The sequence below is a fragment of the Nyctereutes procyonoides genome, unplaced genomic scaffold (genome assembly GCF_905146905.1).
Source record: "Nyctereutes procyonoides isolate TBG_1078 unplaced genomic scaffold, NYPRO_anot_genome, whole genome shotgun sequence".
Taxonomy (NCBI): Eukaryota; Metazoa; Chordata; class Mammalia; order Carnivora; family Canidae; genus Nyctereutes; species Nyctereutes procyonoides.
In genome coordinates this window covers 13,971,579-14,042,590 of record NW_026575120.1, presented here as the reverse complement: position 1 = coordinate 14,042,590, position 71,012 = coordinate 13,971,579, and the positions used below count along the sequence as shown (strand labels likewise).

General features: G+C 44.2%; 2 protein-coding genes across 4 annotated transcripts in view; both read left to right on the top strand.

Annotated features, from left to right (window-relative positions):
- GOT1L1 (glutamic-oxaloacetic transaminase 1 like 1) overlaps positions 1-4,611 on the top strand; it is a 4,858-nt gene extending 247 nt beyond the window's left edge. Inside the window, exons 2-9 of the mRNA XM_055335460.1 lie at positions 567-748; positions 1,301-1,412; positions 1,657-1,766; positions 1,982-2,074; positions 2,167-2,317; positions 3,414-3,579; positions 4,081-4,223; positions 4,463-4,611. Coding sequence (XP_055191435.1) covers positions 567-748; positions 1,301-1,412; positions 1,657-1,766; positions 1,982-2,074; positions 2,167-2,317; positions 3,414-3,579; positions 4,081-4,223; positions 4,463-4,611 — 1,106 coding nt within the window. The remainder of the gene's footprint in view (positions 1-566; positions 749-1,300; positions 1,413-1,656; positions 1,767-1,981; positions 2,075-2,166; positions 2,318-3,413; positions 3,580-4,080; positions 4,224-4,462) is intronic.
- Positions 4,612-41,213: 36,602 nt separating this feature from the next.
- Positions 41,214-70,616, top strand: RAB11FIP1 (RAB11 family interacting protein 1). 3 transcript variants are annotated; one of them, XM_055334950.1, is made up of 6 exons: positions 41,214-41,648; positions 56,563-57,005; positions 58,176-58,977; positions 59,988-61,868; positions 62,642-62,750; positions 68,828-70,616. In XM_055334950.1, exons 1-6 carry the CDS (start codon positions 41,272-41,274, stop codon positions 69,044-69,046), a joined length of 3,831 nt encoding a protein of 1,276 aa, XP_055190925.1. In that variant the 5' UTR covers positions 41,214-41,271; the 3' UTR covers positions 69,047-70,616. The 3 variants fall into 3 exon arrangements, with proteins under 3 accessions (XP_055190925.1, XP_055190927.1, XP_055190926.1); XM_055334951.1 differs by having other exon boundaries at positions 41,335-41,409; XM_055334952.1 differs by lacking the exon at positions 59,988-61,868.
- The last annotated feature ends 396 nt before the right edge of the window (positions 70,617-71,012 follow it).

The window sequence follows — 71,012 nt, the reverse complement described above, 5'->3', positions numbered from 1 at the left end:
TGTTAACAGAATTGCCCAGTGGGGAAAAGTGCAAAAGATTCCCAGGTCATTCTGTGCCTTTTGTCCTTCGCTGGGGTCTTCCAGGGATTTGGTGTGTGCTATGGCTTCTTCTCTTCAGCTTGATGCTTGGGAGCCTGCATGGGCACTACACTTCTTCAGGCTCTTCCTTCTCCCCTCCTCTGAACTAAGGGTGGTTCCCCCAAATGACTCTTCTGAAATACAGCCAACCTTCCCCAATGTGAAAGTCAGGGTTGCCTTTGCTTATCCTCGTGTGTCTATAACTCCCATGTGGTATGTCATGTTTGCCCTTTAAAGCGGCATAAGTTTAAAAAAATGGCCTAGGCTTCAGCTATCTTTAAAAAGACAAAAATTAGACATATTCACTAACAGTACTTTGTTTTTATAAAGGGGAAGTGAAAAAAAAAGAAAGACGTCTTTTCCTAGGCAACTTTTCAAAGCCCCAAGAAAGCCAGGACCAATGCATTGTTTGTGGGCTGTCTACAGAGCCCTGACTTGGAGGCCCTGAGGCCGGGCATCCAGAGCTCCCTTTATGGTTTCCCTCACAGTCTGCATGACCAGTGAAGGCCAACCCTGGGTTTCTTCCGTGGTGCCCAAGATCCGGCTTCAGATATCACAGGACCCGTCTCTGAACTACGAGTATATGCCAATGATGGGCATGAAATCATTCACGGAGGCCTCCTTGAAACTCCTCTTTGGAAAGTACAACCAAGTCATTGTGGAGAACAGGGTGAGGTGAAGGGCCCTTTGCTTATTCGCCCAGACACAGGAAGTGGAGCTCTGGGGCCCTGGAGCTCTCCTTGGCCTTTGACAGAGGAGACCCCTGAGATTCAGAGTCCAGAGACTTAGTCAGTGGAGGGCAAAGCCAGGATCAGAACTTGGAGCCCCTGTTCTCTGCACCAGCCTACACTGTGGATGTACAAGCTCTTTCAAGAAAGGAACAGTCTGGAAGCTCTTTCAAGAAAGGAATAATCTGAATCTGAGGCAGTACTAACATCATTATTACTCTTTTTTTATTTTTATTTTTATATTTAAAGATTTTATTTATTTATTCATAGAGACACAGAGAAAGAGAGAGAGGCAGAGACACAGGCAGAGGGAGAAGCAGGCTCCATGCAGACAGCCCAACGTGGGACTCAATCCAGGGTCTCCAGCATCACCCACTGGGCTGCAGGCGGGGCTAAACCGCCTTGGGCCGAAGGCAGACGTTAAGCCACTGAGCCACCCAGGGATCCCTATGATTACTCTTAAAGAATTATGTCTGCTTATTTTCTGCTGGCAGGTAGGGGGCGTGCACACTGTTGGTGACAATGGTGCCTTCCAACTTGGGGCCCAGTTCCTCAAAATCTGGCATAAAGATTCTCGAATAGTTTACATCATTTCTTCTAAAAAAGGTGAGTATTATGCAAAATGAGGGTGACAGAAGACCCCTCTCTCCTGTTCCTGATTTCCACCCCATTCACAATCTTCACGTTGCCTTTCTCACTCTCTGTCATGAGCAAGATGGTGGACAAGCCAAGCATGCTCATCCCTTTCCTGTTATTGCCTCACCTTCAGCCAGTGACCGTCAGACCCATTCTCTTACATGTCTGCCTCCATTTCCTCTGTACCAGCTGAAGGGGGGCTGTGTTCCTACAGAATCACATGGACTCGTCTTCCAGGACATGGGCTTTACAGTTTGTGAATACTCCTTGTGGGATTCCAAGCAGCTGTGCATGGACCCCAATGTGCTTCTCGATGTGGCGGAGGTAGGGGGCCCTGCTCAGAACCTTCTCCCCAGACCTGATTACGATTTTATTTTCCTTTCGTCCCCTCCTCCCTTGTTGTCATGGAAGGCCTTTACTAGGCTTGGATTTGCCTGGCCCTTTAGTAGGAACCAACATGGAGGATTGCTTCTCCATGTGTCCTAGTGCCACTCCCACCTGGTAGGGGAAGTGCCTGATGAGACAGTGTCTACCTGCAGCAGGCCCCGCATGGCTGTATCTTTGTGATTGGGAACATTGGTGACTGCAAGTTGACACAGAGTCAGTGGGCAAGGTTGATAGCCAGCATGAAGGTGAGCCCAACATCTGGCCGACTTTCCTCCTTCTCTCCATCTACCATCTCCTCCACTGACCTCATTCTTTTTCCATTTTTCTTTCTCTACAGAGCAAGCAGATATTCCCATTTTTTGACATTCCTTATCAAGGTTTGTCCACTGGGAACTTGGAGGAAGATACTGGATTCTTACAATACTTTGTGTCTCAGGACTTTGAGTTCTTCTGCAGCCAGTCTCTGTCCAAGATTTTTGGTATCTATGGTATGCTATGGGCAGGAGGGGAAGGGAAGTCCTAGTGCTGAAGTGGTGCCATAGCCAAGGCACAAATGATGTGTTTGACATCTCCCGCCCTCTGGAGAGAGCCAAGGCCTCCAGAGAGAGCACCCATGGAGGCAGAAGGGAAGAGCACTGAGCTACAAGTCAGGTTCTGTGATACTGTCTCAGCTCAGCTCCTAAAACTAGCTACTAAAACTGACTCCAGGGATCCCTGGGTGGCTCAGCGGTTTAGCACCTGCCTTGGGCCCAGGGCGTGATCCTGGAGACCCGGGATAGAGTCCCACATCAGGCTCCCTCCGTGGAGCCTGCTTCTCTCTCTGCCAGAGTCTCTGCCTCTCTCTCTCTCTCTCTCTCTCTCTCTCTGTCTCTTATGAATAAATAAATAAAATCTTTAAAAAAATAAAATAAAACTGACTCCAGTTATTAAATAAAAAATAAAACTGACTCCAGTTATTTTTTTAAAAGATTTTATTTATTTATTTATGAGAGACACAGAGAGAGGCAGAGACACAGGCAGAGGGAGAAGCAGGCTCCTCGCAGGGAGCGCGATGTGGAACTTGAACCTGGAACTCCGGGATCACGCCCTGAGCTGAAGGCAGATGCTCAACCGCCGAGCCACCCAGGTGTCCCTGACTCCAGTTATTTTTAAAAATTTATTTAACTTTTATAGAGGGAGAGAGGGAGGAAAGGCAGAGGGAAAGGGGGAGAGTGAAACTCATGGAGCTTGATTTCATGACCCTGAGATCATGACTTGAGCCAAAAGTAAGAGTTGGGTGCTTAACTGACTGAGCCACCCAGGTGCCTCAAGACTGACTCCAGTTAAATCATTTCCCCTTTGGGCCTCTGTTTCCTCAGCTATAAGATGAGGGGGAGGGCTTAGTGATCTTTGAGACTCTTACTTATAGCTATCTTTTCTGGAAGAAGAGCCTCTGACAACTTCCTGGGGTCTGGATATCTGCCTGGCTGTGCCGGGAGGAGGGCCAGGTAGCCCAACCCTCTCTTCAGCAGGTTGAAGGTAGAGTCATAAGGGAAAGCCCTGGTCATAGAGGAGACTTAGGGGCTGTCTGTCCCAATGCTGCAGATGAAGGAGTGGGGGTCCTGGTCGTGGTGGCACTCAACAACCAGCTCCTGCTATGCGCCCTCTCCCAGCTGATGAATCTCACCCAAGCCCTGTGGCTAAACCCTCCTACTAGAGGTGCTCGCATTATCACCTCCATCCTCTGTAACCCTGCTCTTCAGGGAGAATGGTAAGGGGAAAGGGTGGGAACAGGAAGGGATGGCAGAGTCTCTAGACCTATGTATAGACTTGCTGGTTCACAGAATTCTCCCGACCCAGTTGCCTCTTTGACTCCATTCATTCATCAACATTTGCTGAGGACTCATTGTATACCAATAGCAGGGGCTATGTCAAAGATTGCTTTACTTTGGGGGAGTGGGTGATAGGACATTCTTTGGGATATAGTCCAATGAATTATTTGAACCCTTTCAGATTGCAGGAGGTTAGGCAGCATCAAGGACTTGCTATTCTGCAAAATTTGCCTACAAGCCTACTTGGCTTGCTTAAATTAATATGAACTGAAACTCTCCTCCCATTTTTAACCAACCAACCCCGGGCCCTGGGCTCCATTAGCGTGCCCTCAGGCACTGTGGTTGGGGCTTCTGAAGGCAAGAAGAGTGGAATGGAAATGAGGAGGTTGAGAGCAGGGGAAAGCTCTTACTTTAATTTCTTGCTCTCTTTCCTTTGGCAGGAAGCAGAGTCTGAAGGAGCTTGTAGAGAACATCATGCTGATCAAGGAAAAGGTGAAGGAGAAGCTCCGGCTCCTGGGAACCCCTGGCTCTTGGGATCACATAACAGACCAGAACGGGCCCCAGAGCTATCTTGGACTCAACTGTAAGTGTCTAGGAGGATATAGCTTCCCCTTTCTGACCATGGAATTGTATTTGATTATTAAACTTCACTGACCAGGTGACCAGTCCCCAGCATTGCCTCAGAGTTTGATTCTTTCCTGAGAGAAGTAGAGCTGTATTAAAGACCCTTCTGGATCCCCAGAAATGCTGACACTTCCTATCCCCTGTAATACACCCTGACTAGAGGGGAGTTAGTATCTCAGACCCTGTGATTATCACCAGCCCAAAAGGTGGAATACCTGGTCAAGAAAAAGCATATCTACATCCCTAAGAATGGTCGGATCAACTTCACCTGTATCAATGCCTGGAACATAGATTATATCACTCAGAGCATCAACGAGGCTGTCCTCTCCCCCGAGGGCTCAGAGTAATGTCTTCAGAAAATCAATGACTCCTAGTTTGAATAAAAAGCTTTGGTCTTTGCAAAAATTCTGTACTGATATTCATTGCTACAATTTATTTCTCTGTATAGTGCTCTCTCTTTCCACCTGTTGATGAAGCATTGGTCTGGACTCAGCAAATAGAGGTTAAAAAGGCCCAGAGAAGAAGGGAATGTCTATCTTCAATGACCATCTCATATTTATTGAACACCTACTATATTAAGGCCCTGATCTGATGCCTTAGTTTGTTTAGGCTGTTCTCCAAAAATACCAACAAATTCAGTGTCTGGTGAAGGTCCACTTCCTGGTTCATAAACAGCATCTTCTAGCTGTAACATCACATGGTGGAAAAGCTCTCCCTAGAGCTTCCTTTATAAAGGCACTAATCCCATTCCTCAGGGCTCTGCCTCTATGACCTAACTACATCCAAACCATCTCATTGGAGATTAGGTGTCAACATATGAATTTTGAAGGGGCACTAACATTCAGATCATAGCATCTGGGCATCAAAGGGAAGGCAAAAAAATTAGGTATGATCCAGTCCTTTTTCTCCAGAAGCTTATAGTCTAGTTGGGAGACGAGCCTTAGTCCTGTTGACTGTTGAAATGTTAAGTAACATTTCAAAGTTGAATGTAATAAAAAGTCACATAGATTATATGGACAGCAAATATGTCAAGAGTTTAGAGAAGAAAAACCTTAATGTGGCCCAGAACTGTTGGGGAAGATCTCACAAGGAACTACAAATTGGTTTGGAAATTGATGGATTTCTAGGAGTAGTGATACTAGGTAGAAGGGAGCTAGAAGGATATGCCAGGCAGAGAGCAACCAGAGCAATGGTCACTGGCATAATCATAAAATATAATTTTTAAAAGATTTTTATTTATTTATTCGAGAGAGAGAGAGAGAGAGAGGCAGAGACACATGCAGAGGGAGAAGCAGGCTCCATGCAGGGAGCCTGATGTGGGACTCGATCCTGGGACTCCAGCATCACGCCCTGGGCCAAAGGCAGACGCTAAACCGCTGAGCCACCCAGGGATCCCAAAATATAATTATTTATTGGGTGTCTGCTAATGTATGGAACTCTGCAAGCTCCCAAGATACTAAAAGGTATGACAGTTGCTTCTCTTATGGTGACCTCCACCCTAGCTGGGGAGATACAACTTACATGGTAAAAATGTAGTTAAGAATAAAAGATGGCATGTAATATGTGCTAGATGAGTGTCCATAAATGGTTAACTCAGCAAGACTTGCTTGCTCAAACTCTGTCTCAAAGGTCTTTGGGATTGGCCCTTGACTGGCTCTTGGGAAATGAACTCTGAGCTTGGAGTATCCTGCTTAATCAAAGTGGCTTTGTATGCCCAAGATCTTGAGACATGTTTGAGCTCTGGGGGCTGGAGGTTGAGTGATTAAGCTCAGTTACATGGGCACTGCACACCTATGTGACTAACCATCAATAAAACTTTGAATACCAAAGTTTCGATATCCCTGATTGGCAACACTTTATACATATTTTTACCCATTGGTATTGAATTGAGCTCTGTCTGTGCAAGTTCAATGGGAGAGGACACCTGGAAGCTTGGCTTGATTTCTCCTGGGCTCCATCCGAGGTGATTTTTTTCCTTTGCTCATTTTAGTCTGCATCCTTTCACTGTAATAAACTGTAACATCGGGTACAGCAGCTTTTCTGGGTCTTGCGAATCCTTCTAATAAATCAGAGGCTTGGAGACTCCTGACACATTAACTTAGATGCAGAACTGGATATAGCACAAGGATTTGGGCAAATGCAATGCAAGTTTCTTTGTGTTCTGTGAAGACTGTTCTTACAGGACTTACAGGCAAGTGATCAGCCTTGTGGGATCGGGCTTTAGATCTCAAAGCCTGTTTGCCAAGACTACTGGGTTCCTGCCTGGAATATAAATAGTACCTTTCCCATAGATTGTAATTCTTTAGATAGGAGGTGGAGCCTCTGCCTACAGGTCTCATAAGTGAAGAGGATTACAAGCAAATTAATGGAGCAGGTGGGTCAGATCCTGTTTTTTTGTTTGTTTGTTTGTTTTTTGTTTTGTAGTGACTAGAGAAGATTTTTAATATATTTAAGTGGTAATTTATTCACATGTATATATTTGTTTCAGGATTTCTTTTCCTTTAGTGCTGCAGGTCTTGGTCATGCTGTTTGGAAGAAGGAATAGATAGACTGGATAAAGAATGAGCAATAGTACAAAGTTCCTGAAGAGGGAGGGGACCCAAGAGGATTGCCACTGGAGTTTCTAAGTCTAGAGGTTTTTATGAACTCTTCTGGAGTACTATCTTAAACAACCGGGGTGTACTAAGGCATGTAAATCAGGGCTTTGATCACACATTTGTCTACCTATCTGTAGATGGATTTATCTTGAGTCCCTGTGTTTCCCCACAGATGCAAAGTCTTCTCTTAGGTCTTCTGAAGACTCCTTTTGTCCTTAGCTTCTAGGAGCGTCTAGCCTAAATGTCAGAAGAACTCTAGAGGAACCCTCAGTGCCTATGGGTGACATGTTTTAACTATTTTCAAAGGTGCGTTAGCATAAAGATAACATTTATTCAACCAGGTTCTCCCAAACTTCTGAGCCTAAGAAAATGATACTGGTGACTTTTAGGTTATATAGTTTCGACAGCATTGAGCTAACAGAGCAAAACTACTGCCTGTGACCTTTTCTACTAGTGGCTTACATGAGATACAAGGGCTTCTAAGGCCCTCAGCCCAGGATTCTGGCAGGATTTGAGGGAGAGAATGGTTTTCCTCTCACATTTTGTTCCTAGTTAACTTCAGGACCCCATTTTAAAATTTCTTACTCAATATACGCTTAAGCCTTCCTTTTTTATATATATTTTATTTAAATTCAATTTGCCAACATAAAACACCCAGTGCTCATCTTATCATGTGCTTCTTTCGTGCGTTTAAGTCTTCCTTGAAACTAATTTCTGTCTTGATCACCTCTTAAGTTAGTTTCAGATGCCTGATTACTACCCTTTGTTTAACGTAGTAATGAATTGAAACTTTTTATTATATTTTCAAATACAGTAGGAAAAACTATATAATGAACCCCCTTGCACCCATTATCCAGCTTCAATGATCAAATCACAGCCAATCTTGTTTCTTCTATATCTCCATGTGCACTTCCAAATTATTTTGAAACAAACCATTAATCCACTTTCATTTTTAAATTTAGTATGTACTCCTAGAAGACAAGGGCTCCCCTTTTTAAAATACCCATAATAGAATCGAACAAAGGGTGGTGAAAAGGGAGGTGGGCGGGGCGGTGGGGGTGACTGGGTGATGGGCACTGAGGGGGGACTTGATGGGATGAGCACTGGGTGTTATGCTATATGTTGTCAAATTGAACTCCAATTAAAAAATATGTAAAATAAAGAAAAATAAAATACCCATAATACTAACATCACACACCTCCAAGTCAATAATTATTTCATATTGTCCTACATTTGGTATTATTAAAAATAGTTGCTTTTTTTTTAAGGGAGGGAGAGGTGAGGGAAGGGCAGAGGGAGAGAAGGAACCTTAAGCAGACACCACGCTCAGCTCAGAGCCCCATGTGGGGCTCTATCCTACCACCCTGAGATCATGACCTGAGCTGAAATCAAGAGTAAGACACTCAACTGATCAAGCCTCCCAGGTGCCCCAAAATAGTGTTTTATAGTTAATCATATATTGTAGTTGATTATTTTGGATTTTATTTTTTTGGTGAGCATTCCTTGACATTCCTCCCATTGAAAAGCAGAGCTTGATTTTCCTTGCCTTGGGAGAATTTCTAACAAAGAGAGTTCAGCAGAAATGATGCTTTGTGACGTCTGTGGCTGTCATGGATGGTGGTTCAGCTTTTACTAGCTTGCTGTCAGCCTTTGTCTCTCTCAATCTCTCTCTCTCTCTTGAACTCTAGTTCTCTTGACTCTTGCTTTCGGAATCAAAGCCACCAAATTGTAGACAATCCAAGCAGGCTCGCAGAGAGTCGTTTGTGGGTATGCCTGGCCCTAGCGGAGGTCCCACTGACAGCCAGTATCAACCTCTAGACATGTGGTGATTCCAGCCTCCAACCTTCAAGCCATCCCACTGACTGAGCGAAGCAGAGATAAACTGTCCTGCTAGTTCCTTCCCTAATTCCCAATTTATAAGCAAATGAAATGTAGTTATTGTTAAGACACTATGTTTTGGAGTGATTTATTACACAAGTATATAGATATGTGGAAAAATTATTTTGTCTTTTAGGTCTGTATAGTTTCTTTTCCATTTTTTTTTAATCTCAAATTTTTTTAAAATTGAAGAGTTGGGTCTTTTGTCCTGTAGGGTTTCTAGACTGAGTTTTGCTGATTCCACCCCCATACTATTATTTAACTGTTCCTCTACCTCCCTGTATTTCTTGAAAATAAGAATTTAAGATTAGAGGCTTGATCAGATTCAGGTTTATTGTTATTATTCCTTGTCTCTGTAAGATCACATCATAGATGGTGGTGGTGTGTTTCATCAGGAAGCACATGATACTAGTTGTTTTTCTGAGATGTTAGCAGTTATTGATTATGCCTAGCTCCATTCATCCATTAGTATTGCAGAATGGTGATGTCCTAAGACTAACATTATTTATTCATTTTTAGCTAGAATACTTTTATGAATAGGAATTTCCTCTCACCATGGTTCGATGAATGTGATCTGCATTTTACATAGGAAAGACAGAATTGGGGCACCTGGGTGACTTGGTTGGTTAAGTGTTTGCCTTCGGCTCAGATCATGATCTCGGGGTCCTGAGACTGAGCCCCACATTGGGCTCCCTGCTCAGTGGGGAGCCTGCTTCTCCCTCTTCCTCTGCTGCTCCCCCTGCTTGTGCTTTATCATTCTCTGTGTCAAATAAATAAATAAAATCTTTTTAAAAAATAAAAAAGGAAAGGCAGAATTAATACTTGATTGTCCTACCATTTACCAGATTTATTTATTTATTTATTTATTTATTTATTTATTTATTTATTTAAAAGATTTTATTTATTTATTCGTGAGAGACAAAGAGAGAGACACAGACAGAGGGAGAAGCAGGCTTCTTGCAGGGGAGCCCAATGTGGGACTCGATCCTGGGTCTCCAGGATCATGCCCTGGGCCAAAGGCAGACGCTAAACCGCTGAGCCACCCAGGTGCCCTTCATTTATCAGCTTTTAAATCAGTGAGTTGCTATACTAGCATTATCTAAGGGTGATTGGTAAGATATTTTTAAAAAGTGTTATAAATTTATTATGTTTTATTCTACTGCAAACCTCATCCTTATTGATATTAAAAATGTCACATCTTTGATCTGAAGGAGCCAATTCACATTAGTTTCTGAGATCTTTTGATACAACCCTAGCACTCTTTGATAGCTTCTCCACTCTCTGGCAGGACAAGATGTTCCAGGAAAATTTCAGGAACATCCAGGAACATCTTCTGCCTCAGACTTGGAATCAGTCATTTCTCAAAGGCACTGTAATCACTTTTAGCAGATAAAAGTATTTATAACTCCACAGTCTGGGCTCTTAAAGTGTTCATTGCTGCTGGATTGCTTATCATTTCCAAGTCTTTTCAGTAACAGAAAACACATTGAGTGCATACTAATATTTCTTTTTTTTAAAAGAGAGATTTATTTACTTGTTCATGAGAGAGACACACACACAGAGGCAGAGACATAGGCAGAGGGAGAAGCAGGCTCCTCGTAGGAGCCCAATGCAGGACTCAATCGTGGATTCAGGGATCTCAACCTGAGCGGAAGGCAGCCGCCCAATCGCTGAGCCACCCAGGCGTCCCACATATTAATATTCCAAACACAATTCAGAACTTCAGTGCTTTTACTGACCCCATTAATTTTATACATCCTTACAAACTCCTTTCTCTCATGCCCCAAATCCCAGCTTTTGACACCAGTATGATTACTTACTTGCTTTAACTGACACTACCCACACTACCATGTGAAAATAATATCTTCTGAAAAATAATACCAATACCAGTACTAAAATAGTTACTAAAAACAGTTAAAAATATTTTTTGCAGAGGTTTTGTCTTTAGGGCTACATCCCACTGGGGATATATACCTGAATTACTTGTTTTAGAGACTTGGAATAGTTCCTCTATGTGGTTATACCACCAATTCAATCTACAGTTGAATTCATTTGTTTTATTCCACTGTTATTTTTAGAGAATAATTTTTATTTTCTTTTATGGTTATGTAAAATACTTACATGGTTCCAAAGTCATATCTACAAAACTAGGTATATTCAAAGAAGTCTGTTTTTTACTGTACTCTCCATGCTATTACCCTCTCCCTCATAGATAACTTTTGTCAAAGTTTTATGGTTTATTCTTCCATTTTGTTTAAAATGTAATCAAATATCTCTCTGTGTGTGTGTATGTGTGTGTGTGCTTGCGTGTGTAAGTATTCCTAACTTTTCATTCCTAAGTAAATATATAAGTAGTATTTTATTGGTTGATCTCAAATTTAAATGCTTCAGCCTCAAGAAGTGTCTATATTCACCCTATCCATATCTTATATTCATTTGGCTTTCATCTTTCCAGATTGGAGTCTAACTCTGTAGTTTGAAGTCCATTAATTTCATGAGTGACCAATGAGATTCTAACTGGATGTGTATCTTTGACTAGTCATTTCCTTTTTCTGGGGCTCATTTAATAAATGATAGGTTGGAATAAAATTTTCTCAAGATCTTTTTTTACCTGAAATTATTATTTCCCAGATTTTCTTATATATATAAATATATATAATAATATATATATTTACTTATTTGTGTGTGAGAGAGAGAGCGAGAGAGCATGAACAAGGGGCAGAGAGAGAAGCATGCTCTCCACTGAGCAGGGAGCCCAATGTGGGACTTGATCCCAAGACCATGAGATTATGATCGAAGCCAAAGGCAGATGCCCAACCAACCCAGGCGCCCCTCCCCACACTTTCTTTAGCTAGGTCATGCTTCTCTTAAATTTCTTAATTTAGTTTTAAAAATTATCTTTTTTTTTTTTGAGAGAGAGAGAGACAGAGAGAGTGCATGTGAGTGGTGGGAGGAGGGTGGAAGTAGGGAGAGAGAAAATCTTAAACTCTGGGATCATGACCCGAGCCAAAATCAAGAGTCAGATGCTTAAGTAACTAAGCCACCCAAAGCGTCCCTTAAATTTTCTTTAATTATCTTAAAGGTTCTTAAATTATCCAGAATGAAATATATCATCACCTAAATTTTCTTCTGGTTCTTAAATTCTACAAGACTATGTCAAGCATTTGCTAGGCTGGCTTCTCTAGAAAGCAACCTTTGGGAATTAGGAAACTTTGGCTCCAAGATGTTCTTGTATCATTTCAGTCATTATCCACAGTAAAATTTGAGCCTCCTTTGTGTTTTGTATGAGAAACATTTTTAACTCATAGGGATACAAAGAGGTATAGGACATTCTGAGTTGAGTTGTCTTAATATGATTAAGAAACATCAATTTTGGGACATCTGGGTGGCTCAGCGGTTTAACACCTGCCTTTGACCCAGGACCTCTTCCTGGGGTCCCGGGATCGAGTCCCACATTGGGCTCCCTGCATGGAGCCTGCTTCTCCCTCTGCCTCTGTCTCTGCCTTTCTCTTTCTGCGTCTCTCATGAATAAATAAATAAAATCTTTTTTAAAAAAAAGAGACATCAATTTTGACTAATAGTATTTGCTATCAACTATTGGTAAAACACACACACACACACACACACACACACACACACACACATAGTTGTTGCTTTCCAGCATATATACATACCTTGGGTGCTTGACTGGCTCAGTTTGTAGAGCATGTGACTCTTCTCATGGTTGTGAGTTTGAGCCCCATGTTGGGTGTAGAGCTTACTTAAAAATCTTTTTTTAAAAACAGATTTTTAAATTTAGAGATACAGAGAGAGAGTGCTTGCGTGTACTAGTAGGGGAGGGGCAGAGAGAGAGAATCTTCAAACAGACTCCCTGCTGAATGCATTGCGGGGCTGGATCCCATGACCCATGAGATCATGACCCATGAGATCATGACTTGAGCTGAACCAAGAGTCAAACCCTTAAGCCACTAAGCCACCCAAGCACCCCACTTAAAAAAAAATCTTGAAAAATAAAAAAAACCTTGATGGAAAATGGACATAAACAGGCAATGTATTAAAGGATTTAGGACATAAGCAATTTACTAAAAAAGAAGCTTTCAATCTGAAAAAAAAATTATTCATCATTAATTTAAAGAATGCAAACTAAAATAACTAGCAACAATGTAGAGAAAGGTTCAATGGACAACAAGGATCAAATCGTTAAACTCATCAGGATTTGAGGGCAGGAAATGACATATAGTCTGTGGTACTGCATGGGAACAGAAAAATCAAGAATCAATACTCATTTCTCTCTGTCTCTTTGACAGTGGGAAAGAATTAATTGTAGTAAGACTGCTTTCATGGAGTGCCCATTTGAGTAAGGTTATAGGGTTTTCTCCAGAAAAATTCAGTTATTTACATGCAGAATTGGAGTAAGAGGTTAAGCAGGTGTGATCATGATGGGGATCCTGCAGTAAAGATGAGAAAAAGGCAAGAAGGACCTGAGAACTTGTAGGCAGCAGCTGCTGTTTGGACCATGGCAACAGGGCTGGCTGTGAAGGAAAGTTGACATGAGAGGAGGAAGTGAAGTCAGTGAAAATGGTGGTGTAAGGACCTCTGAAAATTCTCTCCGCCATAAGAGAAATGAGAAGCCAGAATAGATTATCAGAAGAACTTTTTCATAACTCTGGAAATTAATCTAAAGGTTGCAGCAATCCAGAGAGTGTTTACTCAAGAAAAACAGCTGACTCTAGATAAAAGCAGTGAGCTTTGTGGGGTTTTAACTTGCCATGTTCCCATCCCCTTTCTCTAGCTCTGCATAGTCTTAAAAGCCAACAGTGAAAAACATGATTTAACTCCAGCATCCTGGCAGCCACCAGAGGAGGCAAAACAAGTTGGAGCTCCTTCAAAGCCTTATTCCCAGCTGGTGTGCAGCTATCAGCATTCCCCTAGTGCTTGTTGCAGACAAAATTGCACCTAAGTTATGTTCAAATTATTCCCTAATATATATTGAAACAAATTCAAGTTTTCAAAACAAGCATTATAGCAGAACTGCTGTTCCACTAGCCTTTTTTTTCTATAGATATTGAGGAGCTAATTTTAATTTTTTAAAATTTATTTATGATAGTCACACACACACACACACACAGAGAGAGAAAGAGACAGAGGCAGAGACACAGGCAGAGGGAGAAGCAGGCTCCATGCACCGGGAGCCCGATGTGGGATTCGATCCCAGGTCTCCAGGATCACGCCCTGGGCCAAAGGCAGGCGCTAAACCACTTTGCCACCCAGGGATCCCAGGAGCTAATTTTAAAACTCACGTGGAAGGGCACCTGGGTGGCTCAGTCAGGTGTCTGCCTTCGGCTCAGGTCATGATCTCAGGGTCCTGGGATCAAGCCTCAAGTCGGGCTCCCTATTCAGCTGGAAGCCTGCTTCTCCCTCTCCCTCTGCCTGCAGCTCCTCCTGCTTGTATTCTCTCTCTGTGTCAAATAAATAAAATCTCCAAAAAAAACCTCATATGGAATTAAAACCACCATGAGATATCACCTCGCACCAGTCAGAATGGCTAGAATTAAAAGGTAAGAATTAACAGGTGTTGGTGAGGATGTGGAGAAAAAGGAAACTTGTGCTCTGTTGGTAGAAATGAAAATTGGTGCAACCGCTGTAGAAAGCAGCATGGAGGTTCCTCAGAAAATTGAAAATAAAGATATCCTGGGGCACCTGAGTGGCTCAGTTGGCATGGCTCCAACTCTTGGTTTCCATTTCTGGTCATGATCTCATTAGGCTTTATGCTCAGCGAAGAGTCTGCTCAGGATCCTCTCCCTCTGCCCTTCCCTTCTCCCCTCAAATTAATAAAATCTTTAAAAAATGGAAATATCATATGATCCAGTAATTCCATTACTGGCTATTTACCCAAAGAAAATAAAACCATGAATTCTAAAATATGAAAATATATATATGCACCCCACATTTTCTGCAGCATTATTTATAATAGCCAGGATATAGAAGCAACCCAGGTTCCATTGATAGGTAAATGAATAAAGAAGATGTAAATGAATAAAGAAGATGGGGTACATATATACAATGGACTGTTAGTCACAAAAAAGAATGAGATCTTGCCATTTGCTAGAACATGAATGAACCTGGAGGATATAATGCTAAGTGAAATGTCAGATAGAGAAAAACAAATACCATTTGATTTCATTTATGTGTAATCTAAAAAACAAAACAAAACAAAAAAACCAAACAAAGCAAATGAACAAACATCTGTTTGTTTGTTTTAAGAAAAATTAATAGCTTTATTTTTCCTCAATATACACTTAGAAAACAGGTCTAAGAAAAGGTTTCATGAAATAGACCAGAGGACTATATACAAAGTGAAGAGTTCCAAATCAGTAAGACAAAGTGCATGGACGAAGCATTCTCCCCCCAGGGCCACGGCAGCCTACGACCATCCCATCAGAGGCGAGGCAAGCTCTTGGATGGCTTTTGATTTCAGCTGAGGAATTGTGCTGATCTTCAGGAGTTTGCTGCTTGCATACTTATTCTTGATGGCGATGAATTTCGTTAAGTTTTCATTAACTTTCACTACATTTTTGGCCATGTGCTGCATGACTTCCAATAGTTCATTCTCTGTGTATCCAGTATAATACTGCTGCTTTAAGTTCCATTTTCCTTGGCCCAGAATCTTTTGGGACAGGCAGGAAGCAGCCGCTGCCACCTTTGTTTTTTTTTTTTTTTTTTTTTTTTTTTTAAAGTATTTTTTTTTAATTTTTATTTATTTATGATAGGCACACAGTGAGAGAGAGAGAGAGGCAGAGACACAGGCAGAGGGAGAAGCAGGCTCCATGCATCGAGAGCCCGACGTGGGATTCGATCCCGGGTCTCCAGGATCGCGCCCTGGGCCAAAGGCAGGCGCTAAACCGCTGCGCCACCCAGGGATCCCCGGCTGCCACCTTTGAAGGGTGATAATGCACCATGTCATAGTCGATGAGAGTCAGCTCCATGAGATATTTGGCTAAAGTATGCTGTTCCACATCAACCTCCCCAGCTTTTGATGCCCGTCTTAAGAATCTTAAACAGATTCTTAAATATGGAGAACACACCGAGGGTTGCCAGAGGGGAGGTGTGCAAGGGGAATGAATAAAATAAAACCAATAAAGAAGCAAACAACTAAGTAAATAAAAATCGTGTGGAAATGCAAAGGACCTAGAATAGCCAAAACAACTTTGAGAAACAGCAAAGAGAACTAACACTACTTGAGTTCAAGTCTTATGAAGCCATAGAAATCAAGATGGTGTGGTATTGGTGTAAAGGTAAACCATAATAGAGTTTTAGAAATAAGCACACATATGTATATGGATAACTGCTTTTTTTCTTTAAAGATTTTATTTATTTATGTATTAATGTATTTAAAGAGCACAAGCAGGGGGAGGGGCAAAGGGAAAGGGAGAGGGAGAGAATCCCAAGCAGATCCCATGCTATCCCAGTGCAGGGCTGGATCCCATGGTCCAGAGATCACGACCTGAGCCAAAATCAAAAGTCAGATACTTAACTGACTGAGCCACCGAGGGGCCCCTGGACAATTTATTTTTGATGAGATGCAAAGGAATGTGACAGAAGGGACTATAAATGTTGGATATCCACATGCAAAAAAAAAAAAAGGATGAAGGAAAAAAAGAAGAGAAACAGAAGAATTTCAATCCATACCTTTCACCATATATAAAATTTAACTCAAAATAGATCATAAGCCTAAGTGTAAAATGTAAAACCCCAAAATATAAAACTTGTAGAAGAAAGAACAGGAGAAAATCTTTGTGACTTTGGGTTAGGCAAAGATTTCTTAGATATGACATCAAAGCATGATCCATAAAAGAAAGAACAGACAAATTTGAATTTATTGAAATTAAACATTTCTTTTTTTAAAAAAATTAAACATTTCTGCCATTTGAAGTCATTGTTTTTTTTTAAAAAGGACTTTATTCATGAGGGACACAGAGAGACAGAGAGAGGCAGAGACATAGGCAGAGGGAGAAACAGGCTCCATGCAGGGAGCCCAATGTGGGACTCCATCCTGGGACCCCAGGATCACACCTTGAGTCAAAGGCAGATGCTCAACCACTGAGCCACCCAGGCATCCCTGAAGTCATTGTTAAAAGAATGCAAAGATAAGGGGCACCTGGGTGGCTTAGTTGGTTAAGCAGCTGACTCTTGATTTCCGGTTGGGTCCTGATCTCAGGGTCCTGGGTTCGAGCCCCATGTGAGGCTCTGCACTCATGGAGGAGTCTGTTTCAGGATTTTCTCTCTCTCTTTCTCCTCTGCCCCTCCGCTGCTTGCACATGTGTGCACTTTCTGTCAGAAATAAATGAAAGAAATCTTAAAAAAAAAAAGATAAGACAAGTCACAGACTGGGAAAAAAGGTTTACAAATCATGTATCCGATAAAGGATTTGTGTCTAGAATATTTAAATAACTATAAACTGAGTAATAAGAAAACACCAGAATTTTTTAAATGGGAGAAGATTTGAACAGATACTTCAAGAAAAAAAAATATATGAGTGGCAAATAAAGCATAGGAAAAGGTGTTCAACATCAATAATTAATAAGGAATCAATAAGGAAATACAAATAAAAAGATTGAGCATACTAAATATTGGTGAGAATGTGGAGAAATGGAAACTCTCATACAATGCTGCTGGGAACGTGAGATGACACAACCACTTTGGAAAACATTTGGCAGCGTTTTAAAGAGTCAAACACTACTTACCATATGATTCAGTTATTCCACTATTAGGTATTCACCCAAGAGGAAAAGAAGTATATATCCATACAGAATCTTGTACATGAATGTTCAAGACAGTTTTATTTGTAATAGCCAATAACTAGAAACAACTGAAAAGCCCATGAACAGGTGAATGGATTTGAATAGATTTACAAATTGTGGTATAGCTATACAATGGAACACGACTTGCAATGAAATCGAATGTCCATATTGATAACACAAACACAAATGAATTGCAAAATAATTATGCTGAGTAAAAAAAGCTAGATGAAAAAAGGACATACTATGTGATTCCCTTTGTATAATATTCTAGAAAATGCAAACTAGGCTGTAGTAACAAAAAGATCAGTGGTTGCCTGAGTGGGAGGGATTACCACCAGACACAAGAAAATTTTTGGAGGTGGAAGATATGAGCATTATCTTGATCACAGTGGTGATTTCATGGGTGTGTAATATGTCAAAGCTTATCACATTGTATACTTCAAATATGTGCAGATTATGTCAATTATAGTCCACTTGAGAAAAAGATATGAGAGGAGTGATAAAAAGTGAAAAAGTCATGGGAGCCAGTGAATTAGAAGTCTTGGAATCAGAGAAATGTAGAAGGTGATGGTCTGCAGGTGGAAGATTAGACAGGATTTCGATAATGGTGCATTTCCAGGTGGAGTTGACATGGGAAGGGGTACATTTTCACTTTTTGTTCTTAGGGGTCTGTTTACCTTTGCAACTCAGCCTCGGACACTGGAAATATGGGTACTTAGGCTGAGTAAATTGTCTGCAAATGCATCTGGTTCTTGCAATGAGTCCAGACTGTAATAATGACCGTGACTATCATAGCTAACAGATGTTGAATGCTCATCTCAAGCTGTACTGTTCTAAGCATGTCCAACGTCTCATGTCTTGGTGAGTGAGCATCAGTAACCTGCCCCACACCGGTCACGCGGCTAGTAAGGGGCGTGGGGCTCCATGTGCAGGGTGCCTTGACCTTTGCTAAGGGTGTTGCCTCTCCTCATCCAGGCGGCTCCCCTCACTCCTTCACTCTGGCTCCCAAGGGCTCTTGCGTCTAACCCTGAGGAAGTAGTGAGCGTGCAGAACAGGGCCCCGAGGGAGACTGCTCGCGCCAAGAGGAGCCTCCAGGGTCGGCGCGCGCCCGGAACCAAGGGAACCAGCCGTAACCTCCCGCGCCTTGCGGAGAATGAAGAGCTGCCCAAGTGCGTCCCCTTCCGAGCACATACTGTTCTCTGCGCGGGACGCAAACCTGCCGCACAGAAGGGCTCGTAGGGACAAGGAGCTAAAGGAACAGGTAGGAGGGATGGACTGGTCAACAGCCTTTCTTCTGACGGGGAAAGCCCGGTGACAGTGCGTGCGGCGCCACTAGCTGCTCAGGAGCAGAGGCCGGCGCGCGTGGCTGCGGAAAGGCCAGGTTCTGCGCGCGAGGCTCCAGGGGGTTTCTGCACCGACCCTGCGGCTCCGCCTTTTCTGGTGGCAGTCGAGCTCCTCCTCGGGATTGCTGGCGGCCACCGAGGACCCAGCTAGCTCGGGCTTCTTCACCATCCGGTGTGTACGACGTGCTTTGGGTAGGACAGCGCCCAGGAGAAAGGATTCCAAGGTGCAGTACTCGACTCGCGGCCACCTGCTGTGACCTGCAGTCGCGGAGCTGGATCTTTACGTGAATCCGCCTCTGAAGGTGCGCCGCAACTCCGAGGTTCGCCCAGAGGGTTCCATCGCATCCCAAGGACGTGCCCCCCTTCCCGTGGCAACTCACAGGTGCGGGCGGCCGAGCCCGAGCCCAGCAGTGTGTGAGCCCGCGCGCGCTGCGCTTTACCCAGCATTTCCTGGGCTGCCTTGTCCCCCTTTCCGTCGGCCGTGGGTGCCAGCAAGACCTGTGATGAAGGAAAAGGAGGTGGGAGCACGCAGGCCTGCCCTGGTCAACAGATGGCTGCGCACACAGCCGGAGGAGAGCCCCGCACCCGGCACTGGGCGCTTCTTCCAGGCTGGACCCGGTTCTCCGCAGGCAGAGGCGGCCCAAGGCCCGTGTGTGTGTGTGTGTGTGTGTGTGTGTGTGTGTGTGTGTGTGTGTGTTGTGTTGCCTGGGGTGACCCCTAGCTTCGGCTGATGGGGTCCTGTGGCGGAGCAAGGACACGGCCTGGAGGACTGCGCGGCCCGCCGGGACTGAAGGTGTGGGCCTCGGGCGCTGGGTGGGAGGCAGCTGGGAGCCCCTGGGTGGGGGGTGGGGGGGCGGAGGGAGGCGTCCGCTACCTAGGCTTGGGCCTGGGGCCCCGGGCCAGCCAGGGCTGGGGCTCCCGTCTCGGGAACAGGACTGGCCCGCGGCGAACCGCGGAGGAAGCCCCACAGCTGGGCGGCGGAGGGCTGGGCGTTAGGGGCGAGGGTGGGTGTTTCGGCTCCAGGGTCTTCCCGCGCAGCCAAATCTGTGTTCCTCCTACTCCTCCCCGGGGACCTGTAACAGGGACCCTCACCCTGTGATACAATATATTTTTTAAAGCTTTTATTTATTTATTCATGAGAGACCCAGAGAGAGAGGCAGAGACACAGGCAGAGGGAGAAGCAGGCTCCACGCAGGGAGCCCGACGTGGGACTCGATCCCAGGTCTCCAGGATCAGGCCCTGGGCTGACGGCGGCGGCGCTAAACCGCTGAGCACCCCGGGCTGCCCCCTGTGATACAATACTGAAGCGCCATCTCTCGCTTGTTCACCACACTGCAGCCACCCCGATCTTTCAGTTCTTGGAACATAACAGGTCTTCCTGTCCCAGGGCCTTTGCACACACTGTCTCTTAGGCCAGGAACACTTTCTCTGCTTATTGCAACGTCAGCTCTTTCTCATCGTGTGAGTCTCGCCTCTTGGCTTAAATGCTTCCCCCTCAGAAAAACTGTTATCCGACTGTCCTATAAAGTAAGGTCTCTGCCCCCCACAAACATATTCTTTCCTCTTTCTTGTTTCCTTTATGCCTCTTTGTGTTTATTTTATTCTCCGACTTAGACAATTTAACGTAACCCAAAGCAGGGAACATTTTTGCCTTATCAAACCTGTGCCCAGCAATAACGGGTTCTCCAATTTTTGTGATTGCACTTTTGTTAATTGACTCCTTGTTCTATAGAACATTGGAACCAGAAAAATGCCTCCTCGGAGAGGCAGCCTACCCGGTTCTGCAGAAACCTGTGCTTTCTGCAAGCAACTCCAATCTGGTAAATGTAAGTTTTGCACCTAGGTGTAGTCTTCATTCTCCGAATTTTCCCTTATTAGAGACCTAAGTCAGCTACTTTTGTAGGGCAGTATTTTTGGGCCCTCATCCAGGGTCTGGCACTTGGGGCTCAGTAAATATGGGGCACTGAATGTGGGTGGCTGTCCCCCCCACTCCCAGCCTTGGCTTTTCACCATTCTCCCTTTGAGCCAGATTCAACACAGTGCATTTCTTCAAAACTGATCTCACATAGCAAAACTGAAGCTGTCATGGAGATAGGGAAGTGAATATACCCCATGTGGAATTTTTTTTTTTTTGGTCTTAAAACACAAAGATATAATTGAGTGGCATTTTTTTAGAACACAAAAGGTCATCAAATTACCTAAAATCATTTTTGTCTTTTTAAAAAGATTTTATTTACTCATTCATGAGAGATACAGAGAGAGGCAGAGACATAGGCAGAGGGAGAAGCAGGTTCCTCACAGGGAGCCTGATGCGGGACTCGATCCCCAGACCCTGGGATCATGCCCTGAGCCAAAGACAGACACTCAACCACTGAGCCACCCAGGGGCCCCTCCATTTTGTCTTTTTGTGTTTAAATTTGCAAACCTTTATATCTTCTTTTTTATTAAGTTTAACATTTTAATTCCAGTATAGTTAACAGTGTTCTATTAGTTTCAGGTGTACAATAAATAGGATGATTCAACAATTCTATCCATTACTCAGTGCCCATCATGATAACTATATTCTTTTAAAAAATGCTTTATTTTGGTCATGAGAAACACACAGAGAGAGGCAGAGATAAAGGAGAAGCAGGCTCCTCACAGGGATCCCGGGATCACACCCCGAGTTGAAGGCAGAAGCTCAACCGCTCAGCCACCCAGGTGTCCCATGATAAGTGTATTCTTAATCCCTATCACCTATTTCACCTACCCCCCCCAACTGCCCTCTGGTCTCCAGAAGGGTGTTCTCTATAGTTCAGAGTCTGTTTCTTGGTCCTCTCTCTCTTTTATCTTCCCTTTGCTCATTTGTTTTGTTTCTTAAATTCCACAAGTGAGTGAAATCAAATGGTATTTTTGGTTCTCTGACTTATTTCACTTAGTATTACACTCATTAGCCACCATCCAGGTTGTTGCAAATGGCAAGATTTTATTCCTTTTATGGTTGAGTAATATTCCAATATACTCCACTTCTTCTTTATCCATTCATGTATTGATGGACACCTGGGCTGTGTCCTTAGTTTGGCTATTGTCAATTATGCTGCCATAAACATAGAAGTGCATATATCCATCCCTTTGAAATAGTGTTTTTGTATTTTATGGGCAAATACTCAGTAATGCAATTACTAGATCATAGGGTAGTTTTATTTTTAAATTTTGGGGAACCTCCATACTGTTTTCCACAGCAGCTGTACCAGTTTTCATTCCCACCAACAGTGCAAAAAGAGTCCCCTTTTCTGACATCCACCAACAGTGCAAAAAGAGTTCCTTTTTCTCCACATCCTCACCAACCCTTGTTGTTGCTTGTGTTTTTGATTTTAGCTCTTCTGACAAGTGTGAGGTGATATCTCATTTTAGTTTTGATTTGCATTGCCCTGATGATCAGTGATGTTGAGCATCTTTTCATATATCTGTTGGCCATCTGGATACCTTTGGAGAAATGTCTGTTCATGTCTTCTGCTCATATTTTAGGTGGATTATTTGTTTTTAGAGTATTGAGCTGTGTAAGTTCTTTATATATTTTGGGTATTAGCCCTTTATCAAATATATCATTTGCAAATATCTTCTCCCATTCAGTAGGTTGCCTTTTAGTTTTGTTGATGGTTTCCTTGTTGTGCAGAAACTTTTTATTTTGATGTAGTTCCAATAATTTATTTTTGCTTTTATTTCCTTGCCCCAGGAGATATATCTAGAAAAATGTTGCTATAGCCAGTGTCAGAGACATTACTGCCTGTGCTCTCTTCTAGGATTTATAAAAAATCATAGTTTCAGGTCTCACATTTAGGTCTCTAATCCATTTTGAGTTTATTTTTGTATGTGGTGAAAGAAAGTGGTCCAGTTTAATTCTTTTGCATGTAGCTGTCCTATTTTCCCAGCACCATTGAAGAAACTTTTTCCTAATACATATTCTTTCATACTCTGTTGAAGATTAATTGACCATATAATTGTGGGTTTATTTCTGTGTTTCTATTCTGTTCCATGATCTACGTGTCTGTTTTTTTTAATTTTTTTTTAAATTTATGATAGTCACAGAGAGAGAGAGAGAGAGGCAGAGACACAGGCAGAGGGAGAAGCAGGCTCCATGCACTGGGAGCCCGATGTGGGATTCGATCCCGGGTCTCCAGGATGGCGCCCTGGGCCAAAGGCAGGCGCCAAACTGCTGCGCCACCCAGGGATCCCCTATGTGTCTGTTTTTGTGCCAGTACCATTACTGTTTTGATCACTACAGCTTTGTATATTACAAAATATAACTTGAAGTCTGGAAATGTGAGGCCTCCAGCTTTGTCTTTCTTTTTCAAGATTTCTTTGACCATTAGTGGTCTTTTGTGGTTCCACACAAGCTTTAGGATTATATGTTCTAGTTCTGTGAAAAATACTGTTGATATTTGGATAGGGATTGCATTAAATCTGTAGGTTGTTTTGGGTAGTATAGACATTTCAATGTTTATTCTTCTAATCCAGGAACATGGACTGTCTTTCCATTTCTTTGTGTCTTCCTCAGTTTCTCTCATCAGGGCAATTTTCGAATTACTTCCTTTAGAAGGCAGTTTAAAAAGCACCTCTTATTACTAGAGCACCCAGGGGTATACCTGGGGTATCATCACCCTTTATACACAGCTGAGCAACTTATTTAGTATTTCCCCAATGAAAATGGATTTCCCTGGAGGGAGTGTGGAAGAGGTAAGGTATATTCTTTACTTAGGAAAAATAAGCTTTTCTCCATTTTATATCAATAAAATAAAACAAGGAATAGCCTAGTGGTCAGGAGGATGTGCTTTGAAGTGAGACAAATTGGGTTCAAATCTGTGGTTTGACTTTGGGAAAAATTACCTATTATCCCTAAGGCCCTGTTTTCTCCCCTTTAAAATGAGGCTTAAAATACCCACTTTTATGGGTTGTGGTGGGAATGAGTAAGGTGCTGTCTGTAAAGAGCATTATAAGTGCTCAGTAAGAGTTATTATTAGCCAAAATCTTCCAGACATTTCTGTGGTCACTAAAGTCACTAGGTGAGAACTCAAGGAGCCACCCAAGGCTAAGGTGGGATACAAAAGGCCTCTCTTTAACCTCCTGATCTCTCTGGATTCCTGGGAATGTCTACAGATAACCCTCCCCTCATGATTCCACTTCAATCCTTCTGCCAAACTCTTTGCTCCAATTCTCTTTCTGTGATGTTCTTTCCACTCTCCGATGCCCTTGCTCATTCAGTCCACAACTGTGGTCACTACAAGGCAAGGATACTGTTGGGCATCATGCGTGTCACAGCCTTTGATTGTTCAAGGAGGGAGCTGGGTAAATGAAACCTCCAAGGGTGGCTGTCGGTGGCTCTCAGCTTTTTCTGGGCCAGGGACCCCTTTGAGAGTCTGGAGAAAGGCAGACAATGTCTCCCAAATATATTTATATTTCCACATGCAAATACAACTTGCATACGATTCCAGGGCTCTTGGACTCAGGGAAGTCTGTCCAGCTCCCGCTAAGGAGTCAGCTATTTAGCTCCTTCCTGGGCTGACTTTCACAGAGCTGCAGCTGCAGAAAAATGAGAAAACCTTAACTATTTTCTCTTTTTCTGCCTTGTCTTTGTCAGGAGGTGAAAAAAAAAAAAAAACAAGGAACAAAACTGCTTAAAAAAAAAGATTTTATTTATTGAGAGAGAGGATAAGAAAGAGCGCACGAGGGGAAGAGGGGGGACGGGGGAAGGGGAGAAACAGACTCCCCACTGAGCCGGGACCTTGATGCAGGGCTTGAACCCAGGACCCTGAGATCATGACCCAAGCCAAAGGCAGATGGTTAAGTGACTAAACCACCCAGGCGTCCCTAAAACTGCTTTAAGGAGAGGAGAAAGGAAAACGAAATAAACCAGTGCTAAAGACAGACTGTGGGAAATTGAGAGATGGCTAAGCTAATGGATTCTATTTTATGAGCTCCATGAGGGTTCATGAGGTCAGTTAAAAAAATATGTGACACAGGACAGGACGCCTGGGTGGCTCAGCGCTTGAGCGTCTGCCTTCAGCTCGGGCGTGATCCCGGAGTCCAGGATCGGTCCTCATAGGGCTCCCTGCATGGGGCCTGCTTCTCCCTCTGCCTGTGTCTCTGCCTCTCTCTGTGTCTGTCATGAATAAGTAAATAAAATCTTTTTAAAAATATATGACAAGAAGAACTTGAGATATGATAAGAGACAGGAGGGGTGGGAGCTGGGGGATGGGAACAGTGTTGAAAATGTTACCAGGGGGATCCCTGGGTGGCGCAGCGGTTTGGCGCCTGCCTTTGGCCCAGGGCGCGATCCTGGAGACCCAGGATCGAATCCCACGTCGGGCTCCCGGTGCATGGAGCCTGCTTCTCCCTCTGCCTGTGTCTCTGCCTCTCTCTCTCTCTGTGACTATCATAAAATAAAAAAAAAATAAAAAAATTTAAAAAAAAAAAAGAAAATGTTACCAGGGTTAAGAGGAAAAGACTTCTGGACACTGTGGATTACTTAACCCCTACTGAACTATGCACTTGAAAATGTAAATTTCAGGTTATGTGTGTTTCACCACAATTTTTTTTAAGTTATTGGGCAGCATGTCCCCCATGAGAATGTTGAGGGGTCCATCACTCTACCAGACCCTAGTGAGCCACCCTTCCTACCAGGAAGTGCAGAAGCTAGGAATAGAATTCGGGTCTAGGACCTACTTTATCAATGGTAAGCGGGTAAAATAAAAATTTTTTTTTAAAATTAAAAAAAAAAGTAAGGTTGTTGAAGGGGTGGTGGTGGGATTAGCATCAAGCTGTGAGGAATTGGTGGGTTTTGACAGGGGAGGGCTGGCATGGAGGAAGGAGGCAGGGGCCACGGAGGAAAGGGCATAAAGCTGGCCTGCAGGGGTGTCCTGCCCTCCTGCTGCCTTTTCCGAGACTCTGCAGGCCCAGTGAGGGGGCAATGTGATCCACCCCAAAGGTGAGTCTACTAGGCTCTCTCCGGTTTCCTGACTTTGGAGACAGCAGGTGGTGCTGTTGAGTAAATCTGAGAGCTTAGAAGAGGAAACCCAAACTCTGAACTTGAGAAGTTGGGCATCTCTGCCCTGGCAACTCTCCCTTCCCACTGCTGGAGCAGAGGAGGGTGTGGGAGATGGGAAACATCTTCCTCCTTGTGCTCTGGATTGCTCCTCAGCTGGCCCTGGGAGGAGGGAGGGCTGGGACCTGTTCTCTTAGTGTTTCTCACATGCTCTGGTATCCCAAACGTCTTTGGAATGTAGCTCAGGTGAAATCCTGGGTGGTGGCCCCACCAGCAGTTTGTCTGGGAGGGGTAAAAGAGATTCAGAGGCATCCTTACACACCCCTCCCTGGCCAGGCTCAGCTCAGGGTAGCTTCCATGGCTTTGCCTGCACCTCCTGCTCCCAGGAGCTCCCCCCCACCCCACAACGTCCCCCTCTCTCCTTAGAAAGCTCAGACTACTCTGAGAAGTCTAGTCTTACTCCACAGTAAAACAGACCAAACACTTGGGAACCTCTCCTTAATTGTAGTTTTAAATTTGGGGCTTTTATCTAGCGAGCTCAAGTTCTAGAAAGCCTCCATAGCTGGTGAACTGGGTGCTTTGCACTGGAGTAGGGCATTGGATTAGGTAGGAGTTCTCCTTCTGTCCAGTGAATCTGGATTTGATTGTGTTGCTGGGCTTTGTCCCCAACAATGATAGGATCCTAGGGAATGCAAACACAACACTGGTCTGACAGCTTCAGCAAGTTTTAAAAAGCCCAACACACCAAAGCCCAGTGTGCCTCTGGAACTCCACGGCTTGCCTGTCTCACTCTTGACACACTTTTGTGTCCCTGTTTTTCCTCTGCCTCACCTTTCTCTTGGTGTTCTAATTTATGCTGTTGTACTTCACTTACGTGACTTTGTAAACAGCTTTAAATCTTGAGAAAGGTCAGGGTACAAATAAATAGGAAGAAAAACACCACTCTGAAAGGTCAGATGTTTTGATATTGGCTAAACCTTGTGCTAATGTAGGAAAATGACTATACCCCTTAGTGACCATAACATCCAGAATCTTCCACAACTCACAATAGCGGAAGGATCTATCTCCTCATGGAAAAAGGGGACAGGACCGCAGACTTGACTTTTGACTCCTGGCATTCCCAGTGCCTCCCCCTGGGCATCTTGCTAGGGTTGCTGCTGTTGTGGCCAAGCTTTAGGGTGGGGTGAGGGCTGGGGACGCTGTGCCCCTTCAACCATTTGCTACTGTGGACTCATGACCTTTCCCTTACTCCCTGCAGAGCTCTAAACTCATAAGAGCAGAGCATTTGAAATGACTTCTAAAAAGACTATTAGACGAGCAAAACGTAAGCAGAAAATAACATGAAACTAGGTCATCTAAGCGACAGCTCATGATACTTTATTTTCCATGATACACTACATGGTGACTTCAGCATTCATCTGAGAGCTAATTGACCCAGTGGTCATATTCTTATACAAGCTACAAACCTAAATAGTTCTCAAACTGCAGGACCTCATGTTCCCCTTAACAGGGTGGTCCTTCTAGCACCCCTTTCTAGAGCAGCTTTCAAATCAAATGCCTCAAAACTTCCAGCACCAACCTCGGCTTTCGTTTTAACTCACACATTCCCCCTGCCCCCCCTGCAATCTTAGAAGATCAATGTAGCCATACCAAATACTTAGAAATATTTCCTGTCTTCTCTGAGGTATTTCAATCTAAGGTTTGTGGTCAGAGGGATCTAAGTGTTGAAAAGCCATTTTTTACCATCAAATTGCATTTCAAAGGATCTTGGAGATGTAAGAGACCATAGAGACCATTTATTGCCATTCGTACAGAGAAATGGGTGGAAGCGATAAATGACTTGCTGATGGTCCCAGAGCTAAAAAGTCTAAACAAAGATTTCTGCCTATAGATACCCAGACCACTCTTTTTCTCACTGCGCAACCCACATTGGCCTCTGCACATCTAAGTAGAAATGTAATTGTGACTGGGACTTTCTTTACAGAAGTAGATATACATAGATGCAAATACATGCACACAAAGACACATGCAAGGTAATAGATTTAGGAATTAGGGGTACCTGGGTGGCTCAGTGATTGAGCGTCTGCCTTCAGCTCAGGTTGTAATCCTGGGGTCCTAGGATAGAGTCCCGCATCAGGCTCCCACTGGGGAGCCTGCTTCTCCCTCTGCCTATGTCTGTCTTTGTGTGCTTCTCATGAATAAATAAAATCTTTTTAAAAAAGGAATTAAAGTAATAGAGGCATGATTATGCTATGTGGACAATTTTAGCTGTTTGTGAGGAGTGTCTTAAGGTATGCACAGATGTAAATCTGTACACCTAATGAATGAGTGAATGAGTCTGAGAGAAAAAAATTTAATTTTATCCATTGAATGCAGAACTCTAGGGCAAATGATGGAATTTAGGCAAGGTCTTACTCTCTAGAGGTTCATGAAGGATAGACATAGGCTCAAATAATTCTAATATAAAGCCGACTTTGATCATCACTGTCACAATTTAATAAGGAGCTAAGGATCACTATAGATGAAAAAACTAGTAACACAAACAAGGAAACTTATAAGTACAAGCAAATTACATGTGTGCAGATATGAAGCAACTGTCTATTCACATATGTGTCATTTTTTCAGTGTAAGTATCCAGTAAGCAATGATGCTGTCATTTGGGGTGAATTCTTGTACAAGTTCTGTTTGGCTTTATGTGCACAATGATACTTCATGGTGTGTCTCTTATCTCTTGATTTGCCTCTAAGTCCAATAAAGAAAATACACTTATATTTCCAGGCCAGACCTCTCCTCTGAGCTCCCAACTTATATTTCAAACACTCTGTTCATCCTGTTGGGTGTCTCAAAAGAACCCAAAGCTCCACATGTCCAAAATAACACCTGATTCTTCTTCCAGGATTCCCTATCTCAGTGAATGGCATCATTGTCCACCTAGGTATGCAAGCCAGAAACCTGGAGCGAGAACATAATCTCCCTAAGGGCAGGGATCCGGCCTGTCTTGTTTTCTGCTGTGTCTTCATGACCTAGAACAGTCCATGGCACACACTGAGTACTGATTATGTCCTGTGGAATTACTGTTTGCAATCTCTGAATTGCATTCATTTTCCCCCATCTCCACCATTACTGTTCAGTCCAGGCCGCCATAACCTCTCACTGGCACTATAGCAATAGCCTCTTGACTAACCTCTCTGCTTCCATGCTCAGCTTTATTTCTATATATCTTCCAGTGTAGCCAGTGATCTTTTAAAAAACAAATCTGAATCTGAGACAGGCGCTCTTGCTGTGGCCTCTGAGGTCATACGTGGTATGTATCCTATGACTCTTATAGCCTTATCTCATATCATGATCACCTTGGCTTTTTAGATCCAGCCAGACTGGCCTCTTAGACATTCAGCCTTTTTTTTTTTTTTTACAATGCCTATCATCACTTACTCTGTCTAGCCACAGGGTCTTTGCACTTATTGCTTTCTCTACTGGGACCATTCTTCTCCATTCTTCTCCTCTTCATCCACTTAATTTCTGCTCATCCTCCTGATGTCACTCTCAGAGCTTAGAGAACTAGTTCGTGTAGGTCATGATGTCAAATGCATTTGGCAGAAAAGTCATAGTCAAAATAACTTGAAAAATACTGAAAAGAGATAGCTCCATAGCACTTGTCATTGTTCAATTTTTACATTTGTTTGTATAATTATTTTCTGTATGAAACTTTTCACAACTTGTAAGAAGTTTTTGTCTGTCTTCCTATGTGAAGTCAAGGATCTAGTCAAGGACCATTAAAATATAAGTCATTTCGTTATTCATGTGTTTTTGCAAAGCACCATCAAATATATGTACCTGTATTCTTTTTTTTCTATCAGATACAGATCCTCAGAAGATTACTAGTGTTTGATAAAAATATCCTGGGATGTAATCATCTCAGTGAGTCCCCCTTAGTTCATGAAAGCCCTGGAGACAGGGTATGGACTTTTAGAAGATGTTGCCTTTGCCTGTGATATCAGGATTTAATAAAATCAAACGAAGAAGGGCTTATCCAAGTTATCGTCTCCAATGTATATCTTTTCTTTTCTTGAAAGTTCCTGAAATCGGTAAGTTGATAGGATCTTAAGATGGTTAGAATCACTCAGACACACTAGATGTCTCAAACAGATCCTGTAAATATAGGAACTTATATATGATAAGGAAGCATTATAAATCCAATTAGGGAAGTTTATTCAACAACTTATTTTTTAATACTTAATTAGCGGTTTGTGAGAAAAAGTAAAATTTATCTTTGAACCATGTCACATACCAATATAAGTTTCAGAAAGATAAACATGCAAAATGGTAAAAACTCAAGCCAAAAAAGGCTATATGAAAACCTAAGTGAATATATACCTCATATCCAGGGGGAGGAAGACATTCTCAGCTTAAGGGCAAAGGAAAACATTGTTCTTACCTCCTCAAAGGAACATGTTTGACCACATAAAAATGAAAAATGACCAAATTAAAAGGTAAACAACAAAGTGGAGAAACAATAGATTATCAGAAACTATACAAAGGGTCAATGTTTATAGTACATCAGGAGGTTTATAAATTAGTAAACTAGTGCCAAGACCCCAGTGAAGAAATTGGACAAAGATAAGAACAGACATTTCACGTGTAAAATATGATTGACACATGAAAAAATATTCAACCTTACCAGAAATCAAAGAAATGCAAATTACACATTTTGCAATTGCATCAATGCAAAAATCACTGTTTTATTCTATCAAATTAACAGAAATAAAAAGTACATAGCACACACTATTAGAGAAGTATAGGGGAAATCACTTTTCCAATACATTGCCGGGGGGAGTGATGTCATTATGTATAACGAATATTACAAATGTTCACAGCTTTTGACTTACTTCTCAGAATATATCATCAGGAAATGTGTTGAGGAAATAAATCTAAATATGGGCAGTGCTTTATGCACAAGGATTTTTATGGAAGTATTATTTATAGCACCATATTTAATAATAGGGAGATCATTAAAAAAGACTAGTGGACACTGATATGATGAAATTAAATAACCTTTGGAAATTAAGTATATGAAATTTTCCAATAAAATAAGAAACCGTGGGGAAAAATAGCATAATAGAAGTGTGTATACAGTGTAATCTCAACTGCATGTAAAGACAAGCGTGCATAGAAAAAACATGTTTTCCTGTCATTATTTTTCCAAGGTAGAAGATAAGTGTTTTTTTTTTTTCTACTTGTCTTTGTTTTCTGGATTTCCCAGGAACCAATCCTTGCTTCTTTCCTAGGTGGAAACAGAGGCAATGCCATAAAAAACAAATCCAGTACTGACACATACTATAACTTGGTTGAACCTTGAAAAACCTGAACCTGAGTGAAAGAAGCCAGACACAAGAGGCCACAGATAGTATGATTCCATTTATATGAAATCTCCAGAAAAGGCAAATCTGTTAAGGCAGAAAGCAGATTCGTGATGGCCAGAGGCTGGGCAGGAGGTACGGGCACTGATTCCTCACAGGCATGGAGCTTCATTCTTGGGTGATGGAAACGTTTTGGAATTAAATGGTGGTGATGGTTGCACAACATGGCGGAGATCCTAAAAACCACTGCACTACACACTTTAAGATGGTGAATTTTTGCTTATGTGAATAATATCTCAAATAAATAAATAAACAAACAAACAAATAAAGGCTTGGTATTTAAAAAAGTAAAACTGAAGGATTTAAGTTAAGAATTTAAGAGTCCATTTTCAAAGGGTCATCTCTTTGCATTCTCTTTTTCTAGGGCCTCAGGGACCTCACTGGCTGGTGTGGATGTCAGAGAAGAAGAGAGGGAGAATGAACTAGAAGGACCAGTCATGGCTCTGTGTCTTTAAGATTTTATTTTTAAGTAATCTCTACACCCAAAGTGGGGCTTGAATTTACAACCCTGAGATAAAGAGTCACATACTCTGCTGACTGAGCCAGCCAGGCACCTCAGGATCAGAGAGGTTTTACAAATTATGAATGGCTATTTAAAAAATGAAAATGTAAAGTGAACCTGTTTATAGTAGCATCAAGAATACCAAATACCTAGGAATAAATCTGACAAAAGATGTACAAGACCTGCATAGAAAACTACAAACACTGAGAGAAATTACATTTAAAAAGGATCTATCGGGGGATCCCTGGGTGGCGCAGCGGTTTGGCGCCTGCCTTTGGCCCAGGGCGCGATCCTGGAGACCCGGGATCGAGTCCCACGTCGGGCTCCCGGTGCATGGAGCCTGCTTCTCCCTCTGCCTGTGTCTCTGCCTCTCTCTCTCTCACTGTGTGCCTATCATAAAAAAAAAATTAATAAAAAAATAAAAAGGATCTATCTTGCTCACTCTCTGGAATATTCAATAGTGTAAAGATGTGAAATTTCCCCAAATTGACCTGTGAATTCAATGCAATCTCAATCAAAATTTGAGCAAGTTTTTGTTGTTGCTTTGTTGTGTCTTGTTGTGTTTTAGAAATGAACAAGTTGATTCTAAAATGAATATGAAAATGCAAAGGACTGAGAATAACCAAGAAATCTCAGTGGATGAAGAACAAAGCTGAAAGCGTTACATTAGAAGATATTGAGAAGTATTAGAAAGCTATAATAATTAAGACAGTGTGGCTTTGGCTCAAAAACAGACCAGTTGACCAAAGGGCCAGAATAGAGGTCAGGAACAAACCCACAAATAACCGTGGCAATAGAGAGCTGGTGGGGGAAAGCTAAGTTTTTTTCAATAAATGGCGCTGGGTCTATGGGATATATTTGTGAAACACCAAAAGAATCTTGATTCCTATCTGATACTATATGGTTGGAAAAATTTATGCTTCCATGGAAAACTGCATTTTTGTAGCACAGCCTCTGGGTTATCTGATGGTGATTTTATGGCCACTATTTTATAACTCTATAAGTTGTAGATAGCACAGAAAAATTCATGAAAATAAATTCTGTCTGGTTGAGGGACAACATCCCCTCCACTCCTGTGGAAAAACTTATTCTGCCTTAAATTGCATATTCATTTCAATATTCTTGAATTATAAATGTGTCTGTTCTTTGGACTCTTTTTTAAGACTGTTTATTTATTCATGAGAGACAGAGACAGAGAGAGAGAAAGAGGCAGAGACACAGGCAGAGGGAGAAGTAGGCTCCACGCAGGGAGCCGGACGTGGGACTCGATCCCTGGTTCCAGGATCACGCCCCGGCCCGAAGGTGGCGCTAAACCTCTGAGCCACCCGGGCTGCCCTGGACTCACTTTTGAACAGGTTGAATCACCTTGCCAGTTTTACTTCCTAATAAGTGAAATAAAATTTTAACATGTGTTCATTTTTATATCTGTATGAGAGTCGTGATTTTATCTTTTAAACGAATTATCTTTCAATAATACGTACAAATTAATTCCAGATGGATTGCTAACCTAAATGTGAAAGGTAAAGCAATCAAGCTCCCAGAAGATTATAAAGGAGAATATATTCATGACTTTGGGGCAGCAAAGATTTCTTAAATAGGACACAAAAGCACTACTCATAAAAGAAAAGATGAATAACTCAAATTTCATTTAAACTAAGTACTTTTCGGGCAGCCTGGGTGGCCCAGCGGTTTAGCGCCGCCTTCAGCCCAGGGCCTGATCCTGGAGACCTGGGATCGAGTCCCACGTCGGGCTCCCTGCGTGGAGCCTGCTTCTTCCTCTGCCTGTGTGTCTGCCTCTCTCTCTCTCTCTCTCCCTATGTCTCTCATGAATAAATAAATAAAATCTTAAAAAAACTAAGTACTTTTCACCCAGGAATGCCACTGAGAGTGAAAAGGCAAGCCACAGAGTGGGAGAAGATATTTGCAATGCATTTTTTGGACAAAGCTATTTAATATATATATATATAGAAATTATATATATTATAGAAATTATATCATATATAATACAAATATATAAGTATTACAAATCAATAAGAAGCTAGACAACAGAAAATAATAATGTACAAAAGACCGGAATAACACATTACAAAAGACCATATCCAAATGGCCAATAAACAAGTGCCCAACCTCATTAGTCATCAGGGAAATACAAATTAAAACCACTGCACATCTACCAGAAGGGCAAAATACAAAAGATTGACAATGCCAATGTTGACAAAAATGTGGAGAAACTGGATCTCTCCAACACACCTGGTGGGAGTATAAATTGGTATAACTGCTTTGAAAAATTATTTGGCAATATCTCTTAGTGCTAAACATATGCCCAACCCTATGATCCAGCAATTTCATTCTTAGGGGTGTGTGCGTAGGTTTGTGTATATGTATATGCACAAAAAGACATGAGAATGTACAGCAATTTTTAAAATAGCTCTGTGAGTTTTTTTTGTTTTGTTTTGTTTTTGTTTTTGTCAACCACAAACTCAGTGGCTTAAAACAGTAATTAGTTCTTTCAGTGTCAGTTCTGGAGGTCAGAAGTCTGAAATCAAGGCGTCGGGGCTGCACTCCTTGCAGAGGCTATAGGGGAGATTCTGCTCCTTGTCTCTTTCAGCTTCTCGTGGTTTGTGAATCCATTACTTCAACCCTTGCCTCCTTCTCATGGCCCTGTCCTCTTCTGTGTAATCCCTCTGACTCATTCCTTTAAGGATGCCTGTGATTGGATCTAAGGCTACTTGGACGATCCAGGATGATCTCCTCATCTCAAGATCCTTAATTACATCTGCAAAAACTCACTTTCTTTCTTTCTTTTTTTTTAAAACATCTATTTATTTGAGAGAAGGCGGAAGGAACAGAGAGGGGAAAGAATCTTCAAGCAGACTTCCCGCTGAGCACAGAGCCCCAGTATGGGGTTCAGTCTCACAACCCCAGAGATCATAATGTGAGCCAAAACCAAGAGTCAGACACTTAATCGACTGAGTCACCCAGGCCCCCCTGCAAACACTTGATTTCTAAACAAGTAGCATTCACGGGTTCCAGGGATTAGGATGTGCATATATTTTGGGGGAATGGGGGGCATCATGCAGCCCTTTACAAGCCTCAAACTAGAAACAACCTAAATGTCTATAAACTGTACAATGAAAATAGTGATAGATTACTATAAAACAATCAAGATGAACACATTACTGCTACACAAACACCATTGGTGACTCTTATAATACTGAGTGAAAGGAGCCAGACCCCAGATAAATATCTGATGTAATATTCAGTCATATAATGCTCAAAAATAGCAAGACTAGGGGCACCTGGGTGGGTCAGTTGGTTAAGCATCTGCCTTTGGCTCCATCATGTATCCAGGGTCCTGGGATTAAGCCCTCCACGTCATTAGACCCCCTGCCCAAGGGGGAGTCTGCTTCTCCCTCTGCCTTTCCTCCCATCCCAGCTCATCCTTGCTCTCTTGCTCCCTCTCTCCCTCTCTCTCTCTCTTAAATAAATGGATAAAATCTTTTTTAAAAAACCAGCAAGACTAATCTAGAGGATAGAAGCTGGGATGGTGGTTGCTATCCTATGGAAAGACGGGGGCCTGTGACCAGGAGGGATGCAAGCATGGTTTCTGCATGTGCCAATACTGCTCTATTTCCCGATCTGGGTGGTGAAGACTCACCACACCAAACACTTCCGTGTGCCTTTTTTCAGATAATGTTTATAGGAAATTTTCCTCTTCACCTTCTTCACACATTTTCTTCTATTTTCTGTACATATTAGATTTCAATACCTGTGTTTATTAAAAACTATGAATGATCATTAACAACATTTTCTTTCTCATTATGGGTTAGGTGCTACCATCTCTCAGGAATGTCTGTTTTGGGGACACATATATTTTTTTTAGTCTAATGAGTTTTGACAAAAACTTAAATTGGGGGACCCAGTGGTGCTACAGAATGTACTGTTTTGTAATTCATTCCCAAACTGCTCTATAAGCCCTTAGCATCAATGGCTTTCCTAGGCGTCCCCCAAACTTGGGAGTACAGGTGGTTGGGATGGCAAATGTTACTCCGAGGTGAATGATTAGACTTAGGAAAAGGATTTAGGATTAGGAAGAGTGTTATAGATCCTAGGAGAGGTAAGAAATAGCACTTCCTGAAGACGGGCAGTAATTCGTCAGAGGGATGATAAGGGTGGGTAAGAAGAGGATACTTAAAGGTAGAGCCTAGTTTGAACCTGGGTTGCTTCCTTGAGGGGACCCCTAGGTAAGGAGTCTTATTCTGGCTGTGGTCAGTCCACCCACACCTCAGCCTTGGAATTGGTGAATTGTCAAACACCGGGCTTGCCTTGAGACTTCCAGGGCTATATTATAATTCCTTAGGCTCAAAAGTCAACATACCCATCAGCCTTGTACCATGTGCTGTGGCGTCCAAAAGGAAGAGAAGGGGGGTGGTGGAGCTGCTTGAAATACCTCTTGGCCAGCTCTGCCTCTGCAGGTCTGTGTCCAGGGGCCCCAGCAGTTGAGACAGTGGAGGCTCATGGCTTACATGGAAGAGGCTGGAAGGAGAACAAGACCCTGAGGGGGTAGCTCCAATGGGACAATTCAAGAAGGAATAAATGCCTCAGAACTTCTGCTTTCTTTTTGTATGTCATGAAACCGATTCTGGAAAGGTGAAGGCTTGCATCTATGATGAACACATATTTCTTTTATAATCAGAAACAATAAATCTGTATTTTTGAAAGATGGTTATATCGGGTAGTGCTAAAAGTGGCCGTGACTGGAGGGAGACTGAAGGGTTCAAAGTCATCTATGCCTCTCCTACTTAATCTGACCTGCCTTCTGTTGGCAAGACATTGGGAGAGCCAGAAATAGTGAGGACCACATTTCCTGCCTTTGGGATGCTTACAGGCCAATAAAACCAGTGCTGAATCTGAGTATAAGAAATAAGCTAGGAAACTCAAAGCAGGGCAACTGGGTGGCTCCGTTAGTTAGGCGCCTGCCTTCAGCTCAGGTCATGATCTCAGGGTCCTGGGACAGAACCCCACATCAGGCTCCCTGCTTGGCAGGGGGCCTGTTTCTCCCTCTCCCTCTGTGCTTGCTCTCTCTCAAATAAATAAATAAAATCTTAAAAAAAAAAAAAAGAAATCAGAAGCAATTCTAAATGGGAGAGGCACAGGGGAAGGCTTAGTAAAGAAAGGGGAGGTAAGGGACCCATAATCTCTCTCTACAGTCTGTAAAACTGTAGTTGTAAGACTCAAGGGCTTTCCGTGAAGAAACTTGGCAAATTTTGTATTATCTATGATGCAAATTTTGTTAAAGTAATAGGGGCAAAGGGGGAAACGTAGCCATTTGCTTTTGAGACCATCCTTTGCCCAGTGTGGCTATAGTTGTTTCATTTTGTTTAGTTTTTTGTTTTTAGATTTATTTGAAAGTCTGAGAGAGAATGTGCACGTGTGGTGGAGGAGGTGCAGGGGAAGAGAATCTGCAGCAGACTCCCCACTGATCGTGGAGCCCATCACCAGGCTCGATCCCCCAATCCATGAGATCAGGACTTGAGCAGAAACCAGGAATTGGATGCTTAACCAACTGAGCTACCCAGACACCCCAGTGTGGCCATAGTTTTAACTTCCACATTGCCACACCCACTGGGGCAATGGAAAGAGAGCCTGGTGTTGGGGACTTGCTCCCCTGGCTCGTGACCCCTGAGGCAGAAGCCCCCTAGCACCCAGAGCCGACATCTGGAAAGTAGTCTCCTTGGTCAGCCAAGTGGGTGAGAGTCTGAGGCAGCTGGACCTGAGGAAGCCAGAAGGCTGTTTACCAAGGGCTCCAGTGAATGAGTCATGTGTGTGGACGTTTGTCACCACACCCCAGAGTCCAAGGCAAAGGAGAAAGACAAGCAACCATTACCAGCCTCTTTCTTCTCCTCCCTTAGGACAGCACACTAGTCCATTCTGAGTCCCCAGAGGTGATTTTTTTTTAAGAGAGAGTGAGAGAGAGAGAGAGAGAGAGAGAGAGAGAGAGAGAGAGCACGAACGAGCAGGGGGAGAAGGATAAGCAGACTCACACTGAGTGTGGAGCCTCATGCAGGGCTTGATCTCATGACTCTGAGATCATGACCTGAGCTGAAACCAAGAGTCAGAGGCTTAACTGAATGAGCCACCCACGTGTCCCCTCTGCCAGGGGTGGGGGTGTGTGTTGGTTAGATCTCTTGCAGTTGGGGGTGTACTGAGGAGCAGCGGGCAGGAGTGATTGGCAGTGGTAGGGTGGCAAACATCTCTCTGCTTGCCCTTCCTCCCCACCCCCAGCATGGCTCTATACTATGTCTTTTCCTGGGAGACTGTTCTTGGTTCCTCCTAACAGCAAATCTGCACTGGTCATCTAACTGCACAGCTGGTGTCTGGGAGTCCAGGCGCACTCTACTGCTTTGGGAGGAGGCGAGGTAGCTAATCTGTCCAGTCCAACCTGCCAGGCACCTTGCCCACGTGCTCAGGGCCAACAGAAACTCTTCTCCTCTTTCAGTCAGGGCTAGAGGCGGGCCAGTGAGAGGAATGAGAAGTCAACTCACCGCACCCTGGCTGTGGGAGGTGTTTATAAACACTCCTGGAATGCAGTGAACCTGAGAGGGGTCAGCTGCCCCAGGACAGCCTGGCCTGTGGGAGAGGGTGGAAGGGATGCCCAAGTGGATTCTGCTGAGGGCAGGTGGGGAACAGGGCACAGTGGAGCACCAGCCCTCTCGTGGTCCTTGTCATTGCACCTGCACACCTCCCAGCCTGGACTGTTGGGCTATAAAATTGGAAGACAACAGACTTACTCCCAGGGGGTCAGCAAATGAGTCTTGAGGGACAAAGAGCTCTGGCTGGAGGAAGGGAGAAAACAGCCACCAAGCCATTTAGCATCAAGTACATCCTGTGCTCTAGCTCCTGGCTTCTCTCTACCCTGATGTATTTCCAATTCCTGCCTCTCATGAGCCCCCACTCCTCTGAGTTAACCTCTGCAAGTGTCCAGTGTCTGGAAGAATCTTGATTTCCTGCGGGTGGTGGAACAGCCTTTCCCTCCCCCAATCTACAACCTCTGCTTTAACCTTAGAGCCTATATGTGTTTGACAGAAACCCAAACACATGAGGTCACAAGGTATTATAGTTTTTCCTTCCCCCTTGTTCCCTTCCTTTGTCCTCTCATCCTTTCCATGAATGGAAGGGATGCTTTGGGTCATACTCAGCCTATGAGGCTGACCAGCTAGCTTTCAATCCTTGCTATCTTCACTGTGGGGCAGCATGAACAATGTGAGTGTGGGGGAGGACAGGAGATGAGAGCTGAAAAACTTCACGCACAGGGGGTCAGTCTTGACCCCAAATCTTGGACTCTGTCCAGCAGGGAGGTAGTGGAGCAGTGCACAGGTAGGAAAACCAGGAGGGGAATAAGTGCCTTATTGAATACAGTTCCAACTTGGAACAGACTCCAAGGATGGAGCAGTGGTAGAGTGGGGCCAGAGGCAGATAGTCCCCAGGTGAAAATGAAGGCATCTAGCTCTGACCCCCCCCCCCAATACTGGCTGCTGGGCTACTTTTGCTCACACCTGCTTTACAGCATGAAGCACAGCCTCATCACACCACTGCTCAAAATCCTCTGAGGGCTGGCTCACCCTGGCCTAATGCTGTGGCATAAACCCCTTAGCCTGGTGTTCATGAGCTACGTGATCTAGGCCCACCTACCTTGGCTGTCTTATCCCTACCATCCACCCACAGTGCCCTCCTAAGATATCCCACATTCTGGCCCCAATGGGGTGCTCCTAACCCCTAAACATACTGGGAACTCTCTGGCTCCTATATCTGCTTAGACTGCTCTGTTCTCTCTCCCTTGAAATGCTCTTCCCCCACACCACCCCCTCTCTGCCTGTCAAATCTGGTATATGCTTTACTTTAGGGCTCAGCTCAATGTCACTTTCTTCATAAAAATCCACCTGCTTAGAGAAATCACTCCAACCTCAAAACCCCCAAAGCATTTTGTTAGTATAGGACTTCCGTTATAGCATTTGTCATGATGTGCCTCAGAACTGGATCTTGTTTTAGGGCTTTATGCCCTCTGTAGCTCCTAGCACATACTGGATACCAAGTAAGTTCTCAATATATTTTTATGGTAATGAATGGGGCCATGAGGTTGAATGACATCAACAGATGGTCAAGATGCAGAAATGGCAACAGAGTTCTGCTAGGCTTTTCCATCACTTACCTGTCTGGTGCCTCCTCTTTATCACCATTGCATATTTACAATGTATGGAATAGGTCTTTCCCGCATGGTAGCCACCCTCAGTTGCAAACCTGAGGCATAATGCATCTTGTAATGTCCTCCAGGGTAAAAGGAAACACTGTGTGCTCCTGACTGGCCAGAATAAACTGCACACTCTCTCTTCACTTCCACAGCACTTCCTGAGCACTTGGGGTGCATGTACCCAGGTTTCTGCCGGGGGCTATGGAAGAGACACCTTAACCAAGTCACCACCTGGTCCCCCTGGAAGCAAAACCATGGGGGGAAATGTGAGTGAAGTCTTGCAGTCAGCAGGACCTGGGAATGAAGGGAAACTGCCCATCCAAGGGACATCTGGAAGAAGGAAGTGAATGACTGGAAGCCCCCAGGGATAAAGAGCAGGGGAGAGACTCTGGGCTACTGGAGCAAGGGTGGCCCTCTGGTCTCCAGATGTCCGGGTTTGGCAACCCTATCTTCAGTTCCTCCTTTATTCCTCTTCCCTAATTTAGCCTTTTAGCCTCACCTTATTTGGTGAGAGCAGAGCAAAGTAGGACACTCCCACAGCACCTCATCACCGGCCCCCTTCCCTCTCACCTTCCCCTTTTCAGGCCCTCAAAGGATCCTCCTTCCGCCACCCATCTGCACCGTCCCAGCTCCCGCAGTCCCCCGGAGCAAACCACCGGCTGGCCCAGACCAAAGAGCAGCGACTGTGGGATCGCGCTCATTGTCACCTTCATGGCACCTCCTGATCCAGAACTCCCCATGTGCCGGGCTACGTTATCATTTTTAAAGCAGTTGCACGAGGTGATCGTTATCTCACTTTATGGGTGAGGAAACTGAGACCAAAAGATGAGAAGTAATGCATGCCGAGTCACACGCCCGCCCGTTGGCGGGCGCCGAGAGTCGGCTCGTGCGACCTCGTCCCGTACCAACACTCTCGCTCCGGAATCCCCCGAGCCCCCGCTCCCGGCCCCCGCCCCGGACACGCGGGCCTGAGCCGCCGAGGCGGGTGGGATGCGGCAGGTGAGCGGGCGGCGGGGCGGGGCGGGGCGAGGCGGGGCGAGGCGGCCCGGGCCGGGAGGACGGGGGGGCGGGCGGGCGGGGCGGGGCGGGGGGCGGGGCGGGCCGGAAGCCTTAAAGGGGCCGCGGCGGCGGGGCGGGCCGCAGAGCCGGCCGGGCGCCGCCACCTTCCCGGCCTCTCCGGTCCCCAGCGGCGCCGTCACCATGTCTCTGGCGGCCTCGGCGGGCCGGGGCCCGGGGGCCGTGTGGTCCCCGACGCACGTGCAGGTGACGGTGCTGCAGGCGCGGGGCCTGCGGGCCAAGGGCCCCGGGGGCACGAGCGACGCGTACGCGGTGATCCAGGTGGGCAAGGAGAAGTACGCCACCTCGGTGTCGGAGCGCAGCCTGGGCGCGCCGGTGTGGCGGGAGGAGGCCACCTTCGAGCTGCCGCCGCTGCTGTCCGCCGGGGCCGCGCCCGCCGCCGCCGCCACCTTGCAGCTCACCGTGCTGCACCGCGCGCTGCTCGGCCTCGACAAGTTCCTGGGCCGGGCCGAGGTGGATCTGCGGGAGCTGCACCGGGACCAGGGCCGCAGGAAGACCCAGTGAGCGCGCGCCGGGGGGCGGGGGGCCGTGCGGCCGGGCGCCGAGAGCCTTCTAGAGCGGGCGTGGCGGCCTCCGTGCCACCGTGCCCGGGGGGACGGGCCGAGAGAGGCCTTGGGACAGGGCTCTCCCGGCGACAGCGGCCTTCTCACTTAGCTTCAGCTTCCCCGGGCCGTCCCGCACAGCCCTCCCGGTGTGTGCGCTCCTTTGAGGCCCGCGTGAGGGGCGGGGGTGGGGGAGCCCCTGGGGTGTCTTTGCATCTGCGGGACGTCGCTCAGCGCCCGGAACTTAGTAAGCACTTAATGAATTTTTGATGAATGGAAGATACTTGTGGGCTGACGAACTCTTCTTACTATAAGTGTGGGTGGTGTGGTTGTCGGATACAGATCTCCTGGGCATTTCCTGGGTATTTCACTGTCCTGGACCTGGAGCTGGGAACGTGTGGGCCCGGGCTCAGGGAAGAAGATCCGGTGGAGGGTGAACCCCGCAGACACTCTGGCCCTAGAGGCTCACTCACGGACATTGCGGGTGGAGGCTGAGGACTCGGGAGTGCCGGCCGCCCAGAGATGGCTAGTGAAGAGAATTTGCTTCTTTCTCTTCCCCTTTTCTCCTCCCAGCCCCATCCCCGCCCCCCAAAGGATGCTAGAACGGTTTGGTCCTAACTTCCAGTCTGAAAATTTTTAGGCATGTTTGCCTTGAGCCCCAAGTCGGCAAGGACTTCCCAGTGCTGGTTGGAGTCGGGGTCAGTCCTTGGCCGAGCAAAAGTGGGAGGCATTTGAGCAATGCCGGGTAGGCTATTGTTTCTTTTTGGAGTTTGTCAGGTTCTCTCTGGTCGTGCTCTGAATGGATGGCTGCTCACATGTAGCTTCTCAGTCTAGAGTTGTGTGCTAGGGTTTCTCACTCCCACAGGGAAAGCTGGGCCTCACCCAGTTCACTTCAAGGTGTTACTCATTTATTTGTTCTCTTGTGCAGGTGTTTGCCATGGAACGTTTGATTATGTAACATTTGATTATGCTCGAGTACTGTACCAAAAGCTGGCCTCCTTAGCTTAATTGGTTACTTTGCTGGACCTTAAACATGCAAGTCAGTCATATTACCACATCTCCTATAGTTGGCGAAGCACATGGATTCACATTGGGTGCTTTAGATGTAAATGGGGTTTTAACCTTCCCTTGTGAAGCGGATGGGAAAAGCCAGAGGGTTGGAAGTTACCAGACTCCCTTGTCTGCATCGTGGGTTCAATTTCAGCTTGCATGCTTGCAAATGCAATACCTGATTCACTTATCTGGCCAAAGATGAATAGGCATTTCTGAATTCAAATCAGATAAAATAGAGCGCCTTGAGGTGAGGATGGATAGGGTATCTCTTGGCATTAACTTACAAGCCATAAGGTGAGCAGAGTCTTTGCTAAGGAGGCACTGAAACAATGCTAATTTTCCATTTGATTAAATAACATTTGGGGCGTTGGCTTGGCTTCCTTTCCAAGTTCAACTGGGTGTCATTTGGCCATCCTTTGTCTTGTTCCATCCCAAGATGCACGGATATTATCATCTGTTTCTGCTGTTTCTCATGTGAACATTTTATTCCCTTGAAAGATAGATCTCCTGTACCAGCCAGAGATGAGGATTCCAGATTCCTGGTTCTGGTGCCCTCTCTGGTCCTGACTCATTGTTAGGCTTCGGGCTGCTCGGTCTCTAAACACCCAAATTTCCCTATTTATGCATGGAGCTTGTTGCCAGGCTTAATTGATATTTATAAGATGTTTCTGGTTCCTGGATTACTGGGGCCTGTGTATCAGCTCAAAAGGTTCTTTTACTGCTTTGTGAGAAATGACCGCCTCCTTAAGATCTCTATTTCAGGAAGGGTTCCAGCATCTTCATTTGTCTTCCTCTCCAATGTAATCCTAAACCTACTTTGTTACTCCTGTCTCTATTGTATGAGCTGATTACTACTTAGTCACAGTATCAACCTGTAGGAAAGTGATGCTTCGTTGGTATGTGTGTTTCCATAACTGCAAAGGAAGTCTTCTTTGCCCCCCTTAGCAGCCCGTGGAATTGCAAGCTTTCCATCTGCTGCTTCCTGGGACTTTCCAAGGTGCCAGGGAACCTACTTAAACCAAGCCTCTCTGCTTCCTGGTACATCACTTGGGTGCTCAAGATAGCTGAGATTTGGAGAGTGAGATATATACTGAGAGGCAGAAGTTTACCAGAAAGAAACTAGTTAGGCTAGGAAAGTCATTTGAACTAGTTATTAATGGTTTGACTCCATGTTAGATATTAAACACCAGCAACAAACAAAAGCTTGAATTTTGGTCTCTAGGTTTATTTGTGTGTACGCATGCATGTTAATCTTGAGCAAAGAAGAGTCTAGAAACTCAAGACGTTAACAGCTAACCGTGCTAGAATTTCCCTTTGTTCTCTTGATAAGCCCTCATCTATCATACATTTGGAGGCAAGAGAACTATGCTTTTCGTGACTCGAATTTTGCAGACCTCAAATTTAGTGTGATGACACATCTTTAAAACACCAAACAGGGGATCCCTGGGTGGCTCAGTGGTTTAGCACCTGCCTTCAGCCCAGGGCATGATTCTGGAGTCCCGGAATCAAGTTCCGCATTGGGCTCCCTGCATGGAGCCTGCTTCTCCCTCTGCCTGTGTCTCTGCCTCTCTCTCTCTCTCTCTCTCTCTCTCTCTCTCTCTCTGTTTCTCATGAATAAATAAATGAAAAATCTTAAAAAAAATAGAGAAGAGTACATGACCCTTATCATTAAGAGGAAATGGAAATGCGTTAATTTTGCACATATTCTTGCTTCTTAAAGATCTGAGGTCATAGTTGGGTCTTGGTTAAATGACAACCAGTTAAAGTCTTATAATCATAAAACAGACACGAATCTGCAAGGCATAAACAGGTGACCAACCATGTAGGATTCTCTGCTCAGCTCTCTAATCTCATGTAGTTTGGGATCCTAGACATAAGGGGAAAAAAACTTTTTAGGATACGAAGAGCAACAAAATATAGGGAAAGAATCTGTTCAGGATTGATTAAAATAAACATCCATTCAGTCTGATGACCCGAAGGCCACTGTGTAACTAACATCATGAAACTTAATGCTGTAATAGTATACCAGCCATGATGAGAGAGTGAGTGATGGAGAGTCATTTTCTTACATCTCTTAAAGATGCAAGAGGAATTTGGTTGCATATAAAAGGATCTGGTTATTAATAAAGTTAGAGATTTTGAAGAATTGTGTTAGTAAGATGCTGTAGTTAAATTGCCAAAGGAAATCTGGGTTATTAAAAAGAAATAAGGACTCAATAGTTGTTTTTCTGGAAGAGTCGGATGCAGAGAAACTATTTAGATGAGCCGAGAGATAAATAAGCAGTCAGTGTTGGTGCTTCTACTGTCAAGTTTCTTAAGTGCATTTAGGTTTTTTTTTTTTTTTTTTGTAACAAATTGGAAAATTGGCACAATGTTACCACGTAGGTTTTCCCTTTCTTGGGATTCCCCTTAAAATTAAATTGGGCCTCACTGGGGAGAAATCCTCCTGCCTCTCCCGGGGCCCCTCCCACTCCTGTGCAGGAAAATGATAGCTTAGGCTGGGAGCCTGAGTTCTTGGTCAGCTCCAGGAGAAGTAACCCTAACCTGTGTATAGCCACGGGATGCAGTGACTTTGAAGAAGGAGGGTGCTTTAGAGTCGCTGTTCTGGTGATGTGAAAGATGTTCCCTCATGGTCTTATTTGATTATGATTTCATCTGTAGGACATTCAGTTAGCTTGGGGAAAGTTTCAATTGCCTTTTCTTTTGTCTTTAAAAGTATATATATAGTACATTTTAAAAATTGAAGTACAGTTGACACACAATATCGCATTGGTTTCAGGTGTACAACATAGTGATATGACGGTGCTGTAGGTCATGTTGTGCTCACCATCAGTGTAACTGCCATCTGTCACCGTACAATGCTATTACAGTACCACTGACTGTTCCCTATGCTGTGCCTTTCATCCCCACGTCTTACTCATTCCATAACTAGAAGCCTGAGCCTCCCACTCCCTTTTGCCCATTTTGCCCGTCCCTCCACTTCCTTCTCCCTGACAACCGTCCTCTTGGTTTTCTGTCCTGATGAATCCATTTCTGCTATTTGCTTTGGTCTTTAGGTTCCACATATAAGTGAAATTGTATGGTATTTGTCTTTCTCTGTCTTACTACACTTAGCCTCTACTAGGCGCATCCCATGCTGTTGCAAATGGCAAGCTCTCCTTCTTATATTTTTAGTAAATATTTTTTTAATACCGACTATGTGCCCAGCACTAGGGTGTAAACAATAGTGACCAAAACAGACTTGATCCTTGCTTTCAGGAAGCTCAGAGCCCTGTAGGGAAGATAGACCTTAAATGGATGAACCCATAAATAAATAATCATATATTGTGATAAGTAGAGGAAGAGAACAGGTGTCATAAGAGGATAGATCTGGAAGGATATGACTTGAAGAAGGAGATGGCACATAACTTCTTGGAGGCAGGAACCTGAAGCACGAACAGATTTTTCTGGTGAAAAGTAGAGGAAGGGAACTTGAGGTAGAGGGAGAAGCCTGTGCAAAGGCCCTGAGGTGGGAATACCTGGGAAGCTGCAGAGACTGTGTAGATTATGGCTGAAGAGGAAGGCAGGGCTTCATTTAAGAGCAATGGGAAGTCACTGAGTATTAAAAGCAGAGGGGTGTTGTGATCTGGAATAGTAAAAAAAAATCACTGTGGCTGTTGGGTAGAGAATGGATTTGAAGCAGGCCTAGCCTGGAATCCAACAAAATGGGAGACCGTTGCACTAATCTAGGCTACTGATGGTGGTGGCTTGCACTAGGGTGATGGCCATGGTGGTAGACAGAGGTGGTAGGTTTCGGAATTATTTTGGAGGTTCAGTTGGCCTGGTTTGTTGATGGATTGGTTGTGGGTGGGGGTGAGAGAGAGGAAGTGATGAAAATGAACTAATAAAATAAGGAGAGCTTGCTGTTGAAAATGAACCAGGAAGTGGTGGCACTCTTCTTTCCCCTAGCAGCCACTGTGATACGAGAGTGAGGTCACCATTACAAAGACAGCTTTGGGCAGTGACACCTGTGAGTCAAATCTTCTATTGGAATGAATTAGTAGGAAACATTACTGAAATCAGGGTGTATGTGTGTGTGTGCATATGTGTGTGTGTGTCTCCAAGTATTTACAGTTTTAATACAGGCCAAGTCTTTGTTTTGTAATCGTTTCTGTAGCTGATGAAATCTAAATGGTGGCTCTAACACAGCTGATGGAGTCACTGCTTCAAGGAGTACAGGATTTAGAAAAGGAAGAAAAATCATATATAACATTAGGAAAAATAAACCCATAAGTGAAATATAAAACTCTGGAGGCAAGTAAGTCAACCCTTTACGTGTTTTTCACATTAGGGAAGGTAAGTATACAAAGGAGTCTTGTGCCTTTTTCATTTTGCTTAAACTTCCTTTTGGTTACAAAGACCTCTATTGTGTTTCTGTAACTACCTAACTACCGTCAGAGGGAGGTTTTTGTAAATAGTATCTGATGTGTCATTTTAATTGTAGTGATTAACTAAAAAATGTTATAATTATGTTAAAAGCAATACACGTGCTATTAAAATGTCCACTCCAGAATCGATTTGCTAAACTTATTCTTTTCCCCCTTAACAGTAATCTTAGATATCCATTAAAATACTATTATTTTAGTTGCCATACATCCTAGAAAACCATGCTCTGTGCTCTACCCTCTTGGAGTTACTCACTGTGGCTTAGTTCCAGAAGGATTAAGAAGCCCTAGCCTAACGGAGAAAGTGATAAGAGGCCTTATCTTCATCCCAGGGCCATCCCTTGGGTGGCCTTTGATTCTGAGTCTTGTGCAGATCTCTAAGCCTCGGGGGGCCTTTGAATTCCAACAAAATCAACACCCCAGCCAACCCTGTATTGGTCTTTTAAAGAAAATCAGTCCACCGCCAAGATCATTTGTTTGAGAACCACTCCTCTTAAGGTGTCCTGAGTCAGATCTGGTGCCCCAGCTGACTCAGGGGACCAGGCCTAGCTTCGCCTGCCTCTCCCTTGGCCAGGGACCACTTTGGTCTTGTTTTTTTGCTATGTGACCTGATGCAGCACCTCATAACGTGTGTGAGTGAACGAATGGCTGAGGTCCCCGTGGGCACAGGACAGGCAGTTGTTTGCCAGCGTGGATGCAGAAAAGCATTTAATCTTACATTCAGCCTGGTAGATTAAAGACGAGGGGGTCTGGAGTATGAAGTCAGAGCTCTGCTTTTTTCAGATTTCTCAGTTTGGGCCGTGGCATGTTTGCCAGTGCCTTAACACCGAAGAAGCAGGTTACCTTCTGCTAGGGATGCCTTTGGCAAAGGAGCTGCTCTCAGCTCCTAATGAGATGAGAAATTCCTTTCCTGCAGGGAGAAGACTGTAGATAATCTGTCAGAAAAAAATCAAGGATTTTAGTCTCCAGGGTGTCCCCGAGGGACACATTGAGGAATGTGCCTGTGGAGAGAAAAAAGGCAGTGGTAATTAAGTGTCCTTTCCTGAATGCTGGCCTTTGAATGCAGGAGAGGGGAGGCATTTATAAGAAATCCCAGAAAAATGTTTCTAGGGGCGCGGCTGCTGCACACTTCACTTTTAAAATACTCTTTTATGAGAAAGGACGTGGCTAAACTAGGTGGAACAATTAAGGCTTCCAGAAAGCCTGGTCTGAAAAGGCCCCTTGTAATCTTGAAGAATGGGTGTCCTGTGCGGAGGGCCCCAGGGCGGCTGGGTCCTGGGATGTGACTTTGGGGGTGTTGCTTCCTCCAGCACAGGTCTGGTGGGGTTTTCCTTGTACCTAATGGCACTTCTCATTTTTGCTAATCATCAGTTGTTAAATCAGGATTTTAAAATGTGGGGTTTTTTCCCTCTCCTTCTTGGGACTTATCTTGATTGCGAGATAAAAATCATAGATACTTTACTTCCTTGCCGGGAACTCTCCTTGAAAGAGTGAAAATCTGTCTGGGGGTGGTGGGGAGAGGGCTGTTAGGTCCCTTTCTGCGGGGGCTGTGTGTTTTCTTTTGTCCTGGTCAAGAGATGGGGAACCAGGCCGCTGCATTTTTGTCCCATTCTTAAAGTCTCTTGGCGTGAGTGATAGAAAACCCTGTGACGGCGATGAGGTTGTTCTTTGACAGGCCAACTGGGCAAGAGGTGAGAGACCCAATCTGATGGTAGAATATTAATGTTTGTGGCTTTTTGAGATACAATCAAGTAAAAAAGAAGTCAGTAAGTAAACGATTATAGGAGAGGTAGTCTTCCATGTTTAAGAATGCATTGATTTTTCTAATTTTTATTTTTAATTTTATTCATTCATTCATTCATTCATTCATTCATGAGAGACCGAGAGAGAGAGAGAGAGAGAGAGAGAGAGAGAGAGAGAGAGAGGTAGAGACACAGGCAGAGGGAGAAGCAGGCTTCATGCAGGGAGCCCGATGTGGGACTCCATCCCAGGTCTCCAGGATCAGGCCCTGGGCTGAAGGTGGTGCTAAACCTCTGAGCCACCGGGGCTGCCCTATTGTTAATTTTTTTAAAAAAATTTTTATTTATTTGAGAGATTGAGAGTACAAGGCGGGGAGGGGCAGAGGGAAAGGGCAGAGGGAAAGGGAGAAGCAGCCTCTTCACCGAGCAGGGACCCGGGGATCATGACCCGAGCCCAAGGCAGGCGCTCAACCAACTAATCCACCCTCATGCCCCCATTTTTCTGATTTTTAGAGAATCTTAAAACCGATGCTTGCTATCTCTCAGTCCTCACCTACAAGGAGTTTAGCACGGAGTAATTACTTTCCACTTAGAACATAGGTCTTGATCCTGCTACTGCAGTCAGTTGTGTGTCTCCGCAAGGGTTTGGAAGCCCTCTGCTTCTTGCTCCTGCTCTGGAGAAACACTTAAGAGTTTTATCTGAGGGTCATTAAATCTCTCAGTAAGTTACAGGAAATATACACCGATCAATGTATTTTAAAAACTCTTTTGTCCTTTTTAATTTTGGAAATTGTTAATACAAACTGATTTTGTAACTGAGTCTTTTCCTCCTCCCTTCACGTGCAAACCATTGTTATTTGGATTTGATGGACAAGGTTGGGTGACTAAGAGTATAGCCCGTCAGATATGTTAATATCTTATGTTCCCTTCTGAGAACTGTCTGAATGGAAGGTCGTGCAGCCAGGAAATGGCAGGTATGAAGTCTGTGGGGCAATAATGTACAACACACTATAAATAAAATTGCATGTATGCTCTGGTTACACCTGAGTAAGGATTATAGCTAACACTTACCGAATGCTTACTAAGTGCCAGGCACTGTTCTAAGCACTTGATATTTATTAGGTCATTTTATTTTCATAACATCCTGATGAAGTAGGTGCTTTTTAGCCCTGTTTCCGAGGAGGAGTCTGAGCCACAGAGAAGTTAAGTAACTTACCTAAAGTCTCTCAGCTCTTGACTGTTAAAATGTACAAGAAAAAAACCTCAAGAAGATACATTAAAAGATAATAATGGTCAGATTAGCATGAAAGTGAGCTCAATGTAAAAAAATTACTAAAATCTCTTTTTCTCTCTTTTTTCTTTTTTTTTTTCTTTTTCTCTCTTTCTCCTTCCCTCCTCCCTTCCTTCTTCCTTCCTTCCTCTTTTCTTTCCTCCCTCCATGCCCAGTTCGACACAGGGCTTGAACTTATAACCCTGAGATCAAAACCTGAGCTGAGATCAAGAGTCAGGTGCTTAACCAACTGAGCCACCCGGGCAATACTAACAAAAATTTTTCTGTAGCCTGTTGTGCTCACTTTCTTTTTTTTTTTTTTTTAATATATATATTTTTAAATTTTTATTTATTTATGATAGTCACACACAGAGAGAGAGAGAGAGAGAGAGAGAGAGAGAGAGAGAGGCAGAGACACAGGCAGAGGGAGAAGCAGGCTCCATGCACCGGGAGCCCGACGTGGGATTCGATCCCGGGTCTCCAGGATCGCGCCCTGGGCCAAAGGCAGACGCTAAACTGCTGCACCACCCAGGGATCCCTGTGCTCACTTTCTAAGAGAATTTCCATAGAGCACATAATATGGAAAAGACCCAAAGCATTTTTCAGCCTGCTTTTCTGTTCTCTCTCCTTTAGTGTGTCACTTGCCAGCTTTTAGGAATGAGTGTGGTGGCTACAGGTAGCCTTTCAGTGCTGCTAGAGTGGCTGTCTTAGGGGCTGGGGTAAAAAAAAAAAAATGAGCCATTTGTTTTTCTCATGGCTTACCACAAATTCTTCTAAATTGTTGACTATGGGCAGAAAGGAAGGGCCACCTAAGAAGGGGGGGTTGGCCGATTGGTCCTTCTGCATTCAGAGTTAGGTAATGATGACCAACTACCGAGGGCAATAATCAAACTTGTTAAACTAGTTAGCCTCTGTAGGGTACACACCACAAACATTTTATGGGTCATAAATGTCTCTGTCCCTGCTTGCTATGGCATTGCTTCTAGGCTACCAAGTGAGGGGTGTAGACATTTCACCTAGATAGACTCACCCCTCTTCAGAACACCTTTTAGATGCTCTCGACTGCCAACCCCACGTGATTTTTTGCCTTATTTCTATTAGTAAGCCAGCTAATGAATTGCTATTAAAAACTTCTTCATCTAAGGAAGATGGAGAGTGCCCTCTGTGTCACACACTCCATTAGGTGCTGTTCTGTTCTTCCTGCTTCTTCCCTCACCTGAGGCCATAATCCCCTGGGTCATGATGCTTGGTTACCGTGGAGGTGACTCATGCTACAAGTCACAGTGGAGATTTTTCAGGAGGAGAGAAATAGGCTGTCTACCACTGCCCCTGGAGTCCCACCTGGACCCACAGACAAGGATCCCTTGAAGTTAACACACATGAGTGTGCTGAAGTAACTGTAGAGCTGGGAATCTTTCTTCCCCTCCCTTTCCTAGAGCCTCCTGTGTCTAATACAAGTATGCAGTATTAATTTATTTTGCTGGAGCCCATAAGTAGGTGGTTTGCATAACTCTTTGGGATTCAATTTTGCTGAGGACTGACCTTGTTTGTGTGTGAGAGTCCTTATTTGGAATGAAATTGTATACTTTAGCAGACATTTCTTCCCATGTCTAATTATTTTCTCATGCTTCAAAATCAGAAAGAAAAAGGCAGCAATGGTCCTAAGGTAACACTCTGATGTTTGGTGAGCCTGGCCTCTTTCTCCCACTGGAGGGTATGCCTTTTTTTTTTTTAATGATTTATTTATTTATTTATTCATGAGAGGGAGAAGCAGACTCCTTGCAGGGAGCCCAATGTGGGACTGGATTCCTGGACCCATGATCACACCCAGAGCCCAAGGCAGGTGCTCAACCTTTGAGCCACCCAGGCATCCCCAGAGAGTATGCTTTTTAGGGCAGAATCTGGCCTTTTCATTTGGTATTTTCAGTACCTACTATGTAAAAATGTTTGAATCGAATCTTTGAAGCCATCATTTCTATGTATGTGTCTGCCCTTAGAATGTTTTAAAGGAAAAACATGTTTGTTTCAGCTGCAGAAAGATTATTTTTGAGGCGTACCAGCCAGTCCTTTACAAGTATAATCCCGAAAGTCTGCATTGCTGTGAGACTTTTCATTTCCCCAGAGCAGGAACCACACTGCCCTCACCCTGCCACATTCCGATGGAAGGGCCCCTGTGATCAGCTTTCCACTATTTGAGCCACGTAGTGAGAAACAGAGGTGCTCTGAAGCATACTGGTGCTGAGAATTGGGCAAGGTCGGATAATTTTAGCTCTTCTCAAAATGACTATTTAAAAGCCCAGGAGATTTGACAGTGTGAACTCGGGCAATAGAAGACATAAATGAATTTTTCTATATTTTTAGGTGTTGCCTTTTTCGGTTTGACCAAAAAACCCAAAACCCCAAACTCAAAAACCTCTGAAAAGCAGGACAGCCTATTTGGATAATAGGCATTTTTGTTTATATATGCCCAGGACCATCACTTGGCTGAGGGGTGTGGAGGGGTACGAAGATTGAAGTTTTCATTTTGTACCATTTAGTATGATTTGAATTTTTACCTCATGCCTGTTATTCCTTTAAAATATAGTTTATATAAGTTTTCGTCATTTTCTATGTATTCAGAGATCCTTTTTAATTTTTGAAGAATTGAGTTTTTAATAATAATTTAAAATATTTATTTTATTATAGAAGAGATCACTTAATTTTCTTGATAGTTTGCAGGATTTTTCCAGAATATGGGCTTAAAAACAAACTCACTACCTTGGGATTATGGCTTTCTTTCTGTACTCTGCCCTTTGGACTAGGAAAATGAACCCAGCCCTGATTTCTGAGATAATTCAAGCTTTCTGGGCCTACATGAAAGGTAATGCTGGAACACAGCCATACTGCCATCACAGGCTGTGTGGCCATGCTGGGACTTTATTATTTATAAACTATTTCCGTGAGGTGATGGAATTAAGTGAGCTAAAAAAACCAAATGGGTAGAAAACTTAAAATTGGGGCACCTGGGTGGCTCAGTCAGTTAAGCGTCTGCATTTGGCTGAGGTCATGATCTCAGGGTCCTGGGATGGAGCCCCAGCACCCTTGGTGGGGAGTCTGCTTCTCCCTCTCCCTCTGCCTTCCACTCCCCCTGCATGTGGATGAGCTCTCTCTGTGTGTCAAATAAATAAATAAAATCTTAAAAAAAAAAAACCACTTAAAATCGAATTGATGCTTGAATGTTGAAACCCACGAACGTGTCTGGTTTGGGTTCTTTAGGGTGAGACATTTATGAATCACGGCTTTCATTTATTATTGAATTATGCTTGTGTCAAAAGAACCCTTGCTCAAATGAATTTAATAATGAGGGTAATATTGTTAAAAGAAACAATTCCTGTCCTCTTTCCAGCTTTAATAAAGCCAAGCACAGATTTTTAAAAATTCTGAACATTTGCATGGGGGTTGCTTACCTGTGATTCAGTCTGCTTTTTACATCCTTAAATAGCCCTGTGACTTTCTTGGCTGCCTGGTGTTTGGTTTTAGGTTTGCCCATGAAAATAAATGATAGGAACAGTTGCTGAAGCATCTATTCACACCTCCTAGTGGTTTTAGAAGTTCCCTAAACAAATCCCACTTTAGTACTCGGAGACCGAACCTGTGCATCAGATAATAGGTCCCCCAGGGAGGACTCTAGAGTTGGTTGTAGCTTCACTCCAAACAAACAGACTGGTGCTGATTCTTTTGGAAGGGTGGGCTAGTCCCAGAAACTGTCCACAGCAAGCTCTGCAGGTCACCTCTGCATCCCCTGCAAGACTAAGGGGAGAGGCGAGCTTGGGGAGGCAACCTGACCTGACTGACTCATCTCCCCAGGGTGGAAAGATGAAACTGCTTGTGGCCTCTGTGGTCATCTGAGCTCCACAGTCAGCTTTCAGCAACTTCTCCTTTCCAGGTGCCTGCAATGGATATTTACAAAAGCTAACCACCCTTCGTCACCAGGGCTACCATTTAGCCACGTGACTCTCTGAAGAGAAAAATACAAATAATCCTCTGGACGTCTAAATGACAAACATGCAAACTATTCCAGGCTCGGTCTTGGAAAGTATATTGGAAAGACACCAGACTGGCCGGGGTGAGGTTGTGTTTAAACACCTTCCATCTCCCCCCAGCCTCCAGCTGTGGCCTGTGGTTTTAAAAACCATAAAAGATTTCCCCCTAAAGGTCCAGAATCATAGCTCACATCACTTTCTCCAATGTTGGCTATATTTTTTTAAATCTAGTTTAAATTCTTCTTGATGACTTTGCATACTGAACTTTTACACAATCTTATGATTTATGATGGGTGGCTGGCTATGGTGGGTTTTCCCCCTTTCTTCCGAGAACACTTTTTTTTTCCTTAGTATTTTCTTATGTGAGGACTTTTAAGTGAGCATCTTAAACTTGCATCGGAAAGAATTTGAATCTGAGCCCTCCTCTCGTGTGGTGTGAAGATGGCCAATGGAAGGTGGTGAGTTCGGAGACAGTGCGAAGCAGGAATCTTGGTGTAAGAGAAAGAATTAGGAGCTTTGGAGAAATGCAGAACTGATTCAGAATTCTGCTTATACCCTTTACCAGTCACAATACCTTGTATGAGTGACCTCACTTGTGAGCCTCTCTGTCTTCATAAAATGGGTATAATGTACACTCTGTGTCATTCTTGCGAGACTTAGATGAGGATGTCCCTAAGTGTGCACAGTGCCAGGTATACCAGGTATACCATAGGCACTGTATAAGTGTTAGGTGTCTGCTTCTCTGTGCCCCTTTCTTTTCAGTGTATAGTAAGCTAAGGTAGTGGGGCAGTGATGTGCCCTGTGAGCAAGACCTGCTGAGGGTGAGAAAGGAAACTGTGCTCATTTGAGCAAACCTATCATTTCCTTAACGTCCATGGCCCTCAGCTCTTAAGTAGGTCACTGCAAAGAACATCCACATGTGGTTTCTCAGTCTGTGCTGGAAACCCCAGGGATGGCTGTTAGTGGACCATGTATTCAGACTTCTGTGCTCTGTGGCAGTCATGCTGCTAATCAGGCTCACATTCTTGCAGTTCACCGATGGAAAATGCAGAGGGATTTCCCATTCAGTAGAGTTGGGCAGATAGAATATTCGCCATATCAGGACGCTTCGGTGGGTCAGTGGTTGAGCATCTGCCTTTGGCTCAGGGCATGATCCCCGGGTCCTGGAATCGAATCCCACATCAGGCTCCCCTCAGGAACCTGCTTCTCCCTCTGCCTCTGTCTCTGCCTCCCTCTGTGTCTCTCATGAATAAATAAATAAAATATTTTTTTATTTATTTATGATAGAGAGAGAGAGGCAGAGACACAAGCAGAGGGAGAAGCAGGCTCCATGCACCAGGAGCCCGACGTGGGATTCGATCCCGGGTCTCCAGGATCGCGCCCTGGGCCAAAGGCAGGCGCTAAACCACTGCGCCACCCAGGGATCCCTAAATAAAATATTTTTAAAAAAAGAATATTTGCCACATCGTGAAATCATTTGCAAATGACCAGTTGAAATACTTGAATAATGTTTGAAATACTCCTCTTCTGATTATTAAACTAGGAAACGATGCCTCCTTTCAATTTCCTTTTTTTTTTTAGTTTATTAAAATATATATAGCAAAATATGCCATTGTAGCCATTTTTTAGTGTATAGTTCTGTGGCATTAAGTACATTCACATTTTGGTGCAACCATCACCACCATCCCTGTCCAGAACTTTTTTATTTACCCAACTGAAACTGTACCCATTAAATACTAATTGTTCATTCACTTCTGCCCTCAGCCCCTGGCAACAACCATTCTACTCTATGAATTAGACTGCTCTGGGTGCCTCATATATGTAGAGTCATACAATATTTGTCATTCTGTGACTGGCTTTTGTTTCACTCTTTTTGAAACAAACGAACAACACATATAAGCATTTACTCTGTCTTACATTTTCTATTATTCCCTGACAGGGACCCATCCTATAAACTTGCTTTTTTTTCCTGAGATTTTTATGTAAATTTGCATTTTGTCTTCTTAACTGTATGAGATCTTTGCATTTTTACTCTATTGAAGAAAAATACCAGTCAGAGGAAATGATTTGATGGGATATTTTATTTATTTTATTTTCAGAAATAGCTATTGAATCAAGATCCTAAGTGACTATACATGAAGTATAAGATCCAATCATAGCTTTGCCTAGTGGGTGTCTTAAAAATAAAATTACCAGTCCTGACCTCAGTCCCTGTCCCACCCTCTACTCCCAAGAAGAGAGTCCAAGAATATGTTTATATAAGAGGCTGGTGGTAGCAGAGAAGAGAGGCCAGTCAATGGGGACTGTGAACATTGTTTTAGACTTTTTGATCCCAATGTAACCTCTCAGCCTTTCTCCTTGTAGGTGGTACACCTTGAAATCCAAACCAGGAAAGAAGGATAAAGAGCGAGGAGAAATTGAGGTTGACATCCAGTTTATGAGAAACAACATGACTGCTAGCATGTTTGACCTCTCCATGAAAGACAAGTCTCGGAATCCATTTGGGAAGCTGAAGGACAAGATCAAGGGGAAACCTAAGGACAATGCATCGGACACTGCCTCCGCCATCGTTCCCAGCATGACGCCCTCAGCTGATAGTGACGATGAGTCTCCTTTAAAAGACAAGAAAAAGAAATCGAAGATCAAGACTTTGTTTTCCAAGTCTAATTTGCAGAAAACACCACTTTCCCAGTCCATGTCTGTCCTGCCTACGTCAAAGTCAGACAAGGTCTTGCTTCGTCCTGGAGACTTTCAATCCCGGTGGGAGGATGATGACAATGAGGATGAGTCGTCTTCTGCCTCGGATGGTGAGTTTTCTCCTCCTCCTTGCTTGAGCGCTCTTTCTCTCTCTCAGCCTACTTTGCTTTAAGAGAGAAGAAACAGGGCAGCCTGAGTGGCTCAGCAGTTTAGCGCCGCCTTCAGCCCAGGGTGTGATCCTGGAGACCTGGGATCGAGTCCCACATCAGGCTCCCTGCATGGAGCCTGCTTCTCCCTCTGCCTGTCTCTGGCCCCCCCCTTCTGTGTCTCTCATGAATAAATAAATAAAATCTTTTAAAAGAGAGAGAGAGAGAAACAAGTCTTAAAGATTTTGATTCGGTTCCTTGGTTACTGAAATGATGGTCATGAGGGAGCAGGTGATGTTGGCCATGATGATGGTGATGATGGTCATTATGGTGGATAATCTTGGTTACAAAGTCTTCTCTATTTCTAAGTGTTCTGGTTTCTAAGAATGTATAAATTCCTTTTCTAAAATGTCTGGCTCTGTTGCTGATGTCCATTAAAAAAAGCTTTGAGGGGGTGCCTGGGTGGCTCAGTCAGTTAAGCATTTGCCTTTGGCTCAGATCACGATCCCAGGATCCTGGGATCGAGCCCCACCTTAGGCTCCCTGCTCAGCGGGGAGCCTGCTTCTCCCTCTGGCTCTCCCCCTGTTCATGCTCTATCTCAAATAAATAAAATCTGTATATGTAAAAAAAAGCTTTTGGAATTAACAGAATGCATGCATCCAGGTTTTTCTTTTTTTAAATTAAGGGTAAAATCATGGAACCTTAGAGTAATTCTGACATTTCATTAGTTCATCAGGTATTTATTGAGATCCTATTAATGTGTTTAACCTTCATGGGAATTATCCTTAATTAAGGTTGAGGAATCTAGTTCCTTTAACTGTGAATTTGAACTTCAATTTCAATGCCTAAATTCTTACTTTTGGCCAGATTCGGCCCTTCTCATTGGTTTAATGCAGGGTTTCTGGACCTCAGCACTCTTGGCAGCTTGGGCCAGATAACTCCTTGTTGTAGGGGCTGCCCCATGCATTGTAGGATCTTTAGCCGCATCCCTGGCTTCTACCTGTTAGATGCTGTAACACACCGTCATGCCAGTAAACAAAAATGTATTCAGGCACGGAGAGATGTTACCCCTTTCCAGTTGTGAACCAGTCATTTAACTTGTTTCCTTTTGGTTTTTGTTTTTCTTCCCTGCAGTCATGTCTCACAAGAGAACAGAGAGTGCAGATCCTAAGCAACTGAACCAGAGCAATTTCAGCCTGCCCAAGAGGGAAGGACCCTCCTTTTTTGGTGGCCTTCGGTCTAAGAATGATGTCCTTTCTCGCTCTAACGTCTGTATCAATGGGAACCATGTTTACTTGGAGCAGCCGGAAACCAAGGGCGAGACGAAGGAGAGCACTCCCTCCTCTTCCCCGTCTCCCCAGGGCTTCCGGAAGAAGCATCTGTTCTCTTCCACCGAAAACCTGGCGACTCGGTCTTGGAAGGAGCCTGGGGATGGAGGGGCAGTGTCTTCCGACAGGCGGTTGTCTGAGTCTTCCACAAAGGACTCTCTCAAATCCATGTCTCTGCCATCCTACCGGCCACAGGTCAGTGGGGATATTCGGGAGAACGCAGCACTAGCGAGCTTGGAGGCTGCAAAGGAAACCAAAGAGAGCAAGAAGCAGGAGAATAAGAAGTCCTCTTTGCTGTCCCTGGTGACAGGAAAGAAGGACGCAGCCAAGGGCAGCGAAGGTGGAAGCCCTCCTACCATCCCAGGGAAGGAGACAGAAGGCACATCGATGGAAGTCAAACCGAGGGAGGACCAGCCAGGGCCTGACGAAGACCTAGGGAAACGATCTGAGAAGGATACTGTGGCCGTTGTCTTTGGACAGGGCCGCTCCCTGAACCCGTTTGAAGAAGTGCGGGTCACAGAACCTGAACCTGACCGACAGCTCACGTTTGAACCCACACCCCCCGTCGGCTCTACGAGGGCACCGCAAACGAAAGCTGTCAAGCCACGGTGAGTCCTAGCCCTCCTCGGGCAGGGGCCCACACCTCACTGTCCAGGGTAGTCAGCAAGGTCTACTGGCCGAGCAGATCTTGCTTGCTGGTCCGTGGTCGTAGCTGTGTATGGCAAGCATTTCATCATCTGAGTTATTTTTATCAGCCTATACTGCCTGCCTGGCCCACCCTGCCCGGGCTGCAGTGGTGCATCCCAGCCCAAAGCCCCTGCCAGCAGGCGCGGTCTGTCCATCTCAGTAAGATAATCAGACCCCCGTGGAAAACTCAGCTGACTCTGAGTATTGCAAATGGGAATGCCAGGTTTTGGCTGTGGTATGAGCAGAACATGTGTTTTTATTTAAAGTTCTTTTTTTGTTTAAAGTTCTTATCACATATTGCCCTTTCAGGAGGATGGTATCTTTCCTCCTTGCAACGTGGCATTGCTTTGCTGGCACGGGAGGCCTTTGGCCCACTCTCGAGGATGCCTGGGACGGTTCTCTGAGTGTTCAGTTGTGCATCTTGTTGCAAAAGCCTGAGTGAGCGTCGGGGGGCTTCTGCTTTCAGCATGACTCACATTCACACTGACAATGTTTCTGTGGTCTGGGGTGGTAGAGACTTTTTTTGAGATTCTGCTTTACTTTGATTTCACACACATGCACACACACACACACATACACACACACACATGCACGCAGACTGTTCCTCTTCAAAACTGGTGCCTGTTACCCTGAGTGCATCCTTTATTGCTTTGAAATTTTTCAATGTATTTTGTTTATCACCAAAAGAGACTGTAGGCTGTTGCTTTACCTGGAGCTTTCTGTGTTGCAGCAGCCCTTCGCGTGGCAGATGTGCTTGGTGATAAAAGTGTCCCTTTCATATGTTATTAATGTTCCTTCTCTAACTTCTTAAAATACTGCCCCAAATATTAAAGTGCTCTCCCCTTTGGAACACCTTTATCCTTTAAGTGTTTATCGCCTCTCACAATGAATCTGCAACTGACCTGCAGATTTTATTTTGTCCTTTTTGCAGACTGGACGTGTCTCCAGAGGCTCCAGCCACAGCCAGGCTTCCTTCTTCCCCTGACTCTACTCTCTTTTTTTCTGCTCTTCTGTCCAGTTCTGGCCAGACACCTGTCCCTTCTAAATTGGGGTGTTGTGCAGAGACACCATCCTCTGAATCTCCTTCTGTCTTCTCTTTCTCATCTCCCATTGTGGCTCCCATTTCCACATCCACGCCGGTTGAAAACTGGCCCCCCACAGACCAGGGCCAGGCCAGTCCTGAAGAACCATCTTTGCTCCATAAGGCAGAATTGTTAAGAGAGAGTTTAACACAAGATCCAAAGACTGTTTCTTGTGCCTCGGGGTCACGTTTCCAACAGCTCCCCACTCCAGCGTGGAAGGGAATGGAAGATTATCCAATGGGGAAGACCAGTGAGATAGGCCTGGAGAGCACCGTCGGTCATGACTCAGAAAGGTCTCTCCTGAAGCAACCTGAAATGGCCCAACGGGAAGAAGTTCAGAGGGCTCCCCACTCAGAACAAGGCTATGCCCCTTCGTCTCAAGAGGCCCAAGAAGTAACACTTGCTCCTTCATTCAGAAGTGGCCAGATTGAGAGCCCGGCGTGGAGGCCTCTGATGGGGGAACACACAGGCTCAGAGCATCCATTTGGGTCTTTTGGGGAGAACAGAGTTAAGGGGGGCAGCATGACTTCTGCAATTAAAGAAGCGGCACCCCCTCTTCAGTCTGGAGAATCAGCTCCCACTCTTGGCTCTGTGATGCAGAGACACAAAGAGAATGTTGACGAAAGCCGAAAGAAAATCAAGAAGCGTGTATCATTTTCAGAGGAGATCTTTATGGAAGAGGAGCTAGAGGAGTCCACTGGGTTGGTGGAAGAGCACAGAGATAATCCCCAGGAGGTGACACACAAAGGAGCCACCTCTGGAAACCTGTCAGATGGAGAGCCTGCTGGGTGTTTCCACGCAGAGGTCACAGAGACGGAAGCTGTGTCTGCACCTGGGCCAGTGAAGCATGGTGTGCCAGCTTCCATGGCAGACCCCCTTCACTTCCCCTCTTCCAAGGAGTGTGTCTCAGAAGGCTCCGTGAGTGAGGCAAGCTCAGGGAAAGACATCCCACTCTTAAGGATTGAGCGAGACCATACGCCTACGGCTCAAAATCAGAGCAAAGCCAGTGATCACGAAGGTTTATTGTCTGATCCCCTGAGTGACCTTCACTCTATCCCAGGTATTAACTCTCCAGTCATGGCTGATCTGGGCTTAACCCTTCCTGCAATTCCTGAAGTGGCGTCAGATGACGAAAGGGTGGATCAGGGTGAAGATGACAGAGAGACAGCCCAGGTGGCAGCCCTGCAAGTAGGACCTTCCTCCGTGAGCATGTCACATGCCCATCCTGAGATGGAGAAGGGGCCGAGGGGCGAGGCAGATGGGTGGGCGGCGCCTGTAGAGAGCCTGCCTGACCTCGGGTCAAAAGCACCCGAAGCATCTGTTATGGCCTCTTCAGAGCCAACTCCAGCTTCAGGAATTCATAAACCAGAGCTTGGCAAGAGCTCACGCTTGGATAAACAGCTGCCAGGTCCTGGCTGTGGCAAGAAGGAAAAGCTGATGGGAAATGGGAGTCCCAGCCAGCCTCCTGATACAGCCCTCGACTCTCCTGTACCCAGCCCCTCCTTTTCTGAGACCTTTCCTATTACACACTCTTTCCCCAGCCACCCACATGCTGACACTCACCACACCAGTACAGCAGAATCTCAAAAAAAAGCAACAGCAGAGGGCTCCGCTGATAAAGTGGAAAATTCTGGCAAGAGGAAGCTGCTTCTTCAGGCCTGGGTCTCACCCTCAGAGACACAGCCAGTCTCAGCTCAGCCAAGCACGGGAACGGGGTCAGCCAAGCACAGGTGAGAGTCGGGGAAGATTGTTTTGTCAATGTGAGCGATCCTCCCCACCTTCCCACGGCCCTTTTTGCCTTTTGCCTGCAGAGATAAGGGCTTTCTAGCTGCATGGATATCCAGGTGGTACCTCCTGCACATTTTGCTGGTAAGGCTCATTTTTAAAGGGTCTGCCCAGTGGTGGGAACACCTTCTCAAGATACTCCTGCATTTGCAGGGAGGATGCAAGATTAGTCTTTAGAGATAGTTTAGGAATTACGCTGGACAGTCAGATTTGGGGCTCTCAGATCACAGAGATGTCTTGTGACCAGTACCTTCCTAGTATCAGAAACCAACTGAGATGGAGTGATAGAATGGGGCAGTGTTGGAAGCTTGCTTTAAGCTCCGCCCAAGGTAAAGCTGGCCTGTTTGTTCCCAACTCTTTATTGTGGAGGAACAGAAGGCTCTGTAGGGACTCACACAGGACAGTCCTAGGCTGTAGCTGCCTCAAAAATAAGAGGCTGTGTCTCGTGTTCTTCTGACATTGATAATGAGATAAGGGTCTTGTGAGAACATTGGGACACCTGGTTGTTGAGTGTGCTTGGTTGGTTTGTGTGCGGTGGCCTAGTGCTGACTGCCCTCGTTACCACAGGAACACTGGCGTGTGTGAGACTGCAGGTGTGCACAGAATGTATCACCACTCTGCCCTCCTGTCTGTCTCACTGGCTGCCGTCCGTGAGATGGATAGTTTCTTGGTTTGGCCATTGCAGAAAGGTCTAAGGATCCTACCCTCTTCTCTTTAGACTTCATCCCGTGAAGCCAATGAACACAACAGCCACCAAGATTGCGAACTCCAGCTTGGGCACTGCCACCATCATCAGTGAGAACTTGATCAACGAAACCATGATGAAGGTATGTCTTCTCCAAGAAGTAGGCGTGCTACTCAGGATCTATTTAAAAAAAAAAAGTTTCTAGAGTCACCATTATATATACCTCCTTAAGGCAGCAGGTAACACCAGGAGCCACTTGACCCTATGTCTGGGTCTTTGGACAATCTTTGGAAGTCCCTACACTTCCCAGGGGATTATTATTGTTCTCCTCATATTTACTTAATTATTGTTGAATTGCTTGTGTCTCAAGCAATGTGACTGATATGGGCGCTTCTTTCTAGCAAGAAGAAGATATGACCCACCATCTGGTCTGTTCCAATCAGGGATTTTTCATTTTCCCACATATCCTTTCTTATCTTTTGGCAAGAATGTAAAATTCTTGTGGTTGTTAATCATTGCCTAGATATACTTTTTTGAAACTTTATTCTGCAGTCATTTCAAACTTAAAAAAAAGTTGCAAAGAATAGTACAAGGAACCCCTATAAACCTTTCTTCCCTATTCATCAGTTGTTGACATTTTACCACATTTGCTTTATCATTTTCACCCTCTCTCTCCCCCTCCCTCTCTGTTCTCTCTTTATATATACATCTTTTTTTTTCTTTTGTCTGAACCCTTGGAGGGTAAGTTGCCTACCTCATGCCCCTTTTATCCCTAAATACTGAAGTGTGGAATTCCTAAGAATAAGGACATTGAATCAAGATCAAGGTGTTTAAAATTGGTGTCATCCTCTTTTCTCATCTGTAGCCCATACATGCACTTCACCTGTTGTCTCATAAGTGTGCTCCTTAGTTTTCCTGTTTTTTCTTTCCAGTCCAGGATCCAATCCAGGATCTCTCGCTGTTTCGTTGCTGTCTCTCTCTCTAGGCTCCTTTATCCTGGAATAGCTCCCCCAGCCTTCTTAAAGTCTCTCAAGATCTTGACGTTCTCTAAGGCTTTCTATCAGTTGTTTTGTAAAATTTTCCTTGGTTTGGATTTGTCTGCTGTCTCCTCATGGTTTGGTTGAGGTCACACAATCCTGGCAGGAATTAACCTCGAAAATCGCGGGTCCCTCTCGGTGCATCATAAAAGGAGGCACATTATGTCCGCCTGTCGCGGTAGTAGGAATGTTAACTCTGATGACCAACTTTAGGAGGTGTCTGTGAGGTTCTCTAGTGGAAAGTTGCTATTTTCCCCCATTTACAATCAATATGAAATTCGTGGGGAACTAATTTCAGATGACGTAAGTGTCTTGTTCCTTACCGACCTTTTGTTCCCAGGCTTTCATATGCATTGGTGAATATGGTAGTGTTTGAAACACTGTTCTTTTTCATTCAGTAGTAGATCATAAGCGTTTTTGCATGTTACTACTTAATTTTTCTTTAAAATGGTTATAGCAATATTTACTTAACTGTTCCCTTGTTATTGGATATTTGGGTGGTTTTCTGTTTTTCAGTGTGAATAACACTATCGTCAATTTCTTGCATTGAACTTGTCCCCTTAAGCTAAATTTCCAGGAAGAATATCGCTTGACTAGAGGATCTCTTCTCTTTCAAAAGCTTGGGCTTATATCAAACTCCAATAAAAAATATATATATATACCAAAAAAAAAAAAAGCTTGGGTTAACTTTAAAAAAAGAACTCCTGCCCACCAACCAAACCAAACCAACCCCCTGAATGGTCTCTGCTTTGCAGTGTCTCTATCCTGCCCTTTCTGGTTCTAAAATCAGAAGGATTTAGAGCACTGTCTTGTTGCAAACCTCAGGGCTTTGACTCATTGGTCACGTGGGCTGGAGGAGAATGATTTACTGAGGGACTGGTGGGCAAGGATGTGTTGCATTTCAAATATGTGGAGAGGAATTTCCTGACTACTGGGGACCACCACCATCAGTAGAAATAAACTTTATTTCTGTTTTAGTCCATGGCATCTAAACGCTTCATTCAATCAGGGGTTTTACATCCTCTGTACTGTAAGATACCAAGTAGTTTTTGAGTTATTAGAACAGAAACTTCTTGCTGTGTCTCCTTTACTCCTGCAAGCATTTTTAAAGTGCCAGTTAGTTGTTACTATCTCTGGCTCCATCGCCTGTCTGCCACCAGGAGCTAGTGAAAGGCTCACTGAAAGCTGGAGATCTGAGGTTCAGGTAAAGAGGCTGAGTAGTGGTAAGAGATGGTCAATGCGAACAAGTTAGCATCTTCCAGCCGCCTTGCCTTCTCTTCCGTTGTGCCACATGCTGCCGGGGCTGATGGTAACTGAGCCTCATTCTCAGAGGTATCTGGTATCTGCCGTAGCCAGCATGGTGTACCTGCTGTGTTTTAGCCCCAGCCTAAAAATGCACCATGACTCGCCTGGCTCAACTTGGCTGGTGTCTGTGGGTGTGGAGAAGAGGCTGCGCGTACTTTCCTGGAGCTAATGATATTTATCAGGAAACCAGGCAAAAGAACAGCATAAAAGGGACAGTAATGAAAACCAGGGTCATGGAGCAGCCTCCCATCCCCTCTTCCTTTTACTGTGGAATGCAGCTGGGCTCCAAAGAGAAACAAACACCTAGCTCTCGGGAAGTGACCAAGACCCTTGGCTCCCATTTTATTTATTCTTCAAAGCTCATTTAGTCACGGGCTTATCTCCTGGCCCTGACTGAGAGAATAACTTGCCTTAAAACAAAGGCAACTGCTGCTTATTTTGCTCATGATCTGTAAGCCCAACCGCTGCCCCTCTGACTGCCTGCAACAAAGGGCTTAGTTCTGGACCATACCTAGTAAATATTCTTTTTTTTTTTTTTTATATTTTGAGTATATATGGAAAGTTTCCTAGAGACTCCTCGTGGCCCTCCATATAACAGATGCTTTGTACTAAGCCATAAATAATATTTATAAAAGTAACTACTCCTTGGAATGTTGCAAAGTAAAAGAGAGGTTAGGGAAAGAAATTGCATAGCTAAAGTTATGAAAAGCTAGCCGAATCATTACTATAGTGGTTTTTTTTTTTTCTTTTGGTTACTGTTTTAGGGCCTCCACCCCTTATAGATGATTTATAACTTAGGAGTGTTATTTATTTACCCAGGTGGCTTTAACACTTCCATTTAAAAATAATATAGCCAACTAGATCCAAAAATCATCTATCCTGTTAATAATGGAAAAAGTTGGATACAAATTTGAATATACGTCATTATTATTACACCTACAGGAGGGAACATCCAATGTGAAAATCCTGGAAGGAAATCTGTGACAATGGGCACTGTTTTTTCTTGAATTAATGGGTATTTTCTTTGTACCTCTTCCTCGCCATGGCTGTTGCTCACTTTCTGGAATGCTGGATTGTTTTATAATTTTTTAAATCATCACATATCTAGGATTGCCTAATGATTTCAAAGACTTATGTACTTTTTCCTTTGGATTATGATATCCAGATTAAATAGCTGTTTCATAGTTTGTAAGGCATGAAATGTACATGCCTTTTCAACCCCATGCATTTATCATAAGGAAATATTTTAGAGATATGATCAAAGATTTATGCTCATGCATTTTAATAAAAACAACCCTCCCCCCAAAAAACAACCTAAATATCTAGCAATAGAGAGATGAGTAAAATATAATGAAATTTTAAGCCTCCAGGGGCGCCTGGGTGGCTCAGTGGGTTAAGTGTTTGCCTATAGCTCAGGTCCTGATCCTGGGGCCCTGGGATTGAGCCCCGCATCAGGCTCCCTCAGTGGGGAGTCTGTTTCTTCCTCTCCCTCTGCCCCCCCACCCCCGCTTGTGTTCTTGCTTTCTCTGTCAAATAAATAAATAAAATCTTTTAAAAAAGTTTTTAAGTATCCATTAGAAATGATTTTTGCTAAAATTTAATGATAGGAAAATGCTCATAAAATAATTTTAAAACACTTGAAAGCCATATTCTGCATGATGCTTAAAGTTGTAAAACATACCATAAAGAAACCAAGGAAGAAATAAGAAACCCAACTGTTACGTGTTGAAGTTACATGATAATTTTTTCTCTCTTCTGTCTTTGAGATTTTCCATTATGAGAAAACATTCCCTTTATAGTGAAAAACAGAATTCTGTTATTTTGGGGGGAAATTAATTTTTAAAAAAGATTTTATTTATTTACTTGAGATCCCAGGACCCTGGGATCATGACATGAGCCGAAGGCAGTTAGCTGACTGTGCCAACCAAGTTCCCCTGGGGAAATTAATTTTAATTCATTTCCAAAGTCTAGTTGACCTATCACTCCCCATCTTTGAAGTTTGTCCCAGTCTCCTATGTAGCTGTGGGCTCTTGGTTGCCCAGCTCTCTGGAACCCAAATCCCTGTGCCCCCGTGTAAGGCACTGTAGGGACCTGGTCTCTACTCTCAAGGAGCACCTGCCTGCTCCTGCCTCCAGATGACATCTTCCTTATTCATCAGTGGAGGGACACTTGGACTGCTTCCGTAGTTTGGCTGTTGTAAATAATGCTGCACCCAACATAGGAATGCATATATATATTCTCCAATTAGTGTTTTTATATTCTTTGGATAAATACCTAGAAGTGGAATTACTGGATCGATTCTAGTTTTAATTTTTTAAGAAACCTCCATACTGTTCCCCAGTGGCTGCACGAGCTTGCATTCCCACCAACAGTGCATGAGAGATCTTAAGCATTTTTAAGTATACAGATAAGTAGTGTTAAGTACATTCACATTGTACACCCAGTCTCCAGAATTCTTTTCCAGACACTCAACTTTTTGGAGATTGTTTTAGCATTACAAATAGGATGATTGAGGTCCAGAGGAATGTGTGCCTTCAACAAGTTGAAAAACAAAAGGATTAAGGGAGAAGTGGTTTTTCAAAAAAGTAGTCCAATATCTCACCTATTTCTGGGCAGCCTGTGTTAGGTGAAAACCTGCTCTGTGCATAGAAATGTCGGTGTGTACTTCTTCTTCCTTTTTTTTTTTCTTAAGATTTTTTTAATTTATTCATGAGAGACACACAGAAAGGCAGAGACATAGGTAGAGGGAGAGGCAGGCTCCCCACTGGGAGCTCCCCAGGACCCTGGGGTCATGCCCTGAACCAAAGGCAGATGTTCAACCACTGAGCCACCTGGGTGCCCTGTCAGGGTGTGCTTCTAAGCCAGTAATACAGGCACTCTGCTTTCCTTCTGAGCCAGGATAAGAGGGATGGGATTTCCCTCTGATTTCTAGCTAGTGGATAGGCAGCTTACGTCACTGGACTGAGCAGGGCCTTTGATTATGTTGTCAAAAGAGTGAATGATGATTCTGCTCTTGACTTAGTTTCTCCAAGTGGAGACTTGGTACAACATGGTACCTTTTTTCAGTCCTTATCTTGTGTTTCCTCATGGTTTGGGCCTGGTCACTTTGCAGTTGGGTTCCAGTCATCCCAGATTATAAATGCTGATGGAGTAACTCCTTAGGGCTCCTGCTCTTGCCAACAGTGGTACAGCTCAGCCCTGGCTCTGGCCGCTGTATGCCCAGAGGGTACACCATGACGTCTGAGGGTGATGACTAGGTGATGCATTGTGGTGGCACTTAGCATATTTCTTGAGTGTGAAATGACTTAAAGTGGGGTCTCTGAGTGGCCAGTGCATCAACCTAACCATGGAGTCCTGCTGAGTGTAGTGGAGGAAGCAGCAGGTAGTCTGGGATGAGTGACTACCTGGGGTGATGGCAGGTGAGCATCATCTCCCGTATCTTCTGTCATCACTAGGGTTTCTTCATGGGCCACCTTAGCTTGGGGCTCTCAGCTTCGCATTGATATTTCACTGTGCCAGGTCCTAGTGTTCACAGACTTCCAAATCTCAAAATCCCATTTCCTAAAATCTCAAATCCAGAGTCTAATCCAGGGGTTTGTAGCCTATGAGCCAAGTTTGGTTTTTATGTTTTTAAAAAGTCATAAAACAGAAACAAACAAAACAACAAAGAACAGGCAACAAAGGCCATATGTAGCCTGCAAAGCCTTAAATATTTACTCTCCGGTCCTTTGTCCCTAACCAGTTTTCCACCTGAATTGAAAATACGTTCCCAGGAGACCCCGATCGCTAATAACGTTTTCCTCTTTTATATTTCTTTTAGATATTTGCCTTTTTTGCTGACTTTACACTTTTTCTTCCCTTTCTCCCCCTTCTAAAGAAATACAACCCCTCGGACCCTGCCTTTGCTTATGCACAGCTAACCCATGATGAGCTGATCCAGTTGGTTCTCAAACAGAAGGAGACAATAAGCAAGAAGGAGTTTCAGGTTCGAGAGCTGGAAGACTACATTGACAATCTGCTAGTCAGGGTCATGGAAGAAACCCCCAACATCCTCCGAGTTCCGGCTCAGGTCGGCAAAAAGGCAGGAAAGATGTGAACTGTCACCCTTGACACTGAGACTGTTCTGTGAGTTTGTTTCTACCTGCTCCTGAGGTCAGGGACTCCGTATGCCTGATAACCAGCCTTCAGGCTCCAAGTCACCATCTGCCTCCCTGTGTGTTATCTGGCAAGAGTCAGCTCCACCAGCCAAAGCCAGGTTAATTATTACAATGAATCTCTTGCTGTACATTCCCAGGGGTTTGTTTTTAAATGCCACTGTGCCTTTAACGATATTGTAAGTACTTTATTCTCTGACCAGAGATGTGGTCATAAGATCTGTCCAGAGATTCAGATGATGCAGGGTTATTCGGGTATTTAACATTGGGGTTTTCTTTCTTCGATATTGATGTTTAAAATACATACTACCACCCCCACCCCGCCCAGTCAGTAAATTAGGGGGTGAAATGAGAAGGACCGGGCAGTTGGTGTTGCATTACACTTACTTGCTTGGTTTTTTAGTAGCTTAGGGTGGCTTTTGGCTGCAGGTGCTAAATTTTGATCCTGTGCAAACCTTCTGGGCTTCTTGGGCTTGGTCTTGATTTGCCCGAAGCAGGGGAGTTTAAAGAAAGCCTTTGAGTGTGCCTTGTAGATTCTGAACGAGCTGCCTTTTCTAAACACCAGCTACCACTACTCTTTAGCCTTACAACATGTTCCTTATCGATCCACAGGGCCTGTCTATGGAGACATGAGAAGTAGAAGAGGGCATGTGTCACTTTGCACTCACTAATAAGGGTTGATCAAAGTCTCATGGTAGCCAGGTTCCTGCTGGCTGGTGTGGCCCCATCAGTGCCTTGAGAAGGGATCGGGTGACCCAAGCATTTATTAACTCAGTTCCACCAGGTATGGAATGATTTTAGTAGGACTCCTGTGGCCTGTTCCCTTGGTGCCTTTGCTTGGCTCCCTGATTTCCTCAGCAACACTTCCTGGCACTCCTCCACCATCCTTGTTATAAAATTATGAAGAGCAAGAAGATAACACTTAGTTTTGGTTGGTGGTATTTTTAAATCTAGACAGACACACCTTTTTTCTTTTCTTTCTTTCTTTTTTTTTTTTTTTAAAGCTAGGACACTTCTGAACTAATAGCCCTGGTTCGGGTCCCTCAGGTAGTTTCATTGTTCGGAACCTAATACTGGAATTAGAATGTTTCTGTGTTGCTTGTGGCTGTCACAGAATCATCTCAGAGCCTTGAGCTCCCTTGGGGATGGAGTGGGGGAGAGGAGATCACAGGCCAGCATGGTGGGCAGGGCTCGAGGCAACAACGGTTATAAGGCTGGGGGTCTTTTCTGTATGTTCTTGTTCTTGTTCTATGTACCGGAGGAGGCAAGACGGTTGTCAGCAGAACCCCGTTCAGGAGCACATGTTTGCTGCAATGTTAGTTATATCGGAGCACTTTAATCCGAAGGATGATACTATAACTTGATTAATCAGCTTTTGATTACCTATAGCTGTTTTATTTAATACTCTCTTACAGAAGTGGGGACCACTGTAAACTTCTCAGAGGACTTGTATTTTTGTAGTGCTATGAAAGTTATTTACATACCTATAAAGAGAACCAGATATTCACCTCAGCTCTGAAAATGTACATGTATATATTCATTCTGCAGTATATTTTTTACTTATAAGCATATTTTGACTGTGATAACCCAAGGGCACTGGGGTCAGGTGTGCTCTGAATGATTTCTCCTTAGAAGAGTTGGTGTGGGGACCTGCATTGCTCACAAGAGGTGCTTGGTCTGGAGATATTATCTGCTGCTAGGACCTCAGGTATGTAACTCAGTCAGTGTTTGAGAGGGACATCAGGGTAGGGGAATGGATTCCTGTGCTCTGAAATGCACTTAGGAACTCTGGAGAATGAAGGACAATTTACTTCAAGGGTGTCTGGCATCTACCACTGCTGGGAAAAAAAATCTAATTTGTAGCATTCCTGTACCTCTCAAAGTAGATAGCCTGGGAGGGCCTTAGGT

Excerpts from the sequence above, each read along its gene's own strand:
- RAB11FIP1 (XM_055334950.1), top strand. The coding sequence starts at position 41,272 with ATGTCTCTGGCGGCCTCGGCGGGCCGGGGCCCGGGGGCCGTGTGGTCC. Across the intron at positions 41,649-56,562 it reads CAGGGCCGCAGGAAGACCCA|GTGGTACACCTTGAAATCCA; the intron begins GTGAGCGCGCGC and ends TTCTCCTTGTAG. Across the intron at positions 61,869-62,641 it reads ACGGGGTCAGCCAAGCACAG|ACTTCATCCCGTGAAGCCAA; the intron begins GTGAGAGTCGGG and ends TCTTCTCTTTAG.